Genomic DNA, 72,089 nt, shown 5'->3' on the forward strand with positions numbered 1-72,089 from the left:
GAAATTTTAGATACTGTAAATACAGTGCAGACAAGCTAGCCATTGCTCAAACTGGCTATTTGTCTTGAAATCTCTTCATATTCATTCAGTCCCTTATTTACAGTATCAAAGATGTGCATCCATTTGCACTCTCTCGTGTTAAGTACCCCAACGAAATTGGCCACACGTGCGTTGGCGGTTACCTTTTCAATTAACCACCATTTTAGACTTTCTGGGGGATGTCCAAACCTCTCAAAAAGTTCAACTAGAGTTGCTCCCTGGGTTTTACAACGTATCCTACTGCAATGCTGTAGAATACGCATTTTTACTTTTTGTCCCACATACATGAAACCACAGGGGCATGGAATGGCATAAATGATCCCCATTGTGTTACAATTAGTGTGTTGGTGCATGGTATGGGTATTGTTTTTGTAGGTACATTGTTTAAGTTACAAGGTCATCTGACATGCCTTACATGCCCCAAACTTGTAAAGGGCCAGCACTGGAGGTAAATTCCAGAGTGTGGTTTGTCTGTCCGTGGTGATTGCTGGGAGTTGCGTTCCTTCCATGCATCAATTCATATAGTAAAATAAACATGTAGTAAAAAAAAGAAACATATGCATTTTCTATATGTTCCCAAGATAATGACTTTAGGAACTGTTATTATTTGTGCTCTGAATGTAGGCTTATCTTGCAATTCAGATAGTTTTTTGCAATATGTACCCCTTTCTTGCATGCTGCCTTACACCTGAAAACCAAAAATGGCAAGAATATGAATTGACGATAACAAATGTTTTACCACTCTGTGTTCCCCCACTTCTCCTGATAGAAACAGTGCACCACCTATGTAGCTGGGCCCATCACTCATGACAGGAAAGGCCCCAAAATACAAGGGCACATCAAATGTCTTGATTCTGCCATACAGATGCTAGGTGGCACTCAAGAGGGCAATCTGGGCTACAGCCTTTTCACCCGAATTTGACAGAACACTTTCCAATACCTTGGATACCGAGCTCAACTTCCCATCCAAGTCCAGTCTTCCTCACTGCCTTTCTTTTGCATCATGATCCTTGTAGTACTCTCTAATCATATATTTGTTGTGGCTCTTTGCTCTGTACCTTGATTTCTAGATCTCACAGTTATTTTGAGCCTTTTGTAAATGCATTATGGAAATTGTTCTCTCTTGTTTCCGGGCTGCCCCCTGTTCTGAGCTTTTCTGTTTCCCTTCTTGTGCCTTCTGGGTTTTCTGGTCTTCCCCTTCCCCTTTCCAAGTTCCAGTTCAGAGTTCCCATAATTGTTGGTTTTGTTATTCCTAGCACCAGGTTTATTCCTTGCCCATTAGCTCTCTCCCTGCACCTGTGTTACACTCCTGAGCTTCTGCCTATTTCTACCCTGATAAGTCATTGTTCAGTGACTCACAAAAGCCATTACTCCTAATTCTCATTGTGCTTGATGCATTTCTGCTGCTTTACTTGCAGGCTTGCATCTTTGATTCTGGTTCACTTATTTCTTCTCATTTGTCTGTTTTTGCTTCTTGTCTTGTTTCTGTTACTTTTTATTTGTGTATCTCTTTCTGAGTGGTTGATGTAGTTTCTAGCTCAGTCAGCACACTTCCTGACCTGTCCTTTTTATATATAGACTCCTTGCTTTGTGATCTGCTGGGCCTATTGCCCATGAAAAGAAATAGTCAAAACTTGGACTGTAAGAAGTGAATGTGGTATCAAATATGTATTCATATGGTTACAGTTTTGGTACATTCCAATGATGTGTGTTATATTCACCCACACAAGGGAGATAGTGCTGAAATTGAAAGAAGTGCGGGAACGCATGGTGGTAAGATTTTGGTCATAGGCTGGAGTTGGCTAAGTTTTGTGTCACCTATGTATAGGATTACTAGCCTTTTTTAACTTAAACTTTAATGTTTGCATGGCATTCTAAGCAACAGAACGTGATGGGAACCATGCCACCAAGGATTCCGGTGAGTCTCTAGGTTGCAGAAATGCTGAGGGTTGGCAATAATCCCTGGTTGCTGGCTGAACCCTATCCTGAATAATACAATAATTCAACCAAGACAAGTTAGATGAAATTGAGATTTCCTTAGTGTTCTTTTGAAATATGGGCTGGCAAAAAAGAGTATAAGGTTTCTTCAATAGCTACAGTTACACAATTAATTATATAAGCATGCTACAAAGGGACAAATAGATAACTGCACACATTCAAAGGAATATTTTCCAAGAGTGAAGATTTCTATGCACGAAATAAAGATAAAGTTCAAATATTATTTATTTATCCAGCAGTAAACATAAACATTTTAATAGAAAAAATAGAACGTAGTAGGTGCTACTATGAAGTTACGCCAGCCGTGATGCACCTTGGGTGGATAGATAAGCTGATTAATCCCAGTGCTCCCTCAGTGCTCATGGCAGTTTTTAGCCACAAACTTTCTAAGTCCCGGTTTTTGGCCTTTGGCTATCCATGTGGGTTCAAGGCAGACTCCAGGCCACAAAATAGTCCTTCAAAGTGCAGCAAAGAATTCCTGTGCTGTATACAGTACACCTCAGCAGGAGCCAGTCCTCGGAGTGTCCTTTAGCAAATCCAGAAGGTTAGCTGAAGACTGAGTATGAGAGTCCCATTTTTATATTTGGTGACGGAAGTAGAAGTTTCTAGAGAAATCTTTTTGAAGAGCTTGAAGTTTCCTGATTCCCCTGCCCTGGCTCCAAGCTAGGTGCATGTACAATGCAAAGGGGACAAGTCCTTTGTGTGAGGGCAGGGCGTAGCATACTCAGTTGCAATTGCTCAGCTGTGTCCACTATCCTGATAGTCGATGGCCAATCCAGACACACCTAATCCCCCTATTATTGACTGTCAGAGAGGAACAAAAAATGTATGGCAACTCACCAAATCATGTGACCCAGGATAGGCTGCAGGCACCAAATAGTTTAGGGCAGGATAATGCAAACTTTCTTAAAATGGCCTTTTCAAAATTTTAATTTAAATCCAACTTTACAATTAAATAGGATTTTTAAATACAATTTCTCAGGCACCATGTCTGAAACTCTTACTTGTTCCCAATCAAGAGTGAGCACCTATTGAATGCAATAAAACAACCCAATATTATCCTAGTTGAGAGGTAGGCATCACAGTTGTGAAAAGCACATTTAGGAGTTTTTCACTACCAGCTCATGTAAAACCTATAAGTAATTGCCCAACCTTTTAATTACAATGCATCCTGTCCCATGGGCTACCGAGGGCCTATCTTAGGGGTGATCAATATACAATAAAAGTGAAGGAGTTTAAGCCTTGGCAAGAGGATTATATTGCCAAGTTGATTTGGTAGTCTAAAACTGCACTCCGGCTGCAATGGCCTGGGACATTTGTTGAAGGACTACATAAGAGGATGGCACAGGAAGAGCTGCTGGCCCACTAATAGTATTTGATATACAGGCCATGGATCTATGGTATGCCACTCTATAAGGGAGCTATACGTGTATTAAATATACCAATCAGGTTTAAGCCAATTTTACCTTGTTTATGGTTGACAGCACAAACAGTTTAGCACAAGTTAGCAGTGGTAAAATGCACAGAGTCCTTGGGCCAGCAAAAATAAGATTCAGTAAAAAGTGGAGGACAAAGGTAACACGTTTACGTGAAGACTGCCCAAACACTGACAAGTCTAACCTGTCCCCACCCCCAGCTAAAAGTAAGGAGAACTACCCAACCTCCTGGGATTTCTCATCATTAGGTTAGAAGTAGACATACAATCAACATTTGAGTGAGCTAACCCAGCACAGTGTTCACCGTGAAGTCCATTCCCTGTAGGGAAATAGACCACCTCAACAGTTTTGGATTCTTACCCTTTATTTGCATAAGTTATCTGAGGGGTCTGTGGTCTGTCTGATACCGGAAGTGAGTGCCAAACATGTATGGCCTTAGCTTTGTCAATGCCCAACCCCCAGAAGGGCTTCCATTTCAGTAGCACTACACCTCTTTTCTATGGAAAGTAGCCTCCTGGAGAGGAAAGCTACAGGTTAGTCTAGGCCCTCCTCACTTAGCTTTTATAGGATTGCCTCTATTCCATGCTATGAGGAATCTGTTTGTACAATTAATTTCTGGGAAATGCAGAGGCCTTGAGTACAGAGGCTGAGCACATGACATATTTTAGGGTGTCAAAGGCTTTCTAACAGGCCTCTTTCCAGATAATCTTCTTGATCTGCTTCTTGGAAGTCAGCTCAGTAAAGGGGGCAACAATGGTGTCATATCCCTTGGCAAACCTCCTGTAATAACCAGTGAGGCCAGGAAGGCTCTCACTACTGGCGGTGCTTTGTGGGGCTCCAAAGCCAAGATAGCCTCTATTTTGGCCTAAAGGGCAGCCCCTTACCCATGCCCACAATGTGTCCCAAGTACACCACAGAACACTACCCTATATGGCACTTACTGGCCTTGAGAGTCAGGCATCCCTTTTGCTGGGCCTGTAGCACTTCCTGCAGGTGAAAGAGGTGGTATTCTCCGCTTCTATTGAAGTCAGCTATCTCATCAAACAAAGCAACATTGAAGGCCCTCATTCCAGCTGAGACCTGAGTCACTGACCGCTAGAAAGTGGAAGATTCATTCATCTATCCAAAGGCCATTACCTTACATTTGAAGTGTCCTGCTGGGGTAGAGATGGCTGACCCCTTCCTAGCATACCTAGGGCAATCTGCCAGAAACTAGAAGTTAGGTCAAAGGTACTCAAAAACCTGGCACCACCTAACCTATCTATGAGTTCATAAGCTATGAGGATGGGGTGAGCATCAGTCTTGGTGACTGAGTTTAGCCTCCTGTAGTCCAGTAGTCCATGCTAAACCTGAGTTCTGGTGTGGCACCTGGTTTGGCACTCTTGGGTACCAGTACCACTAGGCTATACCACAGACTACTAGAGTGCCCAAACACTCCCAACTCCAGGAACTTAGAGACTTCCTCTTTGATGCTGGCCCACACTTTGTTTGTGAGCCTGTGTTTTTGACAGACAGGCTGTCCACAGTGTCAATGTCTATGGGCACTCAACTATGTAAGCCCAGAAGTAGGAGAAAACAGTGAGGCAAACTGTCCTACCAACTAGCAAATGCCCCTCTGCTATTCTGGGGTCAACGTAGGAGAGAGGATGATAACTTGCACTGACTCCTCTTTCTCTTAAGATGACAGGAGTTTACAGAGAGGTCAACTCTCCTCTTCCTCTCCATCATCTGTCGTCAACAACATGGTGATCTCAGACCTCACATTGTGGGGTTTGAGGAGATTGATGTGGAGTACCCTTAAGGGGTTTCTGGAAGTCTTGTGGTCCACCAGGTATGTGCCCCCCTTTCCTCTCAATCACCTCATAGGGCTCAGACAAACAGTCTTGGAGGGCCCTGAGCTCAGCTGGCTCCATCACCCTAACCTTCTGGCCAAGCTGAAACTCGACCAGAGTGGCCATCAGATCATGCCATTGTTTCATCATCTCCTGGCTTGTCTACAAGTTCTCAAAAGCATTCTTCCAGAATGTGACCATCTGGTTTCTGAGGGTTAGAATGTGGCTAAGCACATCTTGGGGGAGTCTTGGGAGCTTACTTCCACCACTCCTTTACCAGATTGAAAGGTCCCCTAATGGAGTGACCATACATAAGCTCCAAGGGGCTCAACCCAACTCCATTCTGTGGCATCACCCTGTCTGTAAAAAAGAATGCGTGGCAAGGGGGCATTCCACTTCCACCTCGTAGCGCAGATATGCCCATATTCATACCGGTTTAGGCCTTGTTGAACCTTTTTAACATGCCTATTGGTTTGTGAGTGGTAGGGTATAGAGATTTGTAGGTTACCCCACACTGCTTCTACATTGAATTCATGTATGCAGACTGGGGGTGCCAAAAACAATGATACAAGGCAGCCTTCAGCTTTTACCCTGCTTTCACACTGGCCAGGCAATTGAGACAGGTCCTACAGAAAGTATCCAAGGCTATCCTCATCTGGAGCTAATAAAAGTGAGACGAGCCTGGTAAAGGTCTCACCCTGCCCCATATGTCCTGCCGGCGTAATGTCATGAGCCATTCCTAGTAGGAAGGCCTTGTAGAAATGAGGTACCACCAACACATATGATGCCCCATACAAAGGTGCCTTAGGCTCACTATACAGGAGGTAATTCTCCCAAAGTATGAGGTGAGCTCCAGAGGTGTCATCTGTTGCTTGGGCTTAAGCCTGATGCTTCATGCCCTCAAGGGTTAGACACTCTTTCTGAGGCTTGCAGAACTTCTCCTTGATTGGACCACCCTCACTATGGGAGGTAATGTCCTCCCTTGTAAGCTCTGGGGCAGACTCTTCTGGCACCCCATTCACCTGTATCTTGGGAACTTTAGGGGCTGGATTTTCCACACCCCTTACCCTTCCCTTCTTGAGGGCTGACTTGACCATTCTTCCAGGCTCCAGACCTCCTTGACTTCCCTCATGGGCAGCTATGGGCTGGTGACCACACAGACCGAGTCAGGTAACCCCAACATTTCCAATTGTGACCTGTGCTCCACGGTCCTTTAAGGCAGTGTGTTCAGGTCATTCCCTAGCAAACAATCAATGGGTATGGTAGGGCTGACAGCTATTTTGAGAAGACCTGAGACTCCCACTACTCAAAGGGAATCAGAGCCACAGGGTAGTGGCTCTCATGGCTGTCTGCTACCATAACCTGCTAAAATGTGTTGGCTATCACTTGCTCTGAGGACAACAGATGGCACTGGACAGTAGTCATACTGACTCCTGTGTCCATGTCTTGACAGGCTTTTTGGATCTATTTCGGAGTGATAAAGATTTTAAGCTTGCTCACATCTAGGATATGTATTCTTAGATGTGTTGGCCCTTTTAAGCCCTTTCTTCCAGACCTAGAAGAGGATAGCTGCTTTATATGATGATAGATCCCTTACTCTAATCCATCTATTGCCTATTGGCTTTGCCTTTCATTATTTAGCCTATAGTAGAGGGTGGATCCTGTGGTCCTGACTTTATATTACACATGGGTATGGTTTGTGTAGGTACTCTGACAGAGCTAAGGGTTATTTCATCCTTCTCAGGCCTACAAGGCCCAGAACTGGATAGACTCCATTTTGCTTTCTATCCCTGCAGAGATGAGCTGCTTTAAGGGAAAAGGTAATATTTTGGTTTTGAGCTGTTGTTCGCCCTAAGCGAACCGGAGAGAACCGGCCAGAGCTGAATCTAATCAAGAAGTGTCCCTGGGCTCAGGTCTCTAGACGAAACAAGCAGCTGATCACTGTGGGAGCGTCTAGAGCGAGGAGCCCGGTGCATGGACCTGGTGGGAGGAGGCTGCTGGCTGGAGTTTTCCACTAGAGGAGAGAAATCCATATCAGCGAATTGCAGGAGAGGAGGAGTGTTCAGTTTGGTTCTTGCAGAGTGGAGAGTAGGATGTCTGCTGGAGCTGCAGAGTGCAGTGCAGTTCTATTGGTTTTCTGGAATGGAGAAAGAAGGCAGATGATTGCTGAAGCTGAAGAGAGCAGTACAGAATGCATTAAAGCAGATGGAGGAGTTGAGGCTGTCAGCTGGAGCAATTGAGCCAGAGGCGTGTAGCTGTGATGACGGAGGGAGAGACAGAGAGAGAGCCCTGATCCCACCAGAGACAGAGAGAAATCTTCCTTCTAATAGGTGAGGTAGTCTAAACTAGTCCACTTTACACTTACACCTTAATTTTGTCTTTATTCCCTAGGCTACTGTATGTCTAATCCTTTTCTTTCAGCGGTGTGTTAAAGTTCCTGTTAGTTGTAGAGACCCCGCAGATTTGTGTATTGTTGTTGTAATAAAGATACCCCAGTTCTTAGTGAACCGACATGTGCCTTGTATTCTTGTTCAATCAGGGTAACCTGGTCTTCTAGTCAGACATTGTTTGCATGAACGGTTGTGAATCCTGGTCAGGTAAGAGGTGACTGAATAATGAGGGAGAGAGGGAACATTTGATATCAAGAGCAGAAGGTACATATTTCAATTTGGAAAGCCGTTCTAACTCCTAATATTGTAGTAGCGAACCCTTAGTGAATAGTGAGAGAGACTTCCCAACATAGAGAGAGAGCTGAAGGCATTCATAGGAAAGTGGTCGTCGTTGTGTAGCGGCGTTAGTGAGAGCACTGATTGTGGTCAGTGTGTATACCCGCAAAATTGCGGCTTGAGTGAGCACCGGGGGGACACGGTGTGTAATGATATCGCCTCTAGGGAAAGTGGCGTTAATGAGAACACCAGGTAGGAGACTGGTGCTTAGGTCCGCCGGATTGTGGACCGGATAAAGAGTGAGCAGTGGGGCTGCAGCCCAGTGTGTATGGCACGCCGGATTGTGTGTCGAGTGAGCACTGATGGTGATCAGTGTGTAATGGTAAATAATCAGAACTGCCCCAGGGTAGATTAGTCTGGACCCATGTGGTCGCGAGACTATGAGGTATGAATGTGGTGTAGGGCATGGATATCCTTAGTAATCAGTGAGTATTCCTAGTAATCCCTATAGATTTAGTGGTGTTTCTAATGATATGAGCTTGTATATTGCGTGTTCCCCATCCTCAGGTAGGTACCCAGGTGCCTGGATAGATGGTCCTGAGGAGGGAGGGGGTTACGTTCCGGCTGGGTTGGAGGGGCTCTCAGGATTTGATCCCATCTGGTCCAAGAACCCGGTCGTTACATCTGGCGTAGTCGGCTGTTTACGAAGCCTGTGTGCCCTGGCCATGTGATTGGAGAGTTTCCCATATGTTGTAGAGGAGTGCCCAATCGCCAGTTACATCTGGCATAGTCGGGCAGTTTATGAAGCCTGTGTGACCTATGGGCTTGAACAGTTGCAGTGTGAGGAGATTGCAGTACATCATGGCATTTGGCTTATGCGGGGTGGAAGAAATGCTTTTCATCTTGGTGTTTGAACTGTCAGGCTTGAAGGGTGACAATACATGAGGGAGCCAATTACATCTTTGTGATGATCCAATTGTACAAATGTGTGTGAAAAATGCTTTTAAATTGCCCATTAAATTGCTTGCTGCGTCTGCTTATGCTGTGCAATGTGAAATGTGTTTAATGTAATATGACTTGTGGAGTTCCTTGTAAATAGCTCCTTGTAAATATGGCTTGTTAATAGCGCCATGTAATTATGGCTTGTGAGGTGCATGTTCTCATTTTGACTTGCTGTGTTCCTTGTGAATTGCGCCTTGAATATATTCCTTGTGAAGAGCGTGTCATTATTTTGAACTTGTTGACTTTCTTGTAAATATGGCTTGTGAATAGCGCCATGTGGATATGCCTTGTACAGAGCATGTTATTGTTACGTTAGGCAGGAGAGAGCTGGATCTCTTTCAAGTGCTTGGGGATAACGTTTTGAAAATGTGAGTACGTGTTATGTGAAAACGTGGAGAGATGAGTTCATGACTTTCCCATGTACTGCAGTCATTGGGGAATGATTGTGCTTGAGCTGCCAAAGGGTTAATATCTTGAATTGAGAAGGCAGTATTTATTTTAACATGCTGTTTAACATGCATGGTTATGTGAGCTGACACTGAAAGTCAGTGAATGTTTGGATTGATCATGGTTTGATTTCACTTTTTCATTGGTTGCTGGTTCAGCCTATGTGCTTTGTCAGCTTGCTGACGGAATGGTAACATCTTGCGCAGAGAGAAAAGCTGTGTTCATTTAACATTCTTTTTGAAATGCGTCCACGTATTTGTGTGGATTTGCCTTGGAACTCATGATTTAATGTGTCTGACTTGCAGGTCGGAAAGTTATAAATCAACCAGTCGGATTGAGATAAGGGTTTGCACGGAGGATGCTATAATTAATGCGTTAGCGGTTGTGAAAAACGAAAATATAAAAACAGACCCATCATAGAATGTGCTTTTAATTAGTGAAATGCAACCGTGTGTTTTTAAAACAAATGTGTTCTAGTAAATATACATTATTATTTTTCCAATGCAAGCTGAACCTTTTTCAAATGCAAATGTTTCTGATATGTAGCAGACCATTGTGTGAGTGTACCCACTCAGTTAGAAAAATGACTATTTGAAAAACTGATGAATCTGGCCCTTTTTAATAGGTTGACTAGAAGAGCTTGCACACTTAATTATGTAAATTTTGGTTCTGCAATGAAAAATTATGGTGTTTCACATGTAATTTTCAAAAAGTAAAATGTAATGTGTCTGCTAATATTTTTTCCCTTGCAGCTATTAGCAGTACTGAATTATTTTAAATTTCTAGCATGTCACTTAGTTACAAAAAATATATGCCCTTATTAATTACTGATATTAGGATGCTTTTCGTTAAGTTTTCAATTTGCTTCAGTTAGTTTGAGAATAGTGGTTCTGGCCTGGGAACAGATTTGTTTTGAGTTCCGGGGAATGTGTTTTTCGACCTTGAAGGTAGCCTGGCTCCCAGAGAAAGCTGTTTTGTAAAGGGAGGGCTTTCCCCTCTTGGAGCGCCGAGCAGTGCCTGTCTTGTTATCATTGGCCATTCTCCAATTCTTCTCCGCGGAAAATTGTTGATGTAAAGGGAGGACTACCATCCTCCAACTGACTCGGGCTACCTTTGCATGGAGATAAGGGATGCTTGCAATTTGACCAAGCTCTCTCTTCAGTGACTTTTTTTTTTTAATTTGTTTTTATTGCAGAATTAGAAACCACAGAATACAATAGCTCAACCAGTCCACTCATAATGTCCCCCCCGGTCAATCAATAAGACGGATATCATACACAGCCATTCAGCCCGCATCCCGGAGGCCGGGCGGCATAGTACCTTAAATAGCAGGAAGGCATCACGGTGAGTGTCCCTTAGGGACCATGGTCGAAAGAACATTTTTCGTATCTGCATTTTACCCCCCTACCCGCAACAAATAACAGCGTCAGCCATCCCACGTGTGCAGGTCAATACTATTAGCCGCTCCTAGACCCGTCCCACGCTCTGTGGGGCCTACCACGCCTGACCCGCTCCCCTCTGCCACCTCCCGCTCATCCCTATGCCCTACTGGCCCTACTCAGCTCAGAGTCACTATCGCGGTCAACCAATCCCCTGGCTTCCGACCCCCCCCTGAACTCCCACTAACAACCCCCCAATATCCCCTTCCCGGCAACTGCTAATGGTGTGTGTCCTGTATATAAGTGTAGTATGGATCTCCGCTACAGTGTCAATGACATCTCTGAGTTGGAATGCCTCACGGTGTCCACAGGTCCCATCCACTCAATCCTCGTCTTCCACTAAGGAGTCCTCTCTTCAGTGACTTGGCAGCTGTTCTTAGCTCTCAGAGTTTTGAAAGGGTGCAGGAACCGCCCTGTGGGTGAAATCACGAAGAAAGGGGAAGGCAGTGTTGAGAAAAAACTTGATGAGCCGCAGAGAAATGTTTATGTAAGGGAGGGGTCAAGTCGCTCTTCCTTGCTGTCGGCGCAGACAGCTTCATTGCCTTCAGATAAGGGATCCTTGTACATGCAGAATAATTGGCAGACGCTTGGCCCTTGGAGTTAGATAAATACAGTAGGCCTAAGTAAGCTTCCCTGACTAGAGATTAGAGATGCTTGGACAGAATGGTTGGCAGCAGCCTTGCTCCTGCCATGAGATCAGCACTTGGCAGTGATTCAAAATTACATCGCACTGTAGCTCGGCTCCTGCTTATTTTTTGGAGCGGATTCAAAACTCTGAGCACAAACATCTTTCTGAAGGGAGGGGCTGTCTCTCAGAGGATTCGGGAGTTGCTAGGCCCCAGCCCTTCTGGCTGTGTATGACAAAATTGGATTTTGCCCAAACAAATTTGAAAGAATATGATTTAAATCATTCCTTGAATTCAGAATAATGTTTTTTATTGATTAGGAGGTCTCTTTCGACAATGAAAAGCACTTGGGGTGTTTTTTAAATGGAAAATTTATTTTTGCTAGATTAATGATACTTGTTTTTTCGTTTCAGGTTGTTGGGTTGTGGTGTTTGGTGTGTGCGTCGGCCCACCCCCCTCCCACTCCCTTTGTTATTTTACTTTTTTGTTTTCATTTTTTTATGTTAGTTTGTTATTTTTGGAAGATGGACCCCAACCAGATCGGATTGGTGGCGGATGAATGACGGGAGCTGGTGACTGATTACCAGATCGGAGGAAGTGCTTCCTTGGCACCGGATACAGATGAAGATGATGGGTGGTGACCTACACTGATGAATCCACAATTGACTGCCTTGAACCCCAAAATTATGCTAAAAGAACTCATTTTTATTTGGTTATAATTATGTTTCATTATGGAAGGACTCAGCACTCTCCTCCCGAACACGTCGGAGCCCCTCTCTACCTCGGAACTCACCTCGCTCTACCATTCCAATCTAGAGCTCGTCCTAGATCAGCTGGCACCTCTGAAACTAAAAAAACCCAGAAGCATCCCCTCCAGAGCATGGTTCTCTACTGACATTAATGAGGAAAGAAGACACCTTAGATCCGTGGAAAGAACTTGGAGAAACAACCCCTCCGCCATGCATCGGGACCAACTCAAGGCAGCCCGCAAAATCTACCATACTCACATCAAAAGTAAGAAGGCTTCCTTCTTCAGTTCTGCATTAGACAATGCGAGAAACCGCCCCAAGGAACTCTTCGACATCATTAGAAACCAAACCTCCATTCCCAAGGCAGCCAACTTAGCTGCCTCCAAAACCCAATGCGACAACTTCGCAAGCTTCTTCAATGAAAAAATCGCCAAAATCGATCGCTCCTTCATCCAGAGCACTGCAATCATCCACAACCCCCCAGTAACCTCACCTTCCCGCTGGTCTTCTTTCCAGCCGGTCGAGGTTGAAATGATAAGCAATCTTATCGACGCAGCGAAACCCTCCTCTCACTCTCTCGATCTACTTCCCTCAAGACTGACCAAGGACTTGAAGCTCACCCTAGCCCCAATCTGGGGCAAGATCATCAATAGCTCCTTAAGCGAGGGCCTCATCCCTGACTGCCTTAAACTAGGACAAGTCACTCCTCTGCTCAAAAAACCCGGCCTTGATCTCACAGACATGAACAACTTCAGACCGGTCTCGAATCTTCCGTTCCTAGCCAAAATTCTGGAAAGATGTGTGCTTTCACAGTTAAACCAACACTTAGACAATTCTAACCTACTGGATCCTCTCCAATCCGGGTTCAGAAAGGGCTGCAGTACGGAAACCGCTATCCTAAATGTCCTTGATGACTTGCACATGTCACTTGACTCCAACCAATGTAGCCTCCTCATTCTCCTTGACCTCTCGGCTGCGTTTGACACAGTTGATCACTCCCTCCTACTTAATGTCCTCCGAGAAAGAGCGGGTATCGAAAACACAGTCCTAAAATGGTTCGCCTCCTTTCTTAACAACCGCTCTCAAAGAATAAAGATCAATAGTTTCGAGTCAGACCCCCTCCCCATCAACAGAGGTGTTCCCCAAGGATCAGTACTCTCCCCACAACTTTTCAACATCTACATGGAACCCCTCACCTCTCTCCTAAGGAACTCTAACATCCCCTTCCACCTGTACGCGGATGACACTCAACTCTACTTGGAAACCACTTCGATCGCTGACATTCACAGACTTAATGCTACACTCATGGAGGTTCAACACTGGCTCTCAGCCAACCACCTCAAACTGAACGAAGAGAAAACGGAAGTCCTCCTAATTTCGAACAAAGATGAAAACCCACAAATAGTGGAATGGCTCAAAGCCTTAAATGCCCTCAATGTCTCTCTTACTCCAACAGACTCAGCAAAATCACTAGGAATCACTCTCGATCCCAAACTGGACATGAAGAAGCACATCTCCAATACCGCCAAAAGCGCGTTCTTGAACTTGAAACTTCTCTACAAAATTAAACCCTTCCTCCCACCCAAAGATCTGAAACATGCCACCCAGGCACTTGTGCTCTCAAGAATTGACTATGGCATTGCTGTACTGACTGGAACAGCCAAGTCACACCTGGGACCCCTCAACTCCACCCTCAACGCTGCCGCAAGAATGATCACAGGAACAAAGAAATTTGACCACATCTCACCGGCACTCAAAGAACTGAAATGGCTCCCGATTGACCAACGAGCCAACTTCCGCACAGCTTGCCTCACACATAAAGCCTTGCATACAGGCAAACCAGAATACCTGGCCTCTAAACTCAAAAGGGCTGGTCAATCCAGGAACCTCAGAAGCTCCAACACACTCCTGCTCATCCCGCTGAAATCACAGAAACGCAAGACCTCAAACAAATCTTTTGCGGGGAACGCTCCCAGGATTTGGAACTCCATCCCCCCACATATCAGAACGACCGCCTCCTTCCCACAATTCAAAACGCTACTCAAAGCCCTCTTCCTTGAACGCTCCGGTGCTTAGAGAGAAGCCCATCTCCCAACAGCAGAAATCTGATAGCCTTTGCGGAATTCAGAACTAACTGATTCGCCCCCGAACTCCGTCTCTTACTGCGTTATTATTGTTGTTGTTCTGTTGGTGTACAGGCTATATTTCCCTCCTATCGTTTCTGATTCTTGTTTTCCATGCTTATTGCCCTGGTTGCATCTCTCTATTTGCTGTGAAGCGCTCTGATACCCTCGGGTCCAGCTAGCGCTATACAAAACTTCAATAAATAAAAAAATAAATAAAAAATGTTTCCAACAGAAGAAGTCATTTTTCCCCATATTTTTTATTTCAGATGAACATTATCACAAACAGGCCCCAATTTAAAATTTCTCATGGTTTTGATGTTTATGCAGTACTATATTTTGCCTTTAGTACGCTATGCTATTACAGATTGACTTTACATTGGTTTATCTTTCACCTATTATAGTTTTCCTGTTTTCTGCAAAACAGTTTTTGCCAATGAAAGAAATGTAATTTTTTAAATGGTGGTGCACACATGTGTTCCACAGTGTGATACAGTGAGAATCTAGGTGCTAACTGTTTTGTGATATTGTGTCCTTTCTTTGACTTATTGCTTGATATGCATAGTGCTACACCAGCTATTTTGTAGGAATGGGGTTATCTTTATTTTCCTGTTGTTACACTTTCACTTTGATTGATCCAAGGGTGGTTACCCTAGACTTTAAGTTGTCCTGGGAGGTGTGTCTTTTAGTATGGTTATGTCCTACATCTATTAGTAATGTTTGCCCGGACCTTGAGGACCGTTTGTCATGTTTATTTGTCAAATTTCACCAAATTATTTCTTAAGTTGATCAATGTAGGTAGGCCTCATTTAGGCCCCTTGTTATTTTTATTCCACACACATGGCCCTACACCAATAGATTTCATGAGTTATCATTAGCTTAAGTTGACCAAAGTAGGTAGGCCTCATTTAGGCCCTTTGTTGTTTTATCATTAGAAGTTGAAGCACATTTAGTTCTTAAGTTGACCGAAGTAGGTAGGCCCCATTTAGGCCCCTTGCTGTTTTCATTCTATAAACAAGTCCCTACATCAATAGATTTCGTCAGTTATCACTAGAAGTTGAGGCACATTTGGTTTGAGGATGATTTGGTTAGTTTCTGTTGTTATCAGATCAAATCTTCGATACGTTTCAGCATTCAGGTCAAGGGTGCTTTGATTTGTTTTCAGTTGGTTGTTAGATTTGTATTCCCTACATTAAGTTTCAGCTGGAATTTCCTTAAGTTGTCATTTATTTTAGAGAGTCTTTTGGTTTTTGGTTTTCTTGATAGATTATGTTGATGTTTGTTTACTTGGATGTTGTTGTTGTAGATGTTCGCAAGATAAAGTCTAAGGGTGGAATGTCTTGACAGGCTTTTTGGCTCTATTTCGGAGTGATAAAGACTTTAAGCTTTCTCACATCTAGGATATGTATTCTTAGCTGTCTTGGCCCTTTTACGCCCTTTCTTCCAGACCTAGAAGAGGATAGCTGCTTTATATGATGATATAACCCTTACTCTAATCCATCTATTGCCTATTGGCTTTGCCTTTCATTATTTTGCCTATCGTAGAGGGTGGATCCTGTGGTCCTGACTTTATATTACACATGGGTATGGTTTGTGTAGGTACTCTGACAGAGCTAAGGGTTATTTCATCCTTCTCAGGCCTACAAGGCCCAGAACTAGATAGACTCCATTTTGCTTTCTATCCCTGCAGAGATGAGCTGCTTTAAGGGAAAAGGTAATATTTTGGTTTTGAGCTGTTGTTCGCCCTAAGCAAACCGGAGAGAACCGGCTAGAGCTGAATCTAATCAAGAAGTGTCCCTGGGCTCAGGTCTCTAGACGAAACAAGCAGCTGATCACTGTGGGAGCGTCTAGAGCGAGGAGCCCCGGTGCATGGACCTGGTGGGAGGAGGCTGCTGGCTGGAGTTTTCCACTAGAGGAGAGGAATCCATATCAGCGAATTGCAGGAGAGGAGGAGTGTTCAGTTTGGTTCTTGCAGAGTGGAGAGTAGGATGTCTGCTGGAGCTGCAGAGTGCAGTGCAGTTCTATTGGTTTTCTGGAATGGAGAAAGAAGGCAGATGATTGCTGAAGCTGAAGAGAGCAGTACAGAATGCATTAAAGCAGATGAAGGAGTTGAGGCTGTCAGCTGGAGCAATTGAGCCAGAGGCGTGTAGCTGTGGTGACGGAGGGAGAGACAGAGAGAGAGCCCTGATCCCACCAGAGACAGAGAGAAATCTTCCTTCTAATAGGTGAGGTAGTCTAAACTAGTCCACTTTACACTTACACCTTAATTTTGTCTTTATTCCCTAGGCTACTGTATGTCTAATCCTTTTCTTTCAGCGGTGTGTTAAAGTTCCTGTTAGTTGTAGAGACCCCGCAGATTTGTGTATTGTTGTTGTAATAAAGATACCCCAGTTCTTAGTGAACCGACATGTGCCTTGTATTCTTGTTCAATCAGGGTAACCTGGTCTTCTAGTCAGACATTGTTTGCATGAACGGATGTGAATCCCGGTCAGGTAAGAGGTGACTGAATAATGAGAGAGAGAGGGAACATTTGATATCAAGAGCAGAAGGTACATATTTCAATTTGGAAAGCCGTTCTAACTCCTAATATTGTAGTAGCGAACCCTTAGTGAATAGTGAGAGAGACTTCCCAACATAGAGAGAGAGCTGAAGGTATTCATAGGAAAGTGGTCGTCGTTGTGTAGCGGCGTTAGTGAGAGCACTGATTGTGGTCAGTGTGTATACCCACAAGATTGCCGCTTGAGTGAGCACCGGGGGGACACGGTGTGTAATGAGATCGCCTCTAGGGAAAGTGGCGTTAATGAGAACACCAGGTAGGAGACTAGTGCTTAGGTCCGCCGGATTGTGGACCGGATAAAGAGTGAGCACTGGGGCTGCAGCCCAGTGTGTATGGCACGCCGGATTGTGTGTCGAGTGAGCACTGATGGTGATCAGTGTGTAATGGTAAATAATCAGAACTGCCCCAGGGTAGATTAGTCTGGACCCATGTGGTCACGAGACTATGAGGTATGAGTGTGGTGTAGGGCATGGATATCCTTAGTAATCAGTGAGTATTCCTAGTAATCCCTATAGATTTAGTGGTGTTTCTAATGATATGAGCTTGTATATTGCGTGTTCCCCATCCTCAGGTAGGTACGCAGGTGCCTGGATAGATGGTCCTGAGGAGGGAGGTGGTTACGTTCCGGCTGGGTTGGAGGGGGTCTCAGGAGCTGATCCCATCTGGTCCAAGAACCCGGTCGTTACAGTCCATCATTGCCTCCACTCTCTGCCGATTGAAGATGACCCACTGGCTATACTTGGAAATATCTTAAGGCATATGGGCTTTGTGCACCATATCTCTGTCACCAGGGATACTAGTATAACCTCAGATGCCTCCCCCACACTACCTGAGCCTTCTCCTCTCCAAACACTACACTGGGCTACCCTGGGATCTGCCCACCAGTGGGGCCAGTGCCCTCTTGGGACACTTGGCATCACCCTACATGTTCCAATACTGGAGACACTCGTACCACTTGGGTACAAACTTACCAGTGTTTTTGTCAATAAAACCTTCATTCTGGTGGGCAGATTGATATTGGGACACTTTCCCCTGTGAACTATTTTGGTGACCTTGAGAGAATGTCTTCTTTTTTTTATCTCCCCCCTCTTTCATCGGGTGGAAACCCTGACCACCCTTTTGGTAGTACCCGCCAGATACCTTCATGTGGACCCTGGTGCTGATCCAGCTGTCCGCCTCCATAGCCAGCTCATTGGCGTTCATGAGCTTACTATCCACAAGGTGTTGGCGCAGTTTTGTAAAACAAAGACTGAACATGTGCTCTCTTGTAATCAAATTATGCAGCTCTTTGTAATCACTCACTTCACAGCTGTTCAACCAATCATCCAGTTTCTGCAGACGTGATACACACAATCTGTTGGGGCTGTTTCTGACCCCTTTCTTTACTTTAGTAGCATAAAGCATATGGACTTTTCACAGTGCTGGGAACTGAAAAGGTGCATTTGGGAACTCACATTGTTGGGGCATGTTTCTGCTTATTTTAGGTAGAGCTGAGGAGTCATTGTTTTTCAAACCTGCCTTATTGTCTCAAACGTAAAGATCAGGAATAATTGTTAGGTGCAAAGGATGGTTAAAGAACAATGTTGTTTTCTTGGGACCATCGAGTGCCTTTCTCAGTGACACTGTGCACATGTATATCCATGACCCAATGTCAGGGTTTCATTGTGTCTCCCATAGGTAATGCCAGTTTTAATGTTTATGTATCAATGCCAGAACTTCATTTTACAAAGTCATTGTCCCTGTAACAGTGCTAGTGTCTCAATATCCTTGTGTCTCTTTGCTAGTTTGTGTTCCTGTACCAGTATCCCAATGCCAATATGCTCATCATATTGTCTGTGTCACTGTCCCATTGTCAATATTACAATATCATAATCCGTTGTTAACATTGACGGTCGTGTGTTAGTGTCTCACAATATGTGTGGCTATGTGTCAGTGGCAGCAATGCATTTCTGATTGTACCCGCTAGTGTTCCACCGTCAATACTGAAAACCCTTTGTTTCTATGTAAATTTATCCATGTCAGTGCTCTTGTGGCAATACACCAGAGTCGGGATCTGTGTCAGTGCCCCCTCCTTCAGTATTTATGTGAAAAGCTTGGTGCCCCAATGTGTATCTCTATAAAAGATAGAGAGTAACCCTTTAACCAAAAGGGAACTGGGTAAGTAACAATAGTTACACAAAAGTGTTCTGGTGGCAGAATTCTATTTATCCTTTAAGATTGTCCAATGGACAAACTACCTTGCACTCCACACTCACGAGTGTATATCTTATTCATTCATCATCACATACATCCTTAAAGTTTATCACCCGCTTTATACAAGTAGAACCACTAAGGCACCATACACAGTAGAGAATTGTTTACCCTGACAATGCCAATCACGTTTACAATCTTCTTTATTAAAACATTTATAAAAAAAGTCATTGATCAGTTAAAAATTGTTGATTCTTGATTTGTTTCAGCTTATACACTACCACAGTAGTATATCAGATTTACTGGTTGAATCAAAAACAATTTCTGTTACACAATTGTAATTCCCAACACATTTTTATATATATTTTCGATAAAACCAAAGATTTTTTTATGTTGACGCGTTTCGGTGGGTCCTAATTTCGCACCACCTTCCTCAGGACAGTATTTAAATACACACAATAATCTGTAAATACAAATTACAAATATAAAATCACTAATACATAATAGCATATATTTCAATACATTGTGATATCTAACGCTTTATTAACATTGTCATAACCAAAATTCCCTTCTCTGCTGTTTGTAGTCCTACTTTTGACCACAGTCTCTAGTCGAACTTTTGTACATTTGTCCCCTATGAATCATGTTCATATCATTTTAACACTTGAACATCAATATCAAATCATGTTTATCAATACTATCACATTCATTTTCATTCCTTTCTTCACTAGTGATCTAAATACATTTCACTCTGTCTTGTGCACACCTTAAAAAAACTGTGTAGATTCCATTTGAAGCATCTAGGGAAGCTACAGTCAGCTTAACCACCTTCTTGTTTCTGGAATGGAAAAATATATATATATATATATATATAAATGGTTAAATGTTAAAAACGGCTCACCAGTCACCACATAGTTTCCTCACTTCATGGTGGGGGATTCACTTTCAGATAGCAAGTGGACTCGGAGCAACCTTATTTATCAGGCGGGATTATTCAATTATCCCAGGATATTACTCTATGAATTAAGACATGTAACTTATTAGTCAATGTATCTCAACAACTGCACCTCTAGACCTCTAATGGCTCAACAGATTTATTGTATATTCATATTTCTATCCGCTCATGTCATTAATACTAGATACGGTTGGCAATTTCTTTGCCATTTCACTCTATTCTAAGGCCCCCATCCTTTCACTATTGCAGTTGTGTTATACACCGTGTATTATAACAGTTTCTTTTAGGTGCTTAAACCGGCTCTCCGCACCCTTCTTTACGCGCACATAATCAGTATACTTTTAAGATCGTGCGTTGCTCTAATTTGTTATCTCTTGTCTGCAATACTCGTCTGTCAGTCTCATTATACGGAAAATAAGCTGTGCCAGTACGTCCGTTGCAAATTGTCAATACTCACGTGGTAACACGCTTCTATTCTTCTTTCCTCCCCCAATGTGCATTCCCACTGAATATAAACTGAACGTGCACATTACAACTTGTTTTTAAAAAAGGACCTTTTTCTTTTTACTTTTACCGCATTGCTTACAAGGAAGGTCCTAAACTTTCTATGTCTAACCCATCGCTACCATCGTGTTAAAGCCATTACTCAAAATCACTATCCCCAGATTCTCGTCACCTCTCGTCCTTCCTGGCACAAATTCAAGTCTTCCATTAACACCGGCGAAAGGAATTAAAGGAATTAAAACGCTGCAGATTCAACATATACATTTTTTTCCTATGTTACGTGATGTTTGATCCAGATAATCCATTTCCAGTTTGTCCCATTTTCTCCTATATATCTGTATATTTTATAGTTGTTAACAGCCACCATCTTATCATAGTGCTACATAATAAGCCCACAAGTTTCAATCAATATTAGCGAATAATCTTAGGAACGCCCACATTCTTTATATTAATCTGTTCAGGCTCATTGTTTTCTTACTTTATACCATTCCTATACAATTACTCTCTTCGTGGCATCACTCAATCATGAAAATGATCGGTGATACTCTTATTGACTCGGCAGTCATTTTGGTGTGCCTAAGATCCCACCTTTTCAGTGTTGAATTGAATGTATGTAATTGTAAATGGGGCGACCGGTTAAGGATAAGAGGATATTACTATTACCATATAACATGTTTCCAATGTTGTACTCACATTTATTTTTATTCAACTATATTAAATAACATCCTTGACTGTATGGGTGATGTTGCCATACATTACACATGAATATTGTTTGTATAGGACTTTCTCCTGTTTGTTTATAATCAAATTACTCCATCCCTGTCAAATTCCCATCTATTCAACAGTTAATATAAAAAACTACAGATTACTGAATCACTAAGTAGGCTATATAATACCTAGTTATCTGTAAATCCTTTCACACCCTTCACGGCTGTTTAGACCATGTGTAAATGTTTTACATTTACACATAAATACTGTTCCCTCATCTTACGTTTTTTATCCAAATTTCCACCACTTTTAAACATAAAACGTAATTCTTCTACCTTATGTTTGTGCAGGCTCCAATGTTCAGTTAGAGGGGCGTTACATTTTTAGTTCGTATGGTGGATCTATGCTCATTGAAGCGTACCTGGATTTCTCGCGTGGTTTCACTTACATATCCCATCCCACAGGGAGATATGTTTAAATAAATTATGTTCTTAGATCTGCAATTAAAAATGTTTTTAAAACTATGCTCCATGCCATTAAGCGCAATTTTCTGCCCTGTTATCACTGACTTATAGTTTGAGCATGTACTACATGGGAATGTGCCAATTACTTTACTGTTCGTATCTATACTTCTCTGTTGAGCCACACTCTTTTCTCTGTATGTTTTTACCAGTCTATTTCTAATAGTTCTATTTCTTCAGTAGGAGAACAAAGGTTTTTCAATTTGAACTGTATTCTTGTCTTGTAAGAAACTCCAATTTCTATTTATTATGTTCTTAATTTTGTTACTGACTGTAGAAAAATGTGTGTAAAGGCTATTCTGTCTGTCTGTTTGCCTTGTCTCCTATTGTCATCAAATAAGGAGTCCCAATTATAATATTTTGCTCTTTTATACGCCTGTCTTATGATTCTTTTGGGGTAACCTCTAGTTTGCTATTTGTTTTTCAGATGTCCAGCAAGTATTTCAAAATAATTTCTATCAGAACAGTTTCTGCGGAGGCGCAGACACTGGCCAAAAGGAATATTATCCTTTTGGTATTTAGGATGATCACTATTGTAATGAAGCATGGTATTTCTGTTGGTGGGCTTAACAAATAGGTCAACCAATAAATAGTCACCTTTGTTTTGTATCTTAATGTCCAAAAAGTTACAATAATCCTGCCTCAAGCAGGAGGTGAATTTTAAATTTGGATCCCCGCAATTTAGCCATTCATGAACTCATCTAATTTGTTCTTGTCCCCATTCCAAATAAAAAATATATCGTCTATAAATCGTTACCAATGGGTCACGTTTTCATAGAAAGGGGCAGCTTCATTATAAATATGTTTTTCCTTGAATGCACCAACATAGAGGCAGGCCAGACTAGGGGCACAGGTGGCCCCTATGCTGGTCCCCTAAATTTGACAGTATAGAGCATGGGTACTCATAGTACGGCCCGCAGGCCCCCAGCGGCCCATCAAGCTTTCCTGTGCGGCCCGCGGACCTTGCAGATATCATACCTGTGTTATTCATTTAATTTTTTTAAAGTGTCTGCAAACACCGCCGGTTGCTGATTTATGGGGCTGGGTGATTCCAGGCATAGTCAGAGTGGAGATGCAGAGGTGCTAAGAAGAGGTCAAATACATTAACAATTAAATGGTATTTTAAGACCTGTGAAGTACTCGGGTGACTGGCGCCAAAGGGGGGCTTTGATCTGACTGCTCAGGGGTCAGAGTCAGAATTAAAGCCTGTGACAGCTGTGACCCCAGGCCCAGTGGTGGAACACAAACCCTGCTCAGCAGCACATTCACAGAGAAAACGAGCTAGCTTTTACATTATACAGGAAGAGGGGGAAGTGGGGGCTGTCTCTGGGCTGGTGATGGGGACATGTAGACACAGTTTGTGCGCACTGCCCAAGACAGATACAGAAAAAGACAGAGTCAGAGACAGACAAGGGCAGAGACAGTTAGAGACAGGGGCAGATAGAGGCAGGGGCAGACAGAGGAAGGGGCAGAGACAGAGAGGGGCAGAGACAGATAGAGACAGAAACAGACAGATAGAGACAGATAGACAGAGGCAGATAGGGACAGACAGACAGAGGCAGATAGAGACAGAGGCAGAGATAGACAGAGGCAGGGGCAGATAGAGACAGAGACAGATAGGGCCAGAGACAGATAGGGGCAGAGACAGATAGACGCAGGGTCAGATAGAGGCAGAGACAGGGACAGAATGACAGAGGCAGAGACAGATAAAGGCAGAGACAGATAGGGGCAGAGACATATAGGGGCAGAGACAGATGGAGACAGATAGACAGAGACAGACAGAGGCGGAGACAGACAGAGGCAGAGACGGACAGGGGCAGAGACGGACAGGGGCAGAGACGGACAGGGGCAGAGACAGACAGGGGCAGGGACAGATAAGGGGCAGGGACAGATAAGGGGCAGAGAAAGATAAGGGGCACACAGATGATGTAGAGACAGATAGGGGCAGAGACAGATAGAGACATATAGAGGGAGAGACAGATAGAGGCAGTGGCAGATAGAGACATACAGAGACAGATAGAGGCAAGGGCAGATAGAGGCAGGGACAGACTGACAGAGGTAGAGACAGAGAGAGGCAGAGATAGATAGAGGCAGGGGCAGACTGAGCTAGATAGAGGCAGAGACTGGGACAAACTGACTGAGGCAGAGACCGATAGAGGCAGAGACAGATGGAGGTAGAGACAGACAGAGGTAGAGAGCAATAGAGACAGAGCTAGAGACAGAGCTAGAGACATGGACAGATAGAGGCAGGGACAGATAGAGACAGACATATACAGATAGAGGCAGAGACAGACATAGACAGATAGAGGCAGAGATTGGGACATATAGTCGGAGAGGGAGACAGAGGGAGGGGGACAGGGACAGACAGAGACGGGGACAGACACGGACAGACAGGAACAGACTGAGACAGACAGAGGCAGGGACAGACAGAGGCACGGGCAGAGACAGATAGGGGCAGAGACAGATAGGGGCAGATACATATAGAGACAGAGACATATAGAGGTAGGGGCAGAATGTGATAGAGACAGGGACAGAGAGACGGAGAGAGAGACATAGGGAGGGGGACAGGGACAGACAGAGACAGGGACAGACAGAGGCAGAGACAGACAGAGACAGACAGAGGCAGCGACAGACAGAGGCAGAGATAGAGAGGCAGAGTGATGGAGAGGAGGAGACAGAGACAGAGAGGAGGCGACAGAGACAGAGAAGGGGAGACAGAGAAGGAGACGGATGGAGACAGAGAGGGAGGCAGAGGGAGACATAGAGGGAGACAGAGGGAGACAGAGAGGGAAGGACAGGAAGGGAGACAGAGGGAGGCGGAGGGAGACAGAGGGAGGCAGAGGGAGCCAGAGGGAAGGAGTCATGGGAGAGAGAGGGAGACAGACAGAGGAGACAGATAGAGGGAGACAGGCGGGGGAGACAGACAGAGGGTGACAGATGGAGGGAGACAGACGGAGGGAGACAGACAGACGTAGGGAGACAGACGTAGGGAGACGGAGAGGGAGAGAGAGAGAGACAGAGAGAGAGGGAGGCAGAAAGAGAGACAGAGAGAGAGAGAGAGGAAGGCGGAGAGAGACAGAGAGAGAGGGAGACAGAGAGAGATAGAATGAGAAAGAGAGAGGGAGACAGAGAGAGACAGAGAGGGAGACAGAGAGGGAGACAGATGGAGACAGAGGGAGACAGAGAGGAGAGAGAGAGGGAGAGAGAGAGGGAGACAGAGAGAGAGGGAGACAGAGAGAGAGGGTGGCAGAGAGAGAGGGAGGCAGAGTGAGAGACAGGCAGAGAGAGAGAAATAGAGAGAGGAAGACAGAGAGAGAGGGAGACAGAGAGAGGGAGAGATGGAGAGGGAGGGAGACAGAGATGGATGGGGACAGAGAGGGAGGGAGACAGAGAGGGAGGAGACAGAGGGAGGGAGACAGAGGGAGGGCGACAGAGGGAGGTAGACATGCAGATGGAGGCAGAGGGGGAGGGAGAGAGAGGGGGAGGGAGAGAGAGGGGGAGGGAGACAGAGGGGGAGGGAGACAGAGAGGGAGGGAGACAGAGGGAGGGAGACAGGGAGGGAGGGAGACAGAGAGTGGGAGACAGAGGGAGACAGAAATAGAGAGGGAGACAGAGAGAGAGGGAGACAGAGAGAGGGAGACAGAGAGAGAGGGAGGCAGAGAGAGAGGGAGGCAGAGCGAGAGACAGGCAGAGAGAGAGAAAGAGAGAGAGGGAGACAGAGAGAGAGGGAGACAGAGAGAGGGAGAGGGAGAGATGGAGAGGGAGGTAGACAGAGGGAGACAGGCAGAGGGATACAGTTAGAGGGAGACATGCAGATGGAGGCAGAGGGGAGGGAGGCAGAGGGGGAGTGAGACAGAGGGGGAGGGAGACAGACAGAGGAAGACAGAAGGAGACAGAGGGAGGGAGACAGAGGAAGAGAGAGGGGGGAGACATACAGACAGAGGGAGTGAGACAGAGGGAGACAGACAGAGTGAGTGTGTGTGTGTGAGTTTGTGAATGTGTGAGTGTGTGAGAGTGTGAGAGACGTATATGCCGGGTCTTGCGGCTTAGTAGATGAAGGTGTCCATTGCAGGGGCCTGTGTTCAGCCTCATGGTCAGTTGTTTTTGCTCTAGCCCGGCCCCCTCCCCCACTGACCCCGCCCCCTCCAGTGCAGCCCTCGTCCACAAACCACACTGTAAATTTGGCCACCGAGAGAAAATTTGTGAGTACCCATGGTATAGAGCATCCTCAAAAATGAAGATATTATTTTTGAGAATCAGTTCAGTCAATTCTATTATGAAATAAGCATGCTCAGGTTAATCACCATTCTCGTCTTTTAAAATGTCCCTCATTGTATTTACTGTGGCGGTCTGAGGTATATTTGTATAAAGTGCTTCAATGTCTAGAGATACTAGCCTTTAATTGCACCCATTAAACTTAAGACCTTCCATGTTCTTAATCAAATCAGTTGTGTCCTTGATGTAAGAGTTTTGTTGGGACACTAGCGTCTTAAAAACTTATCAACATAAATGCTTAAAGGTTTTGTCAGTGAGTTTTAACTAGAGACAATTGGGTCCTGTATATTTTTATGGACTTTTGGTAATCCATACATTGCTGGTAAAACTGGATGAGAATTATATAAAAATTCATATTTATCCGTACATATTATGTCATCTTCCTTTGCTAGATCTAATAGCCTTTTGACGTTAGTTTGAAGAGTGTTCCACTCCTCTTGGGATGAGCGTCTATAATGTTCTTGTACTTTTAAAATGGACATCATTCTTTTATTATAGTCCTCAGTATCTAATAGGACTATACTGCACCCTTAGTCTCTGGGTTTGATATTCAAGCTATCACTCTTGAGACAAATTGTTATTATATGTTTTCATTTCTAAGCTAAGAAGATCCTCTAAGTCAACCGCTTTTTCAAAAAGTTCTACACTTTTCTCTACCATATGGCGGGCTGGGGTCCATATAGATGGAGATTTTATTCCTCAATTGTTTACCTTTTCTGCTGGTTCTTTATTTAAAAAATATTTCTTTAACCTAATTTCTCTAAATAGACTTTTTTATCTTTCAGGATCTCATAGGGATTTGGTTTTGATATAGGTGCAAATCCTAAACCTAGACTTAAGACTTTCTCCTCATCCCTACCTAAAACTTTTTTTATAGATTTATGATTGGAGCCTTGTCTTGTGGATTTAATCCCAAGTCTTTTGACTCCTTGTTTTCATGTATTGTGGTTTAAATTGCAGAGCTGGTCGTTGGTAGTTCCCAGGACCTTTCCCTCTTATCCCTTGATTTTGCCTTTGCTGTTAGTGCCCTAAAAAAGGTCTTTGATCTCTGTATTGTCAATTATTAGCATATTTTCTATTCCTGTTGTCCGTATGATTCTCTTCCTCTGACTCAGTACTGAATGAATAAGATATACACTTGTGAGTGTGGACTGCAAGGTATTTGGTCCATTGGACAATCTTAAACAAATAAATAGAATTCTGTCTAGGGAACACTTTTGTTTAACCAATGTGTATCTCTCCAGCTAGTATCCCTATGTCAGTTTCAATGCTCTTGTGCTTTAACCAGGGACAGTGATGGTGCCCAATGTCATTGTCAGTGACTCATTTTAGCAACCACATGACAATACTCCAGTTTTGAGTCTCTCTAGTCAGCGCCAGTGTGTTAATGTATTTGCACAATATTACTGTCCTACTGTTGTGTTGAAGCATGATTATTTTAGTGGGAATATCCCATGTCTGGATCTCTATGGCTGTGTCCTTGTATCAGCGCTTCTGGCTGATTGCTGGTGCCGCTATGTCAATATTTCAGTGTCAGTGCTGGTGATCCAGTGTCAATGCATGAGTTTCACGTAAATGTACAAGTTTTGCTTGTCCCATGTCAAAATCCCCATGTCAGTACTGGTGTTCCTTTTCAGTGTTCTAGTGTCTATGTCCTAGTCACAGTATTACAGTATAAGTATCTCCACATCAATGTATTTGTATTAGTGCCCCGTCAGTATCCACATTATCATTACACTTATATTTCAAACTACCCGTCAGTGTCCCTATGTAATTTAACTATTCTGGTACTGTTTCCTTTTGTCAATATCCTTGTATCGTAATGTCTCTGTTTCAGTGTCTCAGTGAAACTCAAACATGCCAGTGACCCAGCATTACACATTATTAACTACATCAGTGCTCCAATGAACTATCGTCTTAGCAGTACTAGCACATGCTTTTCAGTGTCCCATGTGCCAATGACTTAACACCAGTGTTGATATGTTTTGTGGCATTAAACTAGTGACAAAGCCTGTTTACCCATGTGCCCCAATGTTTTTGTTTCTGTGGCAGTGGGTCAGTGACAGTGTTGGTGACCCTTGACATTCTTGATAACCCAGTTCCAGAATTCTGTTGAAAGTGCAAGCCTCTTCTGTGACAGTTTACTAGCAATTATAGCTATGATGCTAATGCTTTGGTTGGCTTATAAGCTGCATATTCCACCTTCAGGAAACACTAAGAGGCATTGATGAGCTAATGATAGAGAGTTCTTGTGAGCTACAAAATGGACTAGGTGTGAGGAATTGTTACAATGCCTATATAGCCTTTTCCCTTTTATGTTTCTTTCACTTTAATTCCTTGTATACTTTTAAACCTGGCACCTGCCTCACACTTAGTTGTGATTCCACTTAGAATTGGAATCTCATCTCATTCTGCTCTTGGACCTTGACTGGGCAGTACTGTGCCTTATTCATTAAATGTCATCTTTCTTCTACTGGATTTTATTCCTCCTTATTTTTAGAGTTTCAACCGGAATATTTTAGGCATGGTTTGCGGATATGGGGCAATCTGCATTTGCAAATTTATGTGTAATTATGCAAAACACATCTCCAATGCCTCTTGCTAAAAATGATGCTGGAGATCAATTTTGCTTTAGAAAAAGAAATTGATGGAAATGGTAATCCATGCTGTACAAGCGTTTGCAATTTTGCTTACTCCAAGCTGCTCCTGACTAGCTATACCACATAATAGGGGGTGGACAGAATACCCCCTATTGAGTCTGATGTTGATTTTGCCAAGAAAGGTAGGGGAGCTGATAGTTTTTCTTTAGGGTCTGACTCCAACAACCAGTTTTGCTTCCTCTCATCAAACAAAGCAGGCTTGATTAGAAGGTGAGGGATCCAAACAGGCTGGATTTTATAAAATCATATCATATCTTGGCTCCCCAGGAAAGTTGGTCTGTTGAGAACATACCTGGCTCAATTTAACATCTTGAGCCAGCCTGATCCCTCTTTTTGAAGACAGGTACAATGAGATGGGACCATGAGCTGGGGGAACCTATTAACACAGCAGCATTTAATATGTTTGACAGCAGGGAGCCGCAGATGACTACATCACTGCACATTACTTAATGGTGGCTGTTGTGCAGTTGCACCACTGGAATGCCACAGCAAGCCCACCTGTGCATGAACCACGCCCAGCACTATGGACCCTGGTCCCAGGACCTGCCACCAATACGATGCCTGCACGCTCCAACCCGTGGACACAACACTGCCTTCTGCCTCGCGACAGTGAAAAACACCTATGGCCCCTTCTCTGCCACCACTGTCGATGCACCCTCACCCACCTACACACTCCAACTCCTCCCACCGGAGTGTACATGACCATCTCAGCCGCATCTTTCTCAACACTCACTCCCTCCACAAACATGCCACATAAATTATGGCCCTCCTTGACTCTGTCTCTCACAGCATTGCTTTCCACACGGAAACCTGGATGAACCATCCAGCTCAGCCCCGGACATCACCATCACCATCCACGATGGATACCAGATCACCAATAAGGACCACACCAAGCAAACAGGAGGAGACATCTACATCATCCACCAAAACACCCTCCGCCTGACCACCTATTCAGATGACCCAAGGACACGGAACACCTCCACTACCAGGCACCCTCATCTACAGACCTCCTGGCCCCTGCCCACCCTACACAGATGCCAATATCAACTTCACCGCACCCCAGGCTCTCACATCCACCAACTACATTCTACTAGGTGACCTCAATTTACACCTGGACAACCCCAACTACCAGAACACCACATCCCTTCTGGAGAACCTCGACAGCATAGGACTCAAGCAGCTAGTCATCTCTCCTACCCACTCAGCAGGACACATGTTCAACCCCTCGTCTCCGGCTGAGAAAACATCACCTTCAGCCACACCTCGGAACTCCTCTGGACCGACCACAACTGTATTCATTTTGCTTCCACCAAACCCACTGTACACCACTGTGCCCTCCGCCTCCCCGCAGAAGCTGGAACAAGGTCACTGAAGAATATCTCACTGCCTTCCTCAGCACAACACCACCACTGACATCCACAGTCCAGTCCAACTGTTCTGATACTCTGACACACCTCAAGAAAGACCCTGTCAAGCTGCAATATTACAACAAAATAAAGCTGGTACACTCCCACCGATCAGGAGTCCAGGCACACCTGTAGACAGTTCGAGAAGAGATAGAGAAACAACAAAACCCTAGAAGCCCATGCAGTTTAGAAGCCCCCATCACGGCATGCAAAACTACTAAGATAATGGCTCTCCCAGAAAGAATCTACACAACAGCAAAGATCTGTTCACTATTGTCAAGAAGTTTGCCAGACCCAACAGCAAGACCACAGATGTCCCACCCTCCCAATACTTCTGCAAGAAACTCAGCATCTTTTGCCACCACAAGATCAGGCAGATCTACAACAGTTTTGACACCCATGACCCTCTCAAAAGGCCTGCCACCACCGCAACCAAACACTACACCCCGAACAGATCCTGCTCAACAGGACCCCACTCATCATGTATGATACGCTCAAAACCATGAAGACTATCCAGTCCGGAGCCCCCATGGAACCTTGCCCACACCACATTTTCCACAGAGCTGCTACCACCATCACCCCTGTGCTACGCCGCACCATTTATTGCTACATTGAGAACAACCACATTCTCTGACGACTGAAACATGCTAAGATCAACCTCTTGATGAAGAACAACAACGTCCAACCCATCTCCCTGCTCCCCTTCCGAGCCAAGGACATTGAGAAGGCCATCAACGCCCAACTTCCCAGGTCATCGAAGCCAACCACTTTCTGAACATCTCCCAATCTGGCTTCTGAAGCAACCACAACAACACGACCACCCTCCTCACTACCACAGTTGACATCCACTCCCTCCTTGACTGGGACAAAACAGAAGCCCTCATTCTCCTGAACCTCTAGCCTGCTTTTGACACCATCTTCCACCACATGTTAAGCACGAAGCTGGCATCCATGACAAAGCCCGGACAGGACCCACTCCTTGTCACGGGTCAAACACAGGAAGTCAGACTACCACTGTTCGACTGCAGAGTGTCCCAAGGCTCCTCCCTGAGCCTCACCATCTTCAATGTCTCCATGGCCCCACTTGCAGCCATCGTCGGGAACGACAGACTCAACATCATCTCCTACACCGATGACACCCAGGTGATCCTCTCCCTCACCAATGAAACCACAGCCACCAGAACCAACTTCCACAATGGGATGAAGGCCGTTGCCAGCTGGATGAGAGACAGCTCCTGCAAACTCAACTTGGACAAGACTGAAGTCCTCATCCTAATACCCACCTCCTCAGCTTGGGATGACTCCTGGTGACCCCCTGCACTAGAACACCCTGATACCCTCGGACCATGCACAGAACCTTAGAATCGTACTGGACTTCTCGCACACAATGAACCGCTAGATCAAAGCTGTCTCCTCATAATGCTTCCACATACTTTAACTGCTTTGAAATCTCTTCAGATGGATTGCCACCAAATCTAGAAAGACTGTCACCCACACACTACTCAGAAGCAGACTTGACTACGCCAACGCTCTCTACTCCGATGTCACCCAGAAACTTCTCAGGAAACTACAAAATGCTCAAAACCCTGCAGCCAAACTGGTCGCCAAAATCCCACATCACAACAACACCACCAAACACCTGTGAGAACTCCCTTGGCTCTGAATCAATAAATGAGTCACTTTCACGCTACTCACACATATCTATAAAGCCCTCCACGACATGGGACCAGCATATCTGAACCACCACCTCTCATTCCACGGCCCAGCAGACACCTCCACTCTGCCCAACTGGCCCTGCCCACCGTCCAACATATCCACAAGACCAGGACCGGAGGAAGATCCTTCTCCTACCTTGCCGCCAAGATCTGGAACACCCTGCCTCTCCACCTCAGGCAAGCCCTGTTGCTGACTTAATTCAGGAAGGCTCTCAACACCTGGCTCTTCGATAGAACCCCAGCAGCCAGACAGATCAGCAGTACCTGACTCCCCTCAGCACCTTGAGATCCTCACGGGTGCGAAGTTGCACTATACAAATCCTAATTGATTGAATGGGGGGGTCTCATCAGAACCTTAAGATAGGGGGACACCTGAAACCAAAATAATAAAGAATTGTCTAGGCATAAGAGAATAGAAAAACCAGCGAGCAATGTTTATTTGAAAAGGGATGAGGGGATACCTGAAATGTATTACTATGAAGCCAGAATAGTTTTAGTGTTCAACATCAAGTGAGGAAAAGGAGAAATATGTTCCTTACATAGGGCACAGCTGGGCACTATAATAGGAAATGTTATCAGCTTGCTTGATTAGAATGTACTCCAGTGAGGAGGAATGGGGAAACTCTCTGGTTGATATCAGGAGCTTCCAATGATGGATACATAAGGAAAAACAATAAGGAGTGATGCGGGCATATTATATCACCACTCCAAGTCTTCTGACCTTCCAGACGACTCTGAGAAGGGGACTGAGGCATTCTTTTCAAACCTTCCCCACGTGTTCTGTCTGTCCTGTGTGAAAGACGTGGTATAGTAATCTTCTCTTAAATAGGGATTTGCTTTCTACTTAGTAAAATTTGTATGTCTTTGGTGACTTGGTCAACTTTGTTCTGTAGTTAAAAAGAATTAAACTCCTCTATGGTTTCAATAAATGTATCCAAAAAGTGATTTGGCCTCTGCTATTCCACCCTCACCTAGAACTTCTTTCTCAAGAGCTTCTATTTCCTTTGAGATCTTCTTTTGTGTGTTCCAATGCAGTCTCCACTCCAAGCACCATCCAGAGGTGTGAACATGTGGTGGAAATGTGACTGAACCACCTTTCAATTGTTTTGTATTCCCCATGTGAACGTGATTCTCTGCCTGGTACATTTCTAACTCGTTGGCTTTGTGGTATAATGCCTGCCTTCAGATATTCAGTTAGCATTGGTGCATGCAATTCTGTTCTGACATGCTTTTCTTTTTATTTCTCAAGTTTCTCAAGGATTAACTGTCTAGGATTGAGTGTCCTGCTTTGTTGGGCTGTAAACAGTGATGGACCACTTATACGTTTAAAAATATATTCATCTGTGTACAAGGGAGCTTCTCTATCAGACATCCTAACCTGAAAAAATATGTAAACCCTGTAGTATACAGGGAAGGGCAAAAATCTCAGGACTGTATAGATAGCCTTTTGGTGCAGCCACAGCTCCAACTGTCGTGGTCAAAGAACAAGGGTTACCCTACTCACCAGGGTATAGAGTATATCTGGAAAAGACATTGGTTCCTGTGGATAATATAAAAGATACTTGATAACAACAATGCACAATGCAAATAGGAGACAAAATACTGTTTATATAAATTTTGAAAATATATTTTAAAAAACTACAAATTTGGTGTGCTCAGTGGTCCAAGTGAACATAGAACCAACACATATTGGGTGACAAATTGTGACTTAAATTAAGGTTTCTTGGTACATCTAAACATCGGATAAGCAATATATAATGTGTAGTTACAGCCTTCTGGTTATATCACAGAGACTGGGAATGGTTAGTTTACAATTCCAGTCGACGGTGTTTCTACCGCGTGAGCAATGGGTGATCTCCTCAGGACTAGGGGTGGTCGGCCAGCTACGCTCCGTGCACGGAGTGTGCGTAGTGCCGCCTACTCCGCATTTTGCAGAGCGGGCGTAGCCAGGCGGCACTACGCACGCTCCGCAGACGGAGCATAGCTGGCCGCCACCCGCCTCCCTCCCGCCCTCCCTAAATACTTTCAATGAAACGAGTAAAATAATTAAAACGCACTTACCTTGCCCGCCGCTGCCCGCCGCGTCCCCGGGGATCGCTATCGGCATTCTTTTAGTCTTGTTTACTAATACGCATGCGCGGGCGGCCGCGCATGCGCATTTTCTCGTGAGAAATGCGCATGCGCGGCCGCCCGTGCATGCGCATTAGTAAACAAGACGGAAGACTGCAGATAGCGAGCCCCGGGGACGCGGCGGGCAGCGGCGGGCAAGGTAAGTGCGTTTTAATTATTTTACTTGTTTCATTGAAAGTATTTAGGGAGGGCGGGAGGGAGGCGGGTGGCGGGGCTGGCGGCCAGTGGTGTTTGCGTAGTGGGGCTACGCGGGGTGCGGAGGTGGGCGTAGTTTCTCGCCCACTTCGCGTAGCTCCGCGAAGCCCCACTATGCCCACTACGCCCAGGGCTACTCAGGACCCAAAGACAGGGGACACTTGAAACCAAAATAAATGACTAAGCAGAAGAGAATAGAAAAACAAGGGAGAAAGTGTAATCAAAAAGAGATGAGGGAATATCTGATATGTATTATGATGCAAGCCAGAATAATTTTAGTGCTTAAGAACTAAGTGAGGAAAAGGAGAAATGTGATACTCATATAGGGCCCAGCCAGGCGCAATAAAAAGAAGGCATCCAAGAGAATCGCCGTAGTTGGTCTCTTGCTGTTTAGTGACAAGTGTAAAGGGGTGTTTTCCACCAGGTAATTGTAGCACGGAATGAATTGTCCCGGCCCGCATGTCTGTCCAACGTGACAAGACATTACTGAGGGAGAGACGAACATGGCAATCATGCGTCTCTGGTCTCTGACATAGTAGTTCCATCGGTACGCCTCTGCCCACAACCTCCCCAAAACCAAATGACACACAGACAAGTATGTTGGGATGAAGAAGTTGCAGTTTTATTTGTAGTACAAATAACAGGATGGGTTAACTGACAGGCGACCCCCTACACCCCGCAACCCCTTGTTGCAGGGCGCCTGAAGTTGAGCCAAAGAAACAGACACCAGCGGCCATAGCCCGGTGTGGTACCTGGGAGGAAATCCTCCCACCGGCGGACCTATTGTCCACCCACCCCACCCTCCGGACAAGGGTGAGTTAACTCACACCTTCTCCATCCGGGCGGGGCGCTATCGGCAAGCCCCGGGTTGCTCAGGCTTACAACAGCCCTAAGGACTAATGGGGCGCCCTCGAAACCAAGTCCCCAAGAAGGGCCCCTTGGATTATGTAGGACTCAGCACGGTGCCTTTCGCACTGGGGCTTCAGGTCCATTATATCCTGTCCCAGGGGGGATGCCCCTCACCTTAGTCGTTGACGCCCCCCCCACCTCCGCCCACCGGAATGGGCGGCCAGCTCCCCACGGCCCTACTACGGGGTCTGCCCTCCTATGGGGTCCCCTGCAGGGACCACGGGCATCCTGCAGAGCCTTGCCGAGCTAGTATATGTGCATTCACCTTCAAAGGGTGCTGCTATATGAGCATTAGAGACTATGGCAGGTTAAATGTATACATGGAAAAATATCTGCATATATAGAGTCTGCTAATTATTTTTAAAAAGGTGAAAGAAAAACGAAGGCAGGTGTTTTAAACATGAGAAATATAGAGACCATATGTATAATTTAAAACCTGAAAGAATGTACATGTTTTGTTGCCAGTGGCGGATGCCAAAAACGAAGGGTGATGAGGCTGGAGGGTGAGGAGGGGGGGTGTGGAGTCGCGTACCTTTTGCCGCTGATCTCTCCAGTGTCACGTCTCCTCACACTGCCTCTCCTCTTCCTGTCTGCTGGTCCCAGCAGCCCCTAGGATAGACTCCGAGGATTGGTCTGAGCAGGCAGAAACAATGCCCTGCTCAGACCCGGGAGTCTGTGGGGTTTCTCTAGACCAGCTGCTCAATGCAACTGGGCTGGAGAAAACCTAAGTGTGCATGTGTGTTTTGGTCAGACTAAGATGGCCTGCCAAAACACATATGCACGCTTAGGGAGTGGAGTGCACTAGCACTCATCCTCCCCCTTCCCATACCTCGGACCGCCCCTCCCAACATCTCTGGCTAAGACCCCGCAAATGTAATTCTTTTTTTTATTCTCTTTATTAAATTTTCATGACCATCAAAAACATTATCTGCCTTGCAGGGTAGTGCATTCAATAGATGTAAACCAAAAAATAAGAATTAAGCCACATAACAATTGTAACTTCAGTAATCAGAAATTTGCTAGAAAACATTATCTATGCATCCACATAGCCTTGTTAGTTTACACTCAAATAGCAGGTCAGTACAACAGTGTAGAGTTTCCACCAGGTGTAGTGCTGTCCGTCTGTGCCCTTGTTAACAAGCATTGCCTCAATGGTTCTCAGATGTCTTTGGGTCTTGATGATGAAGGTAAGTCCTCTGCAAATAATTCTAAATTATCACAACAGTACACCAAATCCTTAATCCACCCCTCAATCTGTGGAGTGAGTTTACTCCCCCATGTGAACGTGATTCTCTGTTTGGCCATCAGGAGGGCCACTCTGGTGAATATGCCCAGAGTACCCTTTAGTTGATGAACATAGCCAAGCAGGCATGTGAGGGGTGTAAACTACAGTAGGGTACCTATCATGGTATGTAAGCGCGGTGAAACTTCCTCCTAGTAATATAGGACAGCCCCAGGCAAGATGAAGAAAGTCAGCTGCCTCCTGCCCACAGCGTTTACGACGATTTCAGTCCCGGGGGCTACATTCTATGCAATTTGATAGGCGTGTAGTAGACTTGATGGATACATTGAAAATGAATAATGCGAAAATTACCTGTTATATTTTACTGTATTACGTTTACCACAATACACCAATGTATGACAAAATCCCCTTTCGAACTTATGAGAGGCAGGCGAGTTCCAGTGTCTCATATACAACATTACCATTGGGTGTTAGTTTACCAGTCAAAGTGCAAATATTCTCCAATTCCTTCAGTGTAATTTGAGGGTCTAGTGTAGCATTCCTACGCACAAGGCTCTTGTCTTCCAATCTCACTATTTCTTCCTGTACTGATTTGTATAACTTAGTAATAAGCTTTCTTCTGGAAGGGACTGTTAAAAGTAGTTGCAGTGATTGAAGAGGAGGTGGTTCGTTAGGGAAATTCAGATAGTGAACTCTGATCTCTCTTTTTAATCGGTGACAAGTGTAATGAAAGAGTGGAGTGGGATTGGTGATGTACGCGAGATCGCCCTCAGTAATATAGCTACCCTCAGAATATAGGTCACGCAAATGTATAATACCAACTGCTTGCAGAGATCTCATAGGACCAGTCTCCTGAGTGACAGATAACTCTGCATGACCAGCTAGGGGCAGAGCAGGGGTGTTTAAAGGGAGCTTATGAGCTAGTTTGCCTATTTGTTGCCTTCCCCGTATAGTGGTGTCTATGGTGTTTATTTCCGATTTGCGGGTACCTCTGTGAACATGTGTTATCGAAATTAGTTAATGTGTTGGGTAGGCATCCCCCTCTTCCACTGCTAGATGTGGTGTGAAGGCATGTGGTTGAAAGCCGTAATAGGTGTATTGGGCCTGGGCACATATATAATATATATAAAAATCTAGAGCTCCAAACCCTCCATGTTAGAAGGAAAGTGTTAGTGTGTCCCAACTGATCCTAGCTTTTTTGCCTCCCCAAACCAGTCTCAAGAGTTGCGTTTTTATTGTAGCAAAGAATTGCTTGGTGAGGCAGATAGGGATGTTACAAAACAAGTATAGGAAATGGAGGAGAATGATCACCTTAAAGACTGCTATGCGATCCCCCAAAGAGAGCGGTAAATGTGCCATTTGTCCACCTGACACACCATTGCGTCATATGCACGGCCATAATTTTCCCTTATCACAGTCACAGGATCCCAGTGAACCCACACACCAAGATATTTGAAGGGATCTTCCGTCCATATGAGCGGGTATTCCAAAGGGGGAGGAACTGTGTTTTTCGTTAGAGTAATCATGACCACTTTCCCCCAGTTAATCGATAAGCCTGAGTGCAGCCCGAATCTGATGTATTCCCAGAGGATCGGGGAGAGGTAATGCTGTGGTTCCAGAATAAAAAGGACCATACTGTCTGCATATATTGAAATGCCAACAGGTCTGTGATGAAAATTGAGTGCCGAGCTCCTGTGTCGCTGACGTATTATACACACCAGTGGTTCCAATGTGATGGCAAATGAAAGGGGAGATAAGGGACATCCCTGTCTAGTTCCCCTCTCAATAAAGAAAGGGTCAGAGGTGAGACCTCCCACTCGCACCCTCGTTGACGTGTGGGTGTATAGCACATGGAACCATTGTTGTAGCACTTGGAGAAACCCCATGCCTTTGCAGCATCAAGCATGACTGTTGCAGCAGGAAGGTCCGGGTTTAAAACATGAAACATAGCAAATATAGTCCTGAGATTGTGTGAAGTGGACTGCTCCGGTATGAACCCCAATGGGTCCGGTAACACTAGCATGGGCATGAGGGGTTGGATTTTAGTGGCTAAAAATATTTTTGCATCAAGGTTAATCAATGATAATGGACAGTATGATTCGCAGAGTGTGGGGAATTTGTCCTTCTTGAGAAGTGTGATGATGAGTGCCTGCCTTAGGGAGGGGTGAAGGAAACCAGATTCATGGGCCTCTGCATACGATTCCAAGTAAATAGGGGACAATAAGGTTTGCGTAAGTCTTATAAAATTCTGCAGTTAACCCGTCTGGCCCTGGTGCTTTATTGTTAGGGAGTGAAAGATTTGCTTCTTTAACATCGGTCTCATCAGTGTGGCGGCTCAGATATTCGCGCTGACCATCTGACAGACAAGAACAGGCAATATCATATAGATATTCATTTAGGGCAGTTTCCTCTCCACCCCCGCGCGTGTTATAAATTTCACTGTAATAATGTCTGAATTGGTCAACTATCACCTGGGGTGTGTAATGCTCTGCCCTATTATCATCTACTATTTTGGTATTGTGATGATGACTCTCCCTAAATTTCAACTTGAAAGCCAAATTTCTGCCTGGACAACCACCCTCACATAAGATCTGACTACACGGCGATGCGCTAAAATATATTTCGCCTCTGAATCAGCTAAGCTGTTGTACTCTGCAACAAGTTCCTGAATACGAGCGAGGGAAAAAGCAGATGGTGTAACCGAGTACAGTGCCTCCAGTTCGCCTAATGCCTTCTCCGTTTTGGAAAGTTGGCCCCTGATATCCTTCAATATACCCGATGTGGTGCTTATGCATACCCATAAAAATTGTGACCTTAAAGACCTCCCACAATGAGGAAAAGCTATCCACTGAACCCACATTGAACTCAAAATACTGCGTTATCGCTTGTCTAATGGTGTGCTCATATAAACGGTCCACAAGGCCTCCAAGCTGAACCTCCAAGTGAAGGGGAACTGTGGATTTGTGGGGATTTGGATAGTCAAATACACAGGGTTATGATCTGAGAGAGTATGTGGTAGATTATGAACATTTGATACCCACCCGTTAGCCTCTTCATTCCCCAACCAATAGTCTAATCAAGAACAGCTGTTGTGTGACAAGGTGACATGAGTGCCTACTTTGTCCTGAGCATTACAAAGGCGCCATAAGCTCACCAAGCCCATTTCCTCCATGGCCTCCTGCACAAACTGAGCTGTTCTAATAGTATGTGCACCTTGAGCGTTAGATTTGTCCATATTTGGGTTGAGATGCGTGTTGAAGTCCCCCCCGCAGAGGATGGCTGATTCTAATAACGTGCGCAGCACATTCAATATCTGTATGACGGGCTGAGGAACGTCTACTACCGGACCATATATGTTGAAGAGTGTAATCAATGTCATGCCCAATTTACCTTGCACAATAGCCCAGCGGCCCTCAGTATCAGATGCGAATGAATGTGAAGGAAGGGTATTCCTTTTTAGATCAATATGAGGACCTCTCGAGCATAGGTGGAAAAAGATGAGGCTAACCTAAACCCTGGCCACTTGCGTGCAATATTACCTTCTGTACTTCTAATTTGATGTGTCTCATGTAGTAACGCAATATGTATACAGTGCATCTCTAAATATGCAAACACTTGACACATTTTTCTGGGAGTGTTCAGCCCACGTATATTCCAAGTTATACAGGTATACCTTCCACCCATCAGCCAATGTTGACAATACAAGGTGCACTTTGGAAACAAGACATTCTGCATTTTGTGCGTACCATGTTTAGACCATTGCTACGCTTCATTAATCCAATCACAAACAACACAATATAAATAACAGTAAAACAACCCACCCCCACTCACCTTGGCAACCCCAAATTGCCAAAGCCATGATTCCACATTACCAACAACTTGGCACTAGAAAAGAGAGAAAAAAAAAAGAAAAATCGTCCTGAATAGTCAATTGGGTTTTACCCATTGGGGAAAGTAGTTGCACAGTCCACTTCTGGGTCAGATAGGGAGGGGACCGTCGTAACGAATCAATGTGTTCCAATATGTAGACCAAGTATAAAGTGCCAATAAAAGTAAGAGACAGATTAACAGAGGGGCCACAAGCAAATAACAACATTTCACCATTGCAGCTATAGCCTGTAAGTGCATTCAGCCCAAGCACCCAGGATGCCTTCGAGCCATGAAGAGCGAAAATAGTGAAATATCCTCTGTCGTCGAGAGCATTCTGAATGTAGGAAACCCAACCATAAAAAACAGTACAGTTATGACATGCAACAACATGTGACGCTCATTGGAACAATAGCCCATACGCTTTTAGCCATGAAGGACCCTTTCAGACCAGGCCGCTTTGCAATCAGGTCGCACATGACCAACAGCAAACTAGCGTGCAAAATAACGTGATCAATGCAATATCTCGATATACAGCAGAACATCTATGAGAAGTAATCATCATTCATCAATGTCTGAGGTTGAACCAGCTGTCTGTTGCTCACGCTTCAGGGATCTGGCGAAGTCCATTGCTAGTTTCAGGTTAACAAAGATCTTCACCTTACCCTCCGTGCCTATACGTAGTCGAGCAGGGTACAATATGGCGTAGGGAATTTGCTCTTTCATTAAAAGTTTCTTGACCCCTTGAAACTCTTTGCTCACCGCTCAAACTGTGTCTGTGAAATCTGGGTAAAAAGACAAGACATTACCCTGATAGTAAAAGGTGCCCTTCTGACGAGTGATGCTCAACACCGCGTCCTGATCCCTGAAATTTAGCAACCGCGCAATGATGGACCTGGGTGGCGCACCTGGTAGTGGGCGCGCTGCTAAGGATCTGTGAGCGAGCTCAACAACTAGCATTTGTTAAAGGTTTTCAGATCCACAAACGTAACAAAAGAGATTCTCCACATATTCTCTTGGTCGCCCCACATTTGTGGACTCCGGTAGACCCAAAATTTGTACATTATTACGCCTAGAGCTTGCTTTAATGTCCTCTTTTTTATCGCGAATCAATGTCAGGCGCCGTTGATTCTTTTCCGGGTTGCCCATAATGACCGGTTGTGACTGGATGTGTAGCATATGCATCAAGGGGGGACACAACAGATACTAAAGTGCACCTTTTCCTGTTAGCGCCGAGTAGACAGATGCAATTTGCCTAAAGAATGTCGCTTTCAGCAGGGTTTATATGCCTGGTAGTTTGCTGCGTGCACTGAGTCAATGTAGAGGCCGGTGTCCTCTATTTAGCATGTACTGCCAGTATCTGCTGTGCACAGTAGACCCCAGCCGCCCTCGTGGTCCCAGCGCCGCCAGCAAAGGTTACTCACTATAGTTCTGGAGCCTTGCTTACAAACCTGCAGAGATCCGCTCTGTTGGCGAAATGCCCCTGGAGAGCATCCCTACGTGAAGCCTGGAGCAGAGCCGCCTCCTCTTAGGTCCATGTAGTTCAGTGTCCCCGCACAGGCCGGTGCCGTCGGACAGTCTCCCCTGAGGCCGGGGATGATCGTGCAGCGTGTGGCATGTCTTTTGATACGTAGCTCACCCGCAATGTGGACTGCAGCCGCGAGTCCCTAATATCGCCTCTTTCAGTGTTGCAGTAACCGCAGCCGTGCCTCAATGTCCAAGGGGCAAAGATCACTCCAGCCACTGTCTGTCACATGCTGATGGTTTGGTTATGAGGATGAGGACTCATTACACCTCTGCGTATAGCACCCCCCAGCTGTTGATCATCCATGTTGCAACTTACAGCAATCCTTCCTGGTAGCCCAGTTTGGTGTGTGGGCGTATTGTTGAGGGAGAATATGAGCTTTGTGTCCTTGTAGGTGGTGATGTTTAATGTATCCTCAATGTTGCACCAGTTCTTTTCCATGTGTCAGCAGATGCATCTGTCAACTTTGAGGTTGTTGGTGACCAAAGTTGCATTTATTGTATGCTGTGTGTTGGAGTTGTGTAGTGGGGAAAGTGTGTATGCGCAGTTGGAGATATGTGTCTGGAAATTGCGGTCTAGCGCCATTGGTGTTGACTGCAGCATTGTGTGTGTTGCTGTTGATGGAGCTGTTTAGCATCTCCTCAGTCACTGAGCTTCACTAACTTTGTGTGGATACGGATGTGGTCTAGGATGGCTTGGAGTTGACCGATGAGGAAGCGTCTGCGTTTGGGGTCACTTCATGTGAGTTTAGTGGAGTTGATGAAGTGGGCACAGTTTACACATGAGAAGAAGGTCTCAAATGTGTGACCTGCCTTGAGCCTCAGTGAGGTTAAGATTTGGGACACAAAAAACACAATTTAGAGGGGGCCCAAGGGGAATTTTATTTATAGACCAAGTAGTATTCTATCCCCCATCCACAGTATACCAAAACAAAGTGGATACTACTGGTCTGTCAATACAGTGATATACGGATATACTGGAAAGGAATCCTATCAGCCCACCAGATGGCAGAACTTCATCATCTGGGATTTGAAAAAAGACTGGTATATGGTAGCGCAACTCACCTTTTATAATCTTGAGCTGCCCTAACTCAAAAATCACCAGTGATGGATCAGGCCATAAATGTAACCTCTGTGGTGCTGGCAAACTAATTGTGCAGTGGTGCTAATTGTGAGAAAAAATAAAAAGTGCAATTTAAAATTGACTACCATGATAAGAAAAATTACTTTATTGAAGGCTTACCATTGTGTGAAGACTAAACACAGTGTGTAGATAGTTTGTCATAATAACTATCATTGGTTGACTAGACCTGCCTATATGTTTCAGCCATTGTGGGAAATGTTGGGCAACTGGCTTTCTTCAGGACCAAGGATCACACTACTGCAACAATATCGTGAAGAAATGATAAGTAATACAATTCATCCTACCATGCATGTGGCTTCAATGTGTAGGATGAGTATTCGAAGAATGGATTCTTGCCTAAGAAAATTATAATAATTCAACACAATAACCACAAAAAGAAAATTGAACTACAGATTCAAAATTATCAGCAATATATACACAATCGCTTCCTTACATATCAATGTTCAAGAAAGGACTCGCTTCAATCAATGTTGATGTCAAAAAAATATTTCTTTTACTCAACCAATATCTCATGGAGTAAACCTCACTTCTCCTGGCGACTGCTCAGGTGATGAGGCCCCGCTCTGTAGGTGGATAAAGAATAGCAGAGGACTATTACAGTATACCTCCCTCACTTTTCACCAGCTTCAAAGGAAGCTAACAAACCTTGGTACTAAAATATGCAAAAAGGAATAGCAGTTCAGAAAAGACTCCCCTATTCAGCCAAGGCGCCAGTGACTCCTCACTTATAAGATTATGTTGGCCAGAACTATTAGGAAGTGTGTATGTGTAAAATGTAAGACTAAAACTCATTGAGAGTGAAAGTGGTCTGGATTGGCAAATACATGCTCGTAGGTCGCTGTCCCTATGTTCAATATCCACAATTATCTCATTCTCCTTCTTCTTCACTATTCCTTAAGTTAGTATTGGCCCTTTCTTAGCAGCATAGATGGAAACCCTTACTTTTTGCCATGCAATGAATGACAAAGAGCCTCTATAGGGAGCCTGAATGTTGCAACAGCTGAAGAGGCTGCAGGCAAATACGTGCAGAAAGCGGCACATACCCCAAATGAATAGTACAAAAACATGCAGAAAAAAGGTTGGGGCAGAGGCCTGACAACATTCTGTTCAAAACAAAGGGGCGTAGGATCTTGAAACCAACAGTGTAATTCAGGCATAATTCCTGATGTGCGAGACCGTCCTACCTGTCTGTCGGTACCTCAAGCTACTCCTGAGCTGAGGGGGAGGTACCCGACCGGAACAGGAGGGGCAATTTTATAGATGTCAGCAGAATTAAAAAAGCGGACCGCAGAGGGGACCAATTACAACCGGAAACGTAATATAAACATTTCCCAATCTATCGGCTAATGCGCAATTATAAGACGGAACAGCAAGGGAGCCGCGGTAGAACTGCAACACTGCTCATACAGGGTTCGATTATGCCTTTGTGAGCAAGCACTACCGGAAGCATTTCAGAGTTTGTTTATAGAAGAAATGCCACAGCTTTTCTTGTTGTCAAAACGCAAGCGCATGCGCACTGTTGATGCTGACCAGAAAGGGACCCGCGGAGCCTAGTGCTGGGTCTTATCGCACATGTGCACACAAAAGGCCATAAGTCTATCGATCATAATCATTCAGGGAAGACAGCACATAGTCTCACACCTGATTTAATCGACCAAAACTCAAATTAATAAAACATCCATTGGTATGCAAAAATAGCAGACGGGAAGCTAATTCTAATTGGGCGTTGTTCTATGTCAGAACCTACTCGCTCCATATTACGTTCTGTGGACGGATGCATAGCGTTAGAGTGAACCAGAAGGGGAACCACTAGTCAGGTGTTCATGTGCGCTTGATATTAAAGATCCATACGCCTCTATAGGTAATATGTGTACATTCATGAAAGCCGTCTACAAAGAGGATATATTGCTCTCCAAGAAAGCAAGACATTAGTCGACGCGCAATGTGCCAGACAATATCCATACAGGTCAACAGATGGCAATATTACATGAATATGGATGCTCATGAGCGACATGTTCCCTATCCCCTTGATCTAAGGTACTGATATCTGTTCACTTAGGTTTAGGTGGAGAAGTGTATGTGTCATGACTCGTGTTCACATTATGTTGTATTTGTTGTTACTGTGCTACGCCGACCAGGATTACGTAATAAATGTGGGTTACAGTTCTCAAGAAGGCCGGCAGGTAAAGTAATGGCTTATCCAATATCAAAATCCACATTACTGCCATCTCCATACCAGCGCTAGATTTCAAGAACCTAGAGCCTGCAGTCCCCTTAGTTAAACAAGTACATACTCCACAGGAGAAGACAAGAGGGGACCTTTTAACAGTGTACAGGAGAAAGAAGGCGGACCTTTCCCTCTATATAGGATATAGATTATATCATAACCCATGGGATGTCATCATTTAAACCTTCCGTATCACACTTTAACCTGTAAATCCATTTCTGTTCTTTAAGGAAAAGGTAGCATGCAACATCACTAATATGTTGTGGAACAAAAGGTTGTTCCAATACCACCCATTTCATCTCTGCTGCTTTGTGCTTCATGCTCAGGAAATGGCTAGTTATGCGTGTTGCTTGTTTGTTACACCAAACCGTGCTCTTGTGTTCGTTGATTCTGAGTTTGATTTTCCTAGTCGTCATGCCCACGTACTTAAGTGAGCATGGGCAAGTGATCATATAGATGACCCTCTCGCTGTTGCAATTAGTATGCTTCATCAAGACCCATGGTTTCTCACTCCCTATGTCTATTTTAAGGGTTTTCTACGTCTGGGGCGTGCTGTGCAAGAACTGCATGGATAATGCCCTTGAACAGCAGGAAGATTCCACAAGGTGTTAGTTGGTTCCTGACCTTGCTGTCTCGGTCTGGTAGGAACCAGACGATCCTGCAAACTCACCCCTCTTTTAAAGGAAAAGAGTGGCGTCGGGATAGTAGTCCCAGCTACATTAAGAATTCTCCAGTTTTTTCGAACAGATTTTTGCACCTCTGGTGCGGTTCTTGCACAGCATGCCCCCAGACACAGAAAACGCTTGTAGTAGACACAGGGACTGAGAAACCATGGGTCTTGATGAAGCATACTAATTGCAACAGCGAGAGGGTCATCTATATGATCACTTGCCCATGCTCACTTAAGTAGGAAAATCAAACTCAGAATTAACGTGCACAAGAGCACGGTTTGGTGTAAGAAACAAGCAACACGCCTAACCAGCCATTTCCTGAGTACGAAACACAGAGCAGAAGAAATTAAATGGGTGGTCTTGGAACAACCTTTTATTCCACAACATATTATTGATGTTACACGCTAGCTTTTCCTTAAAGAAGAGAAATGGATTTACAGGTTAAAGTGTGATACAGAAGGTTTAAATAATGACATCCCGTGAGTTATGATATAATCTACATCCTATATAGAGGGAAAGGTCCGCCTTCTTTCTCCTGTACACTGTAAAAAGGACCCCTTTTAACTTCTCCTGTGGAATATGTACTTGGACAACTAAGGGGATTGCAGACTCTAGGTTCTTGAAATCTAGCGCTGATATGGAGATGGCAGTAATGTGGCTTTTGATACAGGACAAGCCATTACTTTACCTGTTGGCCTTCTTGGGAACAGGGGCCCACACTAATTACGTAATCCTGGTCGGCGTAGCACAGTAACAACAAATACAACATAATGTGAACACGAGTCATGACACATACACTTCTCCACCTACACCTAAGTGAACAGATATCAGTACCTTAGATCAAGGGGATAGGGAACATGCCGCTCATGAGCATCCATATTCACATAATATTGCCACCTGTTGACCTGTATGGATAAAGTCTGGCACATTGCGCGTCGACTAATGTCTCGCTTTCTTGGAGAGCAATATATTCCTCTTTGTAGACGGCCTTCGTGAATGTACACATTACCTGTAGAGGCGTATGGATCTTTAATATCAAGTGCACATGAACTCCTGACTAGTGGTTCCCCTTCTGGTTCACTCTAACACTGTGCATCCGTCCACAGAACGTAATATTGAGCGAGTAGGTTCTGACATTGAACAATGCCCAATTAGAATTAGCTTCCGGTCTGCTATTTTTGCATACCAATGGATGTTTTATTAATTCGAGTTTCGATCGATTAAATCAGGTATGAGACTATGTGTTGTCCTCCTTGAATGATTATGATCGATACACTTATGGCTTTTTGTGTGCACATACGCGATAAGAACCAGCACTAGGCTCCGCGGTCCCCTTTCTGGTCCTCATCAACAGTGCGCATGGCTTGCGTTTTGACAACAAGAAACGCTGTGGCATTTCTTCTATAAACAAACTCTGAAATGCTTCCGGTAGCTCTTGCGCACAAAGGCATATTCGAACCCTGTATGAGCAGTGTTGCAGTTCTACCACGGCTCCCTTGTTGGTCCGCCTTACAATTGCACATTAGCTGATAGATTGGGAAACGTTTAAATTACGTTTCCGGTTGTAGTTGGTGCCCTCTGTGGTCCGCTTTTTTAATTCGGCTGACGTGTATAAAATTGTCCCTCCTGTTCCGGTCGGGTATCTCCCCCTCAGCTCAGGAGTAGCTTGAGGTACCGACGGACAGGTAGGACGGTCTTGCACGTCAGGAATTATGGTGGAGTTACGCTGTTAGTTTCAAGATCCTACGCCCCTTTGTTTTGAACAGAATGTTGTCAGGCCTCTGCCCCCACCTTTTTTCTGCATGTTTTTGTACTATTCATTTGGGGTATGTGCCGCTTTCTGCACGTATTTGCCTGCAGCCTCTTCAGCTGTTGCAACATTCAGGCTCCCTATAGAGGCTCTTTGTTATTCATTGCATGGCAGAAAGTAAGGGTTTCCATCTATGCTGCTAAGAAAGGGCCAATATTAACATAAGGAATAGTGAAGAAGAAGGAGAATGAGATAAGTGTGGATATTGAACATAGGGACAGCAACCTCTGAGCATGTATTTGCCAATCCAGACCACTTTCACTCTCAATGAGTTTTAGTCTTACATTTTACACATACAGACTTCCTAATAGTTCTGGCCCACATAATCTTATAAGTGAGGAGTCACTGGCGTCTTGGCTGAATAGGGGAGTCTTTTCTGAACTGCTATTCCTTTTTGCATATTTTAGTACCAAGGTTTGTTAGCTTCCTTTGAAGCTGGTGGAAAGTGAGTGAGGTATACTGTAATAGTCCTCTGCTATTCTTTATCCACCTACAGAGCGGGCCTCATCACCTGAGCAGTCGCCAGGAGAAGTGAGGTTTACTCCCATGAGATATTGGGTGAGCAAAGATTTTTTTTTTACATCAACATTGATTAAAGCGAGTCCTTTCATGAACATTGATATGTAAGGAAGCGATTGTGTATATACAGCTGATAATTTTGAATCTGTAGTTAAGTTTTCTTTTTGTGGTTATTGTGTCTAATTATTATAAACTTTTTTAGGAAAGAATTCTTTCTTCGAATACTTATCCTACACATTGAAGCCACATGCATGGTAGGATGAATTGTACTACTTATCATTTCTTCACGATATTGGTGCAGTAGTGTAATCCTTGGTCCTGAAGAAAGCCAGTGGCCCAACATTTCCCACAATGGCTGAAACATGTAGGCCTTTCTACTCAACCAATGATAGTTATTATGACAGACTATCTACACACTCTTTTTTGTCTTGGCATGTTCGTAAGCCTTCAATAAAGTTCTTTTTCTTATCATGGTAGTCAATTTTAAATTGCACTTATGATTTTTTCTCACAATTAGCAACACTGCACAATTAGTTTGCCAGCCCCACAGAGGTTACATTCATGGCCTGATCCATCACTGGTGGTTTTGGAGTTAGGGCAGCTCACGATTATAAAAGGTGAGTTGCTCTACCATATGTCAGTCTTTTTTCAAATCCCAGATGATGAAGTTCTGCCTTCTAGTGGGCTGATGGGATTCCTTTCCAGTATGACACAGGTTAAGCTGATACAGACTCTCTGTTTTTTGCCATATATCACTCTATTGACATACCAGTAGTATCCACTTTGTTTTGGTAAGATTTGGGACAGTCTGATGTCAAAAAACATTTCTCAGAGGGTAATGGATTTTGGGTAGTCTAGGCATGTGAGTTAGAGGCTCCGCTCAGGAATCAGTACGTAGTCCGGGGAGTGGATGGCGGGGTGTCTGATGATGTTGATGGTATGGGTAAAGCATTCCTGCCCTCAGTGGCCTTTGCAGGTGAGGGGGCTGCTAAGTGTAGCTTTTTGGCAGGTCTGGACATGAACGTGCATGTGTATGTAGGTGGACTTTACTGCACATACACAACCTTGCACACAGCTCAGACACACATGCACAATGTTGCAGGTGTGCTGACATTCATTGGTGGTGGCTTGCCCCTTCATGCACATGATCAGTCACATTCACAGTGCATCCTCATTTTGGTGTGAGAGAGAGATGCATCCTTGTGCAGACAATTTGTATTTGCGTGGTGATGAGTCAATGGGGTCATTTTGCCACCCTGCCGCATCTCAAGTTAATGTGCTACTTTGCCATTTGATATAGCACTTATTTTGTGGTCTGGTGTTGATCTTGGACTATATTGGTATTACTTTTCTGTGCACATTTCCAAGTCTCTGTGCCCGCCAATATGTGTCTTGCAATATATTGTTTGAGTAGGGTGTCTAGGCCACCATGGACAAGGGTATCCGGGACATGACCCACAATAATTGTGGGTATGCAGTGCAATATATTTAATTGTACATGAGTGCTATTGGGCCCATGCACCCCTGTCCCCCAGTCCCTGGTTGTTACTCACCCTGTTGTTGTTCTGTCTGCTCATGTTCAGCAGTATCCTGGCCCGCAACTCCGACCACCTTCTCCGCACTGATGACTCTGGACACCTGCTCCTCCATCTCATCCAGCTCCTCCTGTGGCGCTGGACTCCCACCTCCAGTCTGCTTTGCTGCTTTCATGTTGGCTGCTAGTTCTCCTTGGTCTTGCGGTTAGTATCATGCCAGTGCTTCTTGCAGTGGTCCACTGTCCTCCTCCTCTCTCCGACGGCATTCACCTTGGACACAATTTCCTGCCATATTTCTTTTTTTTCTTGCCAATGTCACTGTGGAGGTGACAAACAGTTCTTCTTGGTGTTCAGTCATCTCCGCAATCAGGACCTGGTTTTCCTGCTGGCTGGACTTGGGATTCCTCTTCCTCTTGGCCTACACATTGGTTTCTAGCTGGTTCTCCTGGGAATTTTCGGGGTTGTTTGTGGCCTTTGCAGTGGTCCCAGCTTCATCCATGGCTCCTCTGCTATTTTCCATTAGATTCGTCTGCTTTACCTGCCTTTTTTAGTGCATTTTCATGCTGAACGTAATATTGCAGGCCTGGTGCAAATTAGCAATCCAATTCTGTCGCTCATTGTCCCATCGTCACTTTTTATACATTAGCGTGAGACTTTTTATTGCCGTCAAGCTAAATCTGTCGCCGTCCATTTCCACCGTGAAAGGAAGCTATCACCTGTTAGCGCCGTATTGCTAATAGATTGCTAATACGCCGAAAGATTTCAGCGTTCAACGGCGATAAGAAATCTCACGTGAAACTTTATTGCGATAAATATTGCCATTTGTTGATAAAATCCCCCCAAATGTCGCAGTAATGACTCCACAAAAGAGATGCTAATTTTTACAAGGTCAGAGCATTCAGAGTAGTATGATCTTCACCATTACCGGTTATTCCCATCCTGTTCTTGCGAATGTCTATTTGTATTTTGTCAACAATATTTAATACTTCCCTTATATCCATTAGAAAAAGGATAAAAGCATGTCCATCATCAACATGTCAAAGTATAGGTTACTGATCCTGCTTTTGAAGGGAGATTGGTGTGTTCTTAGTATACGAGTCCTTTTTTTTCAATTGCGATTTTTCAAAAGGAAAGTTACATATTTTTTTGATTGTTGCCAAGAAAGTAGATCTTAAGATGTGGCAGTAACTTTCATTAGTGCTGTATTCAAGATGTTACATTTTGTAAGTGGTTTTAAGTGTGCCCTTTTAAATCTAATTTGGGACGGTGCTAATTTAAATATAAACATTTGTTAGAAGAACCAACTGTGCTCTCAAGGATTGAGACACACATATTTTGAAAAAGGGGAGTATATCACCTGAAAAAAAAATGAGTGCATGGAGTCTGAACTGACATTTTCAGAGTTTCTTTAACCCTTTGTATGCTCATGACGGAGCCGCTCCGTCATGAGCCGCGGTTGAGCTGTACTCATGACGGAGCGGTTCCGTCATGGCCCTGCTGCCGCGCCTGCGCGGCGCTGATTTCGCGCCTGTGCGGCGCGTTCTATTGAGCGGGCGGGGCCATGACGGAACTGCTCAGTCATGAGCACAGCGCAACCGCGGCTCGTGATGGAGCGGCTCTGTCACGAGCATGTGAGCGCCACTCGGCCACCGCCCCCTAGCGCTGCGGCGGAATTGCCGCAGCAGCGAAGGGGTTAATATGGGAACTCTCTATGAAGAGTGAAGAAGTATTAGCAAGGGGAAATGACAAAGCCCAGGTGAAATTGTGTTTATAGTAGCAAAAAATCATAATTTCTGGCAGTTTGCATTACAATTATTGCACAAATTGCTTGATATTATTCCATTATGCCATGCTGAACAGCTGAAATTTAAGTTGGGTATAGATGCTGTTGTGGGAGCAACACTACTGAATTACGTTTTTATCATGAAGTGCATCAGTGCTTAATTTGAGCTGGTAGTTGCAGTTGGGGCCCACATACACTTATCTTTGGGGACTGACTCAGATTTTTCCTCATCCTATTTTGACCAGGGGACAAAGAGAGAAAGCAGAGATTAAAATGCATTTGCACAAGTGAGATAAAAGGTGGATAAAAGTGCCATGAGGTAGAATTAATATTAGGGAGCTTCTTTATTTGGCACACTTGATGTTTAATGGTGCAGGCACAGCTTTCAAAGCAAACCTTTGGGCCCCAACACTTATTCTTTTACAAGTTAGGCACTGAGTGCATGCTCAGGGACATGAGGATGCGTTTTGCTAAAACAATGGGGCAAACTGCTGAACCGGAGTTTAGCATATTACAGTGGAATGTTTGGAAATTTGTGGTAAGTGCACAAGTTTTGTCACCGGTTTAGAAATGAGGAAATTGGATCTTTGATTTGTATTTGACTATTTTATTGTAGGCTTAGAGTCTAGGATAAAGTAATATATATATATATTATAGATTGATTTCTTTTTGTTCACGTTGTAGGCTTAGGAGCATATTCACAACTCCCTATCGCCACAACAGTGTCACTTTCAGTGACGTTGTGGTGGCGATAAGGGCCTTGCCTTATTCACCAGGTAGCATTAAGCCACTGAATGTGGCTTGACGCTGCCTTGTAAATAAGGCCCCCTTTCAACCTGTGTTTAGCGTGAAAGGGGCGTGCAGTGGGTGTTGTGGTGGGCGTTTCTCGGCAACACCCATTGATTTTGATGCTGCCCCATTCACGAGGGCAGCGTAAATAGGAGGCAGCGGCAAAAATAATCCAGGAAAACCCTCGTCTTAAGTTGGCGAAAAGAGGAGAAATGCTTTATTTCTCCTCGTTTTTGCTTTTTCCATGTGTGCTGCCTTGTGCAGCACACATGTAAAAAGCAAAATGCATGGTTTGTGTATGTACAGGAAGGTGTCCCTTCCTGTACATAAACAAACTTTTTTTTCAAATGCAGTTTTGTAACTTCCATGTGTGCTGCATGAAGAAGAGCACATGTAAGTTACAAACTGGCATTTTAGGTTTGTTTATGTGCAGGAAGGGACACCTTCCTGTACATAAACAAACCTCCCTGTACATAAACAAACCTCCCTGCTTTCAGACACCCTTGCACTCTGGTGCTAGGGTTCCTCCATTGGTGCTAAGTTTTGAAACCTAGTGCCAGCGCAGGGGGAAATGCAAGGCTGCATCATATCCTTAAGAATATGGTGCAGCCTTGCATTCCCGAAGTGCCGGAGAGAGAGGCGTGACGGGTGTGCCACAGGGCGGTGACGTGGGGCGGGGGAGGGGCTGGGTGGAGGGTTGTAAAATGCGGGAAACGGACGATATCAGGTAAGTACCAAAAAAAAAAGGTCTTTCGTTGCACGCGCTGCATCGCCAAATGTGATACAGAGCACGCAACAAAATTAGTTTTTTTTCTCAAGACTTACCTGAAATCGTCCGTTTCCCATATTTTCCAACCCCTCACCCTGCCCCTCCCCCGCTCCACGTCACTGCCCGGTGGTGCACCCGTCCCGAGCCGTGCCTGCACCTCTCTCTGTCACTTCCTCGTGAATATCCACCTTAGTGTCTAGGGTGAAGTGATAGTGATTCGTTATTGTTTACGTTGTAAAGTCTCTAACCCAAGAACATTCTCTTTTACATTATTGGTGGACAGGGAATACATCCAAAACTCAGAAGAGTTTCAAAATGTGATATGCCCCATCATTTGTTATGGAATAAACAACCTGAACCAAGTCTTTGTCACCTGTTATGGACACCAGAGGTTACCCATTTCGGAGTATGATCATTTTGGAATGTATTGTTATATTGTTTGCTTTAAGGAAGGGAGCAATTTAGGAGAAAACATGATTTGAGATTATATTCCTTTTTGTGCGAAAGTCTCAAAGAAAAGAGTTTTGAAAGAGAGGAGTATTTGAGAGGTGACATCCATGATTTGGTTTATATATGTTGAAACATTGTCTGGTGAATGGTCATTGCAATAAACCTCCATGAAGATTGAGATGGATTGCTTAACTTGGAAGCATTTTATTGGTTGAAAGCTCTGTTGTGAATTGATGAAGCAAAGCAATTTACCGCCCAATCCAATCATTTGTCAGAATAGTTTATTCTGAAAAGCGGTGGGGCTAAAATATGATGAGTAGCGATGGATGGGTATGATTTAGCAATTTATTTTTAGATAGAATCGGTGAGTCAAGGATAGCTTCTTTTAGGGTGGGCAAAATATAATTATAATTTAAGACTGTAGGCCAAAAATTTAACAAAGAACAATTTTGTGACTTAATAACAGTGTGTATCAAATAGGAGAGGCATTTGTAACAGTCATTTGCATGAGTAGAGAATCTCTAGGGTAATTGATGAATGGAACGACATATCCTTCAGTTTATTTATTTATTTATTAAGGATTTTTCTATTGTGCTATCTAGACCTGAAGGTATCAGAGTGCCTTACAAATAGTGAGTATAGGATAATTTGAGATACATGTGAGGATACTTGTAGGTCAATTGTAGTTGACGGGAGGTATATATAAAGCATACGAAAAATAGTGAGGGCGTGGCCAAGAGTGTCAAGATGGCGGTCGCACTTTAGGAGTGATCCGGACCCCTCCGTCATCCGCTTTGCATCCACCAGCCATCAGGACCCCAGCGACCACACGATCCTTGACCCGCTTACCTGGGGGTCCGAAGGTCTCTGCTGCCGCGCTCCCTGGTGATCCGTGGGGCGGTGATCGCCTCTTGTTCCTCGGACCTCTCTGCGGCCTTCCCCAAGTTGGCGGTAGATGCTGCAACAGTCGGCACCCTGCTCGGCCTGCGGCCCTGAACGCGCTGTGACGGAGCACCTGGGCTCCGGTCTCCTGTGACTGCCTGGGGCGTCTGCGGCCTTGTCGGGACATTTGTGTTGGCCTGAGGAACAGCCCGCTTGCCTTATTGAGCTCCCCCCCTGTCACTGGGGAGCAGAGGTCTGTCTTGATCCTCCCCAGGCCTCGTCTGCCTGGCCGGGGAGGAGCTTTGCTGTTTCCGCTACTCCGACATGCCTGTGGCTGCTTCCCCACTGGAGGTGTGAGGTGCGGGACATAACATGGACCTGCCGCCTTGTCTCTGTGCCCCCCCGGCTGTGGGGGATTCCGGAGCTGCATCATCGTGTCTGTCGGCCACCCTTGGTGCGGCTGGTGCTGCCGGGGCCTAGATGACGCCCACCTCGGACTCCGCTGCCTTCGGGAGCCCGGGCCTGACTGGAGCCAACTCGGGTGCTGATTCAGGGACTGCGTTGTCCTCGCTCCCCCCCGTCGGACCAGCGGACTTGCCTTCATGCTGTGGGGGCCACCGCCTTGCTTCTGTGGGCCCGCTGAGCTGCTGCAAGTTTGGCAAGTATCTGGCTGTCGACGTAGGCTGGCGTGGGAGCTCCTGACAGTGATCCTGCAGGTGACCTATGAAGCTGCGCTGTGGAGGTGACGGGAGCGCTGCTAGGAACTCCTTAACTGTGCTGCCCTGGCATGTATGGGCACTTGCATCTGAGCGGTGAGGAGGTGTTCACGTGGCCGTGGGGGTGCAAGTCTCTGGGAGGGGGTCGGCCGTCGGTCGGGCGACAGGGGGACCCGTGTGCAGAGCCCTGGGCCGGTCCCGGGCCCTTTCCCATCCCCCCTCCTCTCTTCACCCTTGGAGCCTCGGTGGTTCCTCGACTGCCACCTTGGGCAGTGGTGTTTGAGCTTCCCAGCGGGAGCTCTGCTCTCTCCTACGCTAGGGGAGGGCCTGCACAGGCCGGGCCTGCTCTCCTGGTCGGCTACTCCCGCTTGGTGCGGGGGCCTTGGGCTGAGGCCACTGCCTGCGCTCTGGATCGGCCGCATGGCACGGGCAGCGTGGGGTCCTGGTCGTGGGCCCCCACCATTGGATCCTGTCTTCTGGAGCCGTGACACCCTGCTTCTGCCTTTGTGGTTGACCTTGACCTCCCGCCCTGCGGGCCATGGGGCCGATGCACCCCCCCGCCCTCCATCCTTGGTGATCCGATGATCCAGGCACTGTTTTGTGGTCCACTGAGGCCCCGTGGAGCACGATTGGATTGGCGTGGGGCGGCAGGAGCCGATTGCACCCCGGGCCTCCCTCTTCCATCCTCTTTCCTTGCCTCCCTGCCGGCCAGACTGCTCCCGGGGAACATATGCCCCTCCCCATCCTGCCTGGAGGTCATCCTGGTCTGGGATAAAATACCCAAGACCCTGGCCACTCAAACCAGAATGGACCAGTTCACCACCACTGATGCTGGGGCTGCCGGTGGTCCTGCTAGCGCGGGTGCCCCTGCTGCGCCCGACCTCTCAATAATTCACCAGGCGATCCAGACATCTCAGTCCTCGGTCAAGGGCAAGATTGCGGAGGTCCGTGTCAACATAACACTGATCAGGCAGGACCTTTGCAGTCCTAATGCTCGGATTAGGGAGGCGGAGTCGCGAGTGTTGGCCATGGAAGACGACGCTCAGCAACTCAGGCCCCAGGTGAATCGGCACCAGTCCCACATGCAGGAACTCCACCGGCTGGTCGAGGATGCAGAAGACCGCGCCCGCCGCAACAACCTTCGCCTGGGGGGATTTTTCGAGGGCGTGGAACAAGATCGGGCAGCGGACTTTGTGGAACGCTGGATACGCTCCTGGATGCTTGAGGGAGCGCTCTCCCCCTTCTGGTTCACGATAGAGAGGGTGCACAGATCGCTTGCCCCTCAGCCACAGCCGGGTGCCCCGCCGCGACCAATTATTCTGCGGATAATCAACTACTGGGACAGAGACGCTATCCTGGCTGAATCCCGGAAGAAGCAGCCACTCAGACATGAGAACCTGACGATCATGGTCTTCCCTGATTATACCCGGGAGGTCCAATCTCAGCGTCTCTCCTTTGAGGAGGTCAAGCAGAAGCTGCGCTCGCTTAAAATTGAATACAGCCTCCTCTTCCCGGCCCGGCTGCGAGTGCTCTTTCAGGACAAGTCTATCTTCTTTGAGACTCCAGAAGAGGCGTGGATATGGGCAACAGAGGAGTGCCCGCTGCGGATGCCTGCTCAGGATCACGCTCCTCCCGTTGCCACCGGTGGCACTCGGCGGGACGCTACGACTCTTTGCTTGTGCCGCAGATGCTCTGAGAGGTGCAGGGGCCAGCGACGTGCGCACTCTGCCTCTCCGACGGGGCCCTCGCAGGTCCACGTGCCTGGGCCTTTCAGGGAGGCCTCTCCGGCCAGGCGGCGCTCTGGCTTCCTGGGCCGCACCGACCCCAGTTTGGCTTTGCCTCGACCGCCCTTGATTGATCTTCCCGACACCAATCTTTCCCTCGGCCCGACGGTCCTCACCCGGCCGGCCTTATCACATCACAGCAATGTTAGCCTTTCACATGATGTTTGGGGCTCCCAGTTGGGGTTGTTTGAGACCAGTGACCGAGACTGAGACCAGTATTCCAATTGGTCACTAACTTTTCACCCCATGGTAAAGGACATGGATCCTCCACGAATTTCCCTGTTTCCAAGCGTTTTTAGCTTTGTGTTTCAGTTCTCTGTTACTGTTCGGGCAACAGATGCTTCCGTTCCTGAAGTGTGGGGTGGGGAGATGGGAGGGGTTGGAGCTCCTGCTCTGGTTTGTTTTGTTTTTAGAGCTAATGTTTTCTTCTCCACCTTTGCTCCGTAACATCTGGGTGAACACTTTCTGCACACTACTACGCTTTCCTATCCACGGGTCCTGGGCGTTACCACCCCAACTGAGCTGCCCCGTGGCACGCCCCTCTATGGCCTCCTCTTCCCCGGCGATTCTAACGCGCTCTCAACGCTCCACCTCATGTCCTGGATTGTTAACGGCCTGCTGGATAAGATCAAGCTTGCAGCTGTCCTGAAATACGCCAAGCGTCAGGCGGTGGACATACTCATGCTTCAGGAAACCCATTTGCTAGGCCAACATTGCCCCTTCCTCGCCCACTATGGTTACGACGCTGTCTGGAATTCTGGGTTTGGTAGGGGTCCAGAGGGGTGGTCATTCTGGCGCATCTCGCTCTTTCCCTAGTGGCGCGTAGGGTGACACATGACCCTCAGGGCTGCTTTATTCTTTTGGCAGGAACCCTTGGGGATCGCCCACTTAATCTTCTGTCTGTCTACTCCCCTCCTGCTCTGCTGGCCCCTACACACCATGGACTTACCCCGCTGATCGCGGCTTTGCCCCTGGGACTGACTGTGGTGGGGGGCCACTTTAACACCATTATGGACCCAAGTCTTGACATTGCATCCTCTCCCTCTACTTTCAGGACTGCTCAATCCGATTTACTCTCTTCCTGGGCAGCCAGTTTGGGTCTTGGGGACACCTGGAGACTGTGGCACCCGACTGCTAGGCACTACACCCAAACTTCTGCCTCTCACCACACTCATGCATGCCTAGACTATGCTTTTCTGCCAATGTTCAGGACTGCCGAGCGCTCCAGGCAATCTCTATCCTCCCGAGGGGCCTGTTTGACCATTCCCCAGTGCTACTTCATATATTGGGCCTTCCCCCATCCTCCCGACCACTTTGGCAACTCAATGCTTGGTTCCTCCAAGACAAGGAGTTCAAGGACAGCATTGGTGCTGATCTCGGTGCCTTCTTTGCCACTAACCAAGGCACTGTGCCCTCCTCTCAAACCTTTTGAGAGGCCTGTAAGGACACTATTAGGGGGTTTGCCAAAGGCCAGTTGAAACTCACTCGCGAGGGACATGATTCCCAGCTTACACAACTGGAAGCACAAGCCACCCTGATTGAGGCGCTGGACCCCGAGGATAGATCTGAAGTCAAGGAACGGAGACTGGCATTCCTACGAGGTGAGATTCGACAGACTTCCCTGGAAGCTGCAAAGCTTCTTTGGCGTTCGTCTGTGGCCGAGAGGCTGGGGAGACTAAAATGGGAAGCCCCTCCATCGCCTCGCCACTTACCCCATGGCCAACCGTATCATACCTGAAATGGCAGTCACAGACGGACGCGCCACTGTGCCCTGGTGGCAGTGGCCCAATGCTTTGCTTCTTACTACGCTACTGACCTTTCACTCTCTGACCTCCTCCAACTGGAGGAGCTCCCTCTTCCGCACCTTAGCGAATCTGACACGGCTGCGCTGAATCTCCCGCCCACCCCTGAGGAGGTGTCTGACGCTATTTCGTGCTTGGCAGCTGGTAAGACTCCTGGGCCGGACGGACTCCCTATGGAGTTTTATTCATCCTATCGTGACACCCTGCTTTCACCTCTAGTAGCGATGTACAAGGAAGCGGCAGAGTGCGGCTCATTTTGGCCTGAGACGGAACTCGCTACCATCATAGTGATCCCTAAGTCCCAGCCCCCCTTGCAGCGCTGTTTGGACTACTGTCCCATTTCACTCATTAATACGGAGCTCAAGATCTTTGCTTCCGTACTGGCCAATCGTATACACCCGCATTTTGCTCAACTTGTCCACCCTGACCAATGCGGCTTTATGCCTATCCAAGGGACTAGACACTGTCTCCGACGTCTTCACCTTGCCCTTGGAAATCGACACCTGCTGACCCCCTACTTGTCCGTTCTCCTTATTGATTTTGAGAAGGCTTTCGACTCCGTCGACTGGAGCTGCTTGGACGCGGTGTTGGACCAGATGGGCTTGGGACTCTTTTTCGCAATCTGGTACAATTACTCTATCACCGTCCCCGGGCGCAGGTCCTCGTTAATGGGTCACTATCCTGCCCCTTCCCCATTGGAGGGGGTACACGGCAGGGCTGCCCTCTTTCCCCGATCCTTTTTGCTCTAGAAATGGAGCCGTTCGCTTGCCTTGTCCGCAATGACCACTACCTGACTGGCTGGAGGTGGCCCGGCCTAGCGGAAGAGGATAAGATCGTGTTATATGCGGACGAAGTGCTGCTGTTCCTGGCATACCCTGCCAGTTCGGGACCTCGCTACCTTCGGGCACTTGCCATTTTTGAACAAGCATGCAGCCAGCGACTTAACCCAACCAAGTCCGTCCTTGTCCCCTTACATCTATCACGCGAGTGCTTTGATTGGCAGTCGTCGATTCCGCTTCGGCGGCTGTCTTTCAAGTACTTGGGGATTTGGATCTCCCTTCTTCCTGACCTCGCATGGGAGCTCAATGTCACCATGCTGTTTAAGCGGATCCGCACCGACCTCCTTTAGTGGCGCACGCTGACCCTGAACCCTGTGGGCAGGATCGGCCTTTACAAAATGATGATCCTCCCCCGTTTTTTGTACATGCTCCAGAACACACACCTCTCCTTTGCTAGATCTTGGTTCTGGGATATGGATGGAATGGCCATGAAATTCCTTTGGGGGGGGGGTCGGGGGTCCAGGAAGGCCCTGGCCCAATGCGAACCTCTACCTCTATTTTTTGCACGCCACCTACCTTACACCCCTACGTCTCCACCACGCTAGGCTTCAGCCCAATGCTAACTGCCCCCGCTGCTCCCACCCCCAAGCTGACTTTTATCATATGGTGTGGCTATGCACTGCGATTCAGGGGTATTGGGAATCGTTAACAGAAGACCTGAAAGGGGTCCTGGGATGGGAGGTGCCCCTTGATTTCATACATGTTCTTCTGGGCGTCACTGACAGATTGGACAGATCCAGGAAGCTCTTCCTCAATACTGCGTTGGTGGTTGCCAAGAGGGACATCGCTGCTCACAGACTGGACACTGCCCCTCCCACTCTAGGACGCAGGCACCAGGGGGTGGATTGGTGTGCTGCGTAGGAGCGGCCTTTATACGTAGCCAGGGGGTGTCCCAAGAAATGTAATTGCATGTTGGAGAAATGGGTTGGAGTACTCGACGAATGAGATGATGTGGTCCCCTCTCCAGGTGCACGTTTGTTATGTGGTCTTGATGTCATTGCGATGTGTTTTTCCCTATTCTGCTAATGTACAATGTAGCTCTGAATGGTGCTGTTTTTTGTCAAATTCAAAACTCAATAAAATTGATTGTCAAAAAAAACATTGTGAGAACACACAGTCATAGTACAAATACACAAAAAAGGTAATGATGTTACACAATACAGCAAAATGTTAAGGACAATAGTTCCAAAGTGGGACTGACTGGATCAGGAGACTACAACGAGAGAGACTGTGGAGTGGGTCAAGGTCTTTCAGAGATGTAAATAACTTGTGTGCGGGTTGATGCAATTGTTAGGATGTATGACGGTACCACGCGTACTTTTACAACGCGTACCGTTACAACGCTACTTTTACCACGCAAGTCGTTACAACGACTTGCGTGGAGGGGCACTGGATAGTACATTTTTTAATTTACTATTCCAACTCCAGTCCCCGTGGACTCTAGGGAAGGAGTTGGATAGTAAATTAAACTATTTACTATCCTGGAGCGCCCCCCAGCGCAAGTCGTTGTAACGACTTGCGTGGTAAAAGTAGCGTGGTAACAGCACCGTGTTGTAAAAAATGCGTGCTAACCGTTGTAAACCCAATTGTTAATTAGCAAAGATTTGAGATCTTGTTTAAAGCCGTAAAAGGAGAGGTTGTATCAGAGATCTTTGGGAAGTGTGTTCCACATTCTGGCGGCATTTCCTGAGAAGGCGCATGCCTGGATGGATTTCTTTTTCAGCATATAGGGCATCTGAAGAAGTGAGTTGGAATTTCTCAGTGTCCGGTGTGTACCAGCTCTGGAAAGTTTGGTTTCAAGGTATTTGGGGTTTTTTGTATGAAGGTCTTCGTGGGTGATGAAGGCGGTCTTGAGGATGCATCTTCCTTCAGTGGGTAGCTATTTGAGAATCTTAAGGGCAGGTGAGACATTATTACTGTGAGAAGTCTCGCCACCGCATTGGGAGTGGTTCTCTGGTTGCAAGATGACTTTATGTAGTTCCAGTGATAATGGCGTTGCCATAGTATAGTTTAGAGACCACAAGCAATTGCACTACAGTCTTAACCTCATTGCTGGGGATAAAATGTTTATTTGTTTTGGGTGTTTTATTGTGAGAAGAGTTCCTTTAACTGAGTTGTTGATGTGCTCCTTCATGGACATGTTTCTGTCCAGGGTGAGATCCAAGTATTTGGAGTTTGAAAGTGAAAGAGAGTAGTCTAGTCCATTCACCTTCTTGAGCAGATGGTGCGACACATAACTTTTCAATTGCTTGTATGAAGCCATCCCCGATCCCAGCCCTTGACAAGACAGACCATAAATGCTGCCAGGAGACCCTATTGAAGGTCATTTCTATGTCCGGTAGTACCAAAGCTATAGGGTCTAGAGATTTCAAAAAATGTAATAACTCTCTGAATGTGATCTACTGTAGACCTCACAGGGACAAACAAATGCTGCCGTTCAGAAATGACTTTATGTATTATAGGAGCTAACCTACTTGCTAGCCATTTTGAGTAGATCTTTGAAACGCCATTTATTAATGTATTAGGGCGGTATGATCCCAAATTTGCTGATTTTTTTTCCAAGATAACCACAATTTTTGCATGTGACCATGACTCAGGGGGTTGCCCCCCATTAAATATATATATATATATATATATATATATATATATATATATATATATATATATATATATATATATATATATATATATATATATATATATATATATATAGATATATATATATATAATATATAGATATATATATATATATAATATATATATATATATATATATATATATATATATATCTATATATATATATATATATATATATATATATATATATATATATATATTAGAAATCCACAATACTGCCAATAAGCACGGTCGCGCACTCAAGGGGATTCAGTTGAAAGTCTTTATTCACCGGAATTCGCTACGCGTTTCGACACACAAGGTGTCTTGATCACACGATAACATTTCCCCTCGTGTAAAACAATTTAAATACACAGTGAATGTTGCCAGGATAGTAAACATAGATGATGTACATTTCCCTTAATACAAACAAGGCAGTAACTTGTCGGCCATATTGTAATAGGTTGTATGCAAAGCAGAACATGATTAATACTCATTTATAAGGCATTGCATTTGGAAATCAATATAGTCAACCAGGATAATTAACAATGAATTTCATTACGCCTGGTATACTAAATAAACATAATATGAAATTAAACGACCTGTATGGTAATACTGGACAACGTGGTCTACGTAAGGCTTATATACGTGCCACTGCTCACTGTCAATTGATTATGTATTAACCAGCCGGTAATAATAAGGAACCTCGGAGTGACATAACCCAGTGATACAATTCACTATTGGAGCTCAATTCATGGTTCCCAATTGATTAGTAATAATAAACATGGGTATGTGCATTCGGTCTAGTGCCTAAGTGTCCAGCAAAAATATAGTAGGGAAGCGAAAAAATAATTCACATCCATCTATGTAAACCGGGAATAGTATCAGTTCAAAAAAGAGAGGAAAAAAGTGCCCATAGTGAAAGTCTTATCTTAAACGGAGTGACGTGATATCTTCCATTCAGACTGGAGAAAGGAGGGGCCGTGGTGAAGTGAGGAAGTGAATGCAGTCCCCCATCCTACTCTCCTGAAAGAGACATGACATAAACAAGGTTAAAATGGATTAAAATGTATACAAAAGTATAACTATTACACATAATGTTTGCAAGATAACTTGAATCAAAAATCAGCTTTTACACAGTGGGAGGACATAAAGGCTGTCCTGCAAAAAACATAGGCAATTACGAATACTCAGCAATAATTACAGTCACCATATGTACCTCTTAATCATTATGTAGATGAGTTGCCAGTTCCTCATCCATGTTGTGCCCCCCTGGGTATCTGGTCTCGAGCTCCATGATCCATCTGGACTCCCTTTTACGGAGGGCTAGTTCCCTATTGCCCCCACGTTTACCTATGTTCACTTGCTCTACTGCGTAGTATTTTAACAAGGAATTGTTGGAATTGTGGAAATCCTTAAAGTGTCTGGCTATGGGATATTTGGTATCTAAGTTGGTAATAGCTCTGAGATGTTCCAGAACTCTTTTTTTGGCCATGCAGGTGGTACTGCCAACGTACCTGATGTTACAGGGGCATTCAAGTACATAGATGACATAGTTGGTGGTGCATGTGAGGAATTGCTTAATATTTTTGCGTTCAGAAGTGCCAGGGATGACTATATCTTTGACCATGACGCTGGCTTTACATGCTCGGCAATGTCCACATGGGTAGAAACCCTTAAGTCCTTCTATGTGTTGTGTTCTGGTCTCAGTGATATCCCCTTTGACCAGAATGTCTCTAAGGTTTCTACCTCTTCTATATGTGATTTGAGGTCTTTTGGTGATTTGTGGGCCTATGATGTTGTCAGCTTGTAGTATTTTCCAGTTTTCGTTAACGATTTTCTGGACTTTCCTGGATTGTGCGTGAAAAGTAGTAATGATTCTGGTGTCAGTGGAGGCAGACTCACTCTTGGTTTTAGGTACCAGAGTACTGGGTCTCTCAATCTCTTTGATCTTTTTGACAGCTTTGGTAAGGACCCATTCTGGGTAGCCACGTTCTCTAAATCTAGACAGCATGGTTTCTTGTTCTTTGGCGAAACTGTCCGCGCAGCTACAATTTCTCCTTGCTCTTAGAAGCTCACCGTATGGTATACTCCATTTCAGAGGTTCAGGGTGGGCGCTAAGAGCATGGAGTAGGCTGTTCCCTGATGTATCCTTCCTATGGAGTCTAGATGTTAAGTGCCCATTCGTGATTTCTATGGTAGTGTCCAGAAATTCTACACTGTAGTTACTGATGTTGTAAGTCAGAGTTATGTTGTAGCTGTTAGAATTCAATTTGGCAATGAACTGAACAGCTTCTGCCTCCGTGCCCTGCCAGATGATGAATAAATCATCGATATACCTGATCCAGGTTTGGACTTTGATAAAGTCTGACTCAAAGTCTTTTTCTCCTCTTATTTCCTCCTCCCATTTCCCTAGGAACAGATTCGCAAAATTAGGGGAAAAGGCAGACCCCATGGCCGCACCTCTAGTTTGTTTATAGAGTGACCCGTCAAATAGGAAGATGTTGTTTTTGAGACATAGTTTCATCATGTTGATAATCATGCATGTATGGTCTCTGTATCCTATGTCCCTTTGTTTAAGGAAATGGTAACATGCCTCCATGCCCTGGACATGATCAATTATGGTGTATAAAGCATTTACATCCATAGTGATGAGAAATGCTCCTTCTTGCCATACAATATTTTCGATTTTATTTAAAAAATCCGTGGTATCCCTGGTATAGGATGGGAGAAGACAGACATATTCACGTAGGAAGTGATCAATGTACACCGATAGGTTCTCATTAATACTTCCTATGGAAGAAATGATGGGCCTCCCCGGAGGTTGGTTGACATTTTTATGAACCTTGGGGAGAAGGTAGAAAATGGGCATCTTGGGGTAATCTTTTTTAAGGAAACAAAATTCCTGCCATGAAAGGAGTCCCTCATTTCTCCATTGCAGTAGATTATCCCAGGTTTCTGTGATACTGGAATTATACTCTTCAGAATTGGATTTGCGGTAAAAAGTGCTACCCTCTAATTGTCTAAGGGCTTCAGTGATGTATAGATCTCTACCCCACAGAACAATGTTGCCCCCTTTATCAGAGGGCCTGAGAATGATGTTTCTATCATCTGCAAGAGAGAAAATGAAATCTATTTGTTCTTTAGATAGGTTGAAATTTTTTGTAGTTCTGGTCTGTTTATGTTTCAGTTTAACAAGTTCCCTTGTAATTACCTCATGGAATGTATCAATTGCATCATGTGGTAGTATGGGACAGAAAATAGATTTGGGTTTAAAAGAAGTACATGCAGCCCTGTCAGTTCTAGTTTCTCTACCTCCCATTATAGACTTGTTGACTATCATCAGACACCCCAGCCAATGAATATACAACTTGGAGAGTGTCAAAGTCACCAACAGTAAGCTCAGGAAGACCCTCTTCTAATACATTTTCAGGTTCATTATTGTGAGGCCTTAAAGAATGCCATTTTTTCAATTTCATCTTACGGACAAATTTGAACATGTCCACCCTTGTACCAGCATAATCAAATAGTTCAGTGGGGCAAAATGTTAGTCCCAAACAAAGGGTACGTTTTTCTTTTAAAGTTAATGATCTAGATGACAAATTAATTATAGTTTTGTTTACCATTGTGTCATCCATGCTTATCTCCTTTTTCTGTAGCCACCTCTTTTGGTTCCCACTGGCTTTTTGTTGTTTCCTTCGTCTCTGCTGGAGCTTGATGCGTCTCTGGCGTGATCTCCCCGTCCTCTTGCTCTTCCCCTTGGTCTGCCCCGTGCTGCTCTTGCCTGGAAGGGTTGTTGTTGAGTTGTTTCCGTTTCCTTCTTGCGCCGGGTTCTGAGGACTCTGAATTCGTCTAAAAAACTCGCCGGTCTTTTGGTGACTTCAGCTTCAGACAGGGTGCTTGTAGTTTTTCTTGAACCATCTGTATCTGACCCACTTGTATTACTTAGTGTTGTAGTTTCAACCATTGTTTCTGTGTTGTCAATTGCTTCTGTTTGTGGGGTGGTTTGTTTATATAGGTAGTCATATTTGGGGCTGTATGTGAGGATTCTTCCACTATCATAGTCCCCACAGTCTCTATGCAGTTTGCGCTGCTTTCGGTATTTAATGTCATCCTCATGGTTTTTTAGTCGGCCTTTTAATTCATCCATGAATTTATTTATTATATCCTGATCTCTGCTGTTCCTGAACTCTTCTTCTAACTCTTTAATTTGTTTCAATATTTCTTCTCGATCCTCCCATGCATATTTGATCAGTATGCAAAGCATGTTTTTGCTGCTAGCTGCTGAATTCTGTGCCCATTCCTCGAGCATTTTGGTGTTGGGTGATTCATGGGATGGTGTGATGTAAATCCTGAGGCCTCGTGGGACCATCTCTTTTTCCACGTAATCCTGTAGAGAGGTTGCTTCCCACCATCTAGCGCTCTCCTGTTTTTTGAGCTTTTCATACTTTCTCAATTGCATATTCAGGGGATTGGTGTTTGGTCTCTCCATTATTGCAGCCCCTCCTCCCCCTTTGCCCGGTGCTCTGGCAAAAAGGGCTACTGCCTCCTTCCGTCTTTCTCCTTCTTCTTCCATTTTATAATTGTTTAGCCACTGTAAGCTGACTGTACTGATCTTGCGCAGTTGGACCAACGCTAGGCACTGATGTTAATGAGCCGGTGAAAAAACGGAACAGCTTGCCGTTTTGTAAGTTATTAGAGTATCTAAACTGATTCCCCTCCTGCTTCGTTAAGCAGTTCCTGATGCCGCTTATGTCCCCACAAAGAGTACACCTCAAGATTTCCGGAGATCACAACAGTTCAAAATGCGACTACCGCGAGTCGGTAATATTCTCCGTCTAGATATCCCCCACTCAACCGGGGCAGCTCACTCTCCTTGCACGTCTCCGGTTTCGGAGGAGAGCAGACACGGGAATGCCGGCTCCCTCCTCAACACGGAGGCAGACACAGAAAGGCTTACCCGTACGGGAGTTGGAGGCGGTACTTCTCAGAGGTAGTTCTGGATTAAAGTTGTAGGTGGTTTCCGCGGCCGGCACTGGGTCCCTCCATGAAGTATTACGAGCACACTGGGTCTTACTGGGTACCTCCTCCCGTCGTCAGGTGGCGCGAAGTTCGGCAACCCAAAGCCGAAAGATTCCATTAGAAATCCACAATACTGCCAATAAGCACGGTCGCGCACTCAAGGGGATTCAGTTGAAAGTCTTTATTCACCGGAATTCGCTACGCGTTTCGACACACAAGGTGTCTTGATCACACGATAACATTTCCCCTCGTGTAAAACAATTTAAATACACAGTGAATGTTGCCAGGATAGTAAACATAGATGATGTACATTTCCCTTAATACAAACAAGGCAGTAACTTGTCGGCCATATTGTAATAGGTTGTATGCAAAGCAGAACATGATTAATACTCATTTATAAGGCATTGCATTTGGAAATCAATATAGTCAACCAGGATAATTAACAATGAATTTCATTACGCCTGGTATACTAAATAAACATAATATGAAATTAAACGACCTGTATGGTAATACTGGACAACGTGGTCTACGTAAGGCTTATATACGTGCCACTGCTTACTGTCAATTGATTATGTATTAACCAGCCGGTAATAATAAGGAACCTCGGAGTGACATAACCCAGTGATACAATTCACTATTGGAGCTCAATTCATGGTTCCCAATTGATTAGTAATAATAAACATGGGTATGTGCATTCTATCTAAAGAACAAATAGATTTCATTTTCTCTCTTGCAGATGATAGAAACATCATTCTCAGGCCCTCTGATAAAGGGGGCAACATTGTTCTGTGGGGTAGAGATCTATACATCACTGAAGCCCTTAGACAATTAGAGGGTAGCACTTTTTACCGCAAATCCAATTCTGAAGAGTATAATTCCAGTATCACAGAAACCTGGGATAATCTACTGCAATGGAGAAATGAGGGACTCCTTTCATGGCAGGAATTTTGTTTCCTTAAAAAAGATTACCCCAAGATGCCCATTTTCTACCTTCTCCCCAAGGTTCATAAAAATGTCAACCAACCTCCGGGGAGGCCCATCATTTCTTCCATAGGAAGTATTAATGAGAACCTATCGGTGTACATTGATCACTTCCTACGTGAATATGTCTGTCTTCTCCCATCCTATACCAGGGATACCACGGATTTTTTAAATAAAATCGAAAATATTGTATGGCAAGAAGGAGCATTTCTCATCACTATGGATGTAAATGCTTTATACACCATAATTGATCATGTCCAGGGCATGGAGGCATGTTACCATTTCCTTAAACAAAGGGACATAGGATACAGAGACCATACATGCATGATTATCAACATGATGAAACTATGTCTCAAAAACAACATCTTCCTATTTGACGGGTCACTCTATAAACAAACTAGAGGTGCGGCCATGGGGTCTGCCTTTTCCCCTAATTTTGCGAATCTGTTCCTAGGGAAATGGGAGGAGGAAATAAGAGGAGAAAAAGACTTTGAGTCAGACTTTATCAAAGTCCAAACCTGGATCAGGTATATCGATGATTTATTCATCATCTGGCAGGGCACGGAGGCAGAAGCTGTTCAGTTCATTGCCAAATTGAATTCTAACAGCTACAACATAACTCTGACTTACAACATCAGTAACTACAGTGTAGAATTTCTGGACACTACCATAGAAATCACGAATGGGCACTTAACATCTAGACTCCATAGGAAGGATACATCAGGGAACAGCCTACTCCATGCTCTTAGCGCCCACCCTGAACCTCTGAAATGGAGTATACCATACGGTGAGCTTCTAAGAGCAAGGAGAAATTGTAGCTGCGCGGACAGTTTCGCCAAAGAACAAGAAACCATGCTGTCTAGATTTAGAGAACGTGGCTACCCAGAATGGGTCCTTACCAAAGCTGTCAAAAAGATCAAAGAGATTGAGAGACCCAGTACTCTGGTACCTAAAACCAAGAGTGAGTCTGCCTCCACTGACACCAGAATCATTACTACTTTTCACGCACAATCCAGGAAAGTCCAGAAAATCGTTAACGAAAACTGGAAAATACTACAAGCTGACAACATCATAGGCCCACAAATCACCAAAAGACCTCAAATCACATATAGAAGAGGTAGAAACCTTAGAGACATTCTGGTCAAAGGGGATATCACTGAGACCAGAACACAACACATAGAAGGACTTAAGGGTTTCTACCCATGTGGACATTGCCGAGCATGTAAAGCCAGCGTCATGGTCAAAGATATAGTCATCCCTGGCACTTCTGAACGCAAAAATATTAAGCAATTCCTCACATGCACCACCAACTATGTCATCTATGTACTTGAATGCCCCTGTAACATCAGGTACGTTGGCAGTACCACCTGCATGGCCAAAAAAAGAGTTCTGGAACATCTCAGAGCTATTACCAACTTAGATACCAAATATCCCATAGCCAGACACTTTAAGGATTTCCACAATTCCAACAATTCCTTGTTAAAATACTACGCAGTAGAGCAAGTGAACATAGGTAAACGTGGGGGCAATAGGGAACTAGCCCTCCGTAAAAGGGAGTCCAGATGGATCATGGAGCTCGAGACCAGATACCCAGGGGGGCACAACATGGATGAGGAACTGGCAACTCATCTACATAATGAGTAAGAGGTACATATGGTGACTGTAATTATTGCTGAGTATTCGTAATTGCCTATGTTTTTTGCAGGACAGCCTTTATGTCCTCCCACTGTGTAAAAGCTGATTTTTGATTCAAGTTATCTTGCAAACATTATGTGTAATAGTTATACTTTTGTATACATTTTAATCCATTTTAACCTTGTTTATGTCATGTCTCTTTCAGGAGAGTAGGATGGGGGACTGCATTCACTTCCTCACTTCACCACGGCCCCTCCTTTCTCCAGTCTGAATGGAAGATATCACGTCACTCCGTTTAAGATAAGACTTTCACTATGGGCACTTTTTTCCTCTCTTTTTTGAACTGATACTATTCCCGGTTTACATAGATGGATGTGAATTATTTTTTCGCTTCCCTACTATATTTTTGCTGGACACTTAGGCACTAGACCGAATGCACATACCCATGTTTATTATTACTAATCAATTGGGAACCATGAATTGAGCTCCAATAGTGAATTGTATCACTGGGTTATGTCACTCCGAGGTTCCTTATTATTACCGGCTGGTTAATACATAATCAATTGACAGTGAGCAGTGGCACGTATATAAGCCTTACGTAGACCACGTTGTCCAGTATTACCATACAGGTCGTTTAATTTCATATTATGTTTATTTAGTATACCAGGCGTAATGAAATTCATTGTTAATTATCCTGGTTGACTATATTGATTTCCAAATGCAATGCCTTATAAATGAGTATTAATCATGTTCTGCTTTGCATACAACCTATTACAATATGGCCGACAAGTTACTGCCTTGTTTGTATTAAGGGAAATGTACATCATCTATGTTTACTATCCTGGCAACATTCACTGTGTATTTAAATTGTTTTACACGAGGGGAAATGTTATCGTGTGATCAAGACACCTTGTGTGTCGAAACGCGTAGCGAATTCCGGTGAATAAAGACTTTCAACTGAATCCCCTTGAGTGCGCGACCGTGCTTATTGGCAGTATTGTGGATTTCTAATTGAATCTTTCGGCTTTGGGTTGCCGAACTTCGCGCCACCTGACGACGGGAGGAGGTACCCAGTAAGACCCAGTGTGCTCGTAATATATATATATATATATATATATATATATATATATATATATATATATTACCTACTGGCGGTCGCCAGTAGGTAGTTATAGGTAGGACCTAGTTTCCATAGGAAATCCTCAACATTCTATTTGGAATAACTTTGGCCCTGGTTGAAGAATCTTAGCGAATTTCTCAAAGAAGATGGCTCGGTCCGCTGCGCTCCTTCCCTGAAAGTTTGGGGGGGATTGGTCAAGTGGGGGCTGAGATAAAAGGGGGGTCCCAAAACATGTTTTCTCCATGTTATTTTCCATAGGACCTTTAGACTCGGCTACAGGTCGAACGGGTGAATGGATTTATAAGAAATTTGGCAAAACTGTACAGTCCGGCTCGCAGATTACGCTTTTTTTTGGAATGGTGTAAATCCGTTCAGTAGTTGCTGAGGAAATTAAAGTTAAAGTCAATTATATATCTATACGCGCGCACACGTGCGCGCACCCAAACGGCTGCGTGCGCGAGTGGAATTTTGCTGCGTGACGTCTGTTAACGTTCGATTCGAAGGAAATCAGGAAGTGTTGACCGCCATTTTGTCATTGCGAGTAAATATATTGTTGATTTCAAAGCGTTGGAATATGGAAAGGGGAGAAGGTAGAGATTGTTTTGCTGCGTAGGTTTTCTCAGGGTGTGCAGTAAGGCCCTTAAAGGCGAAAATATATATATATATTTTTTTGTTAAAGTTGCGTGGTGCGCGCACTCGGTCGCGCACACCTTTTCACAAGAGTGTGAAAATGGAGATAAATCAGAAGTTTGAGTGCTTAGATATAAGGTGGCTCTGAAAAGAGCCATTGTGTTAATTGAGTGTTTTCTGCATTTATAAGTAAGTACCGATGCAGAGCCTGATGTTGCAGAGGAAGATTCTGTTTCCCTCATTCGTGAAATGAACACCGTCTCTCCTATAGACGTCTTGCATGTGGTATCGCAAGTTGTTGTGGTAAATAGAACCCATGCTATAATCTCTGAGGAACGCAGAAACAGATTTATTTACATGTCTCCTTGCTTTCTCAAATTGTGCACAATGGTGATTGGACCAATTCCATTTCTGTCTTTGGCATATATTGGAATATACCAAGGCAGATCGAGGAAAAAGTGTCATCAATTGTCGAAAGGTGTCTTTTAGAAGCATTTCCAGACCTACCCCAGTGATTGTGCCTAGATCGTTCCCACCACAGTGCACAATTATAAGGTCTGGTTCTGGGAGATGCATAAAAGTTTTCACCAATGGAATCAATTGGTGACATTTCAATCCTCTTTTGGAAATCCATGTTATGTGTACATTT

The sequence above is a fragment of the Lissotriton vulgaris genome, chromosome 2_1, assembly GCF_964263255.1.
Source record: "Lissotriton vulgaris chromosome 2_1, aLisVul1.2, whole genome shotgun sequence".
Taxonomy (NCBI): Eukaryota; Metazoa; Chordata; class Amphibia; order Caudata; family Salamandridae; genus Lissotriton; species Lissotriton vulgaris.